General features: G+C 40.3%; 2 protein-coding genes and 1 long non-coding RNA gene across 3 annotated transcripts; 1 reads left to right on the top strand and 2 right to left on the bottom strand.

The window, feature by feature from the left end:
- Positions 1 to 2,249: 2,249 nt before the first annotated feature.
- On the bottom strand, positions 2,250 to 14,764 carry BBS12 (Bardet-Biedl syndrome 12). Its single transcript, XM_061384249.1, has 3 exons — positions 14,595 to 14,764; positions 6,453 to 6,515; positions 2,250 to 4,462 (listed from the first exon to the last, which is right to left on the bottom strand). Exon 3 carries the CDS (start codon positions 4,444 to 4,446, stop codon positions 2,323 to 2,325), a length of 2,124 nt encoding a protein of 707 aa, XP_061240233.1. The 5' UTR covers positions 4,447 to 4,462; positions 6,453 to 6,515; positions 14,595 to 14,764; the 3' UTR covers positions 2,250 to 2,322.
- Positions 14,765 to 14,855: 91 nt separating this feature from the next.
- On the top strand, positions 14,856 to 18,795 carry LOC133228644 (centrin-4). The gene is made up of 5 exons (XM_061384255.1): positions 14,856 to 15,055; positions 16,236 to 16,376; positions 17,240 to 17,368; positions 17,959 to 18,096; positions 18,277 to 18,795. The coding sequence occupies exons 1-5, from the start codon at positions 15,053 to 15,055 to the stop codon at positions 18,364 to 18,366; spliced, it is 501 nt and encodes a 166-aa protein (XP_061240239.1). The 5' UTR covers positions 14,856 to 15,052; the 3' UTR covers positions 18,367 to 18,795.
- Positions 18,796 to 30,541: 11,746 nt separating this feature from the next.
- Positions 30,542 to 37,196, bottom strand: LOC133228648 (uncharacterized). The gene is made up of 3 exons (XR_009730310.1): positions 32,614 to 37,196; positions 31,547 to 31,677; positions 30,542 to 31,018 (listed from the first exon to the last, which is right to left on the bottom strand). It is a non-coding gene; the product is annotated as an uncharacterized LOC133228648 (long non-coding RNA).
- Between the last annotated feature and the right edge of the window lie 34,893 nt (positions 37,197 to 72,089).

Below are 72,089 nucleotides of genomic sequence, written 5' to 3' on the forward strand. Positions count from 1 at the left end.
AGAGCCAGGAAAAAAAAAAAAAAAAACCCTCCTTGCCTGCTGCCCTCTCTCTTTGCGCCTTCCTGAGCTCGCAGTCAGGGAGATCACATCATCTCCTGGCAACTGTTAAAGCCCTTAATATTAAAGTGTTAACCTTCTTGGTCCATGTTCCCACGGAAGAAAAGTGACTGAAGTCAACTGATAGGATTGGAGCAAATCTTGCAAAAAGGAAAAAAGTGACCCTGTGGGTGGGGCCCAATGGCCCAATTCACTATACTATTATTATAAAAACACACAATTGGCATCAGTGTGTTATGTGCTTAAACTTAAATGTTCATAAAGTACCCGAGAAGATTCCACCATTTGGGGTATTGCTACAAGCAGAGAAATGAGACAGGCTTCCTGCCAATCACCACCATACCCTACTCCATCCTAACTCACCAACAGGCGGGGACTGAGTGAATGCCTCTATACACTGATGCCTCAAATGTTCACTGTACAGGTGGTATTTAGATATTACAAGGTTGACAAGTTGGAAGCCCCTCTCAGTGGTCCTAACTGTGGCAGTTTTCTTCCTGACTATGGCACTGTCTACCTCAAACTATTCACCAATAGAACCAACTGATAAACAAACAAAATTCAGAACGCTGTTTGCCAAGTCAAGTTCTTTGAGACCATTTGGATAGATTCATAGCACTCAGTCCCTCTGGGAGTCAAACAAACAAATGCTGTCTCCATGCCCACCACAAAGAAGGCTCAGCTCCTTGGTAAGCCTCTTGTTCACTACTGGAGGCAGGACGTGATGCCACCAATGGCAGCTCCCAGATAAGAACACATCACAAACACAGGGACCAGGACAACCTTGTTTCAATCTGACTAATCATATGCTTCTCTTAATGTCTGAGGAGCCTTGGATTTTGTCATGTATGACAACTGAGGCTGCAATTATTGGGTGACAATACCTATCTGACTTAAATTTATGGTTAATTCAAATTAGGGAAGCCAGGTTCGTTGTGATTCTGTTTGCTCAAGCTTGGTTGCTCAGTCGTGTCTGACTTTTGCGACCCTCCCTGGTGGCTCAGGTGGTAAAGAATCTCCTTGCAATGCAGGAGACCTGGGTTTGATTCCTGGGTTGGGAAGAATTCCCTGGAGAAGGGAATGGCAACCCACTCCAGGATTCTTGCCTGGAGAATTCCATGGACAAAGGAGCCTGGCAGGCTACAGTCCCTGAGGTCACAAAGAGTTGGACGTGACTGAGCGACTAGGCATATATGATTCAAATCAGGTTTCACAACAAATCCCGAAATACAGTGACCTGGGCCTGTTGTGGTTACATGTGCTCATATGTGGGGAGTGTGGGCCACAATGCTATCTCCACTAGGGATGGGGGCTGCCTTTGGCCCATCTATAGCCTCCTGTAATTTTTGCAATGTCACCAAAGATAAGCAAGTCAGTCAAAGCTCCCCTGCATGGCTCATTATGGACAGCAAATTATAGACTACATTCTGGCTAATAAAAAGACCTATTGGTCCTCCTTGGAATTGACATTTGACTCAATTCAAGATGCTGGGAAACATGGCTGAGGTCAATACTGCAGACTGATTTTATCCTGCTGCTCAAGAGTCCATTTTGATAGCCTTAATTTAGTTGCTATATGGGACCAATTGAGTGGATTCAGTATAGAATGAAGTAACCTCTTTGCCAGAGTAATCAGAGTAGCCAACAGCCATGAAAATTCAAGTCTGGCTGAGAATTGTTGAAGAGTGAGTTGTTGGAGGAGGCTCTCCACCGTGGGCTCTGAGTGACACTGCAAACATTCTCAGTATGCCATGGCCTAGCTTTAACCAGCTCATGTCTCAGGCTTGTGTTTACATGTTTCAGGCATGAGGAAACAATTACTGTTGGACAAAGAACAAGATGTTTCTGCTTACTATAAAAGCAGTGGCGACCCCAAGCTCAGTGTTCTTCTGCCATAACACAAACACTGAGTGTGCTGGTTTCCATCAGTAGCCCTTTTTTTGCTCTTGTGGGACTTAGAGAAATGGGGACCTGACACAGACCAACCCAAAGCTCTGGGTACTGCTTTTGCTGTGAATAATAAAAAGTCCTGTCTCTGATCCAACCATCTTGTGTATTCTGTAGCATTCCCTGAAAAGTAACAGGCTAACTTGTGAGATTATAAGTAGGGCGAAATCCCATATCCTGAATAGTTATTGACACATATCAATTATCTTCTTCTTGGTAAAAGCTGACATTTCAGACACTGAGACTTAACTACCGGAAAATTTATTATTAGCATGACATGTTACCAAAGACAATTTTACAAAGACTTAGCCAATAACTTTACAAAAATAAAAAGCCTTCTGATTCCTGTGAACTTTTCTGTGTGTGTGCAAGTCCAGTGATAATTTCATTGTCTGTCTGAAGTACTAACAGTACTAAATCCAGAGCTCGGCGCCATGCCTCAATTTTTGGTGTAACAACGTCATAAACTCTTGGAATTGGTTCCAGCTTATCTGAAATGCCTAAATTTAAAATTACACTATTAAGTTTACTATATTCATTCAAGATGTAAGATGAAGGAGAGCCAGAGTCTGCAGCATTTTGTAGATGACACTGAATGGATGTGGCGGCTTCAGAGTCTGATGAGTAAACGGCAGTGTTACGCAGGAGAGTTGAGAGGTACCTGTGCCATCCATCTGCCAGGCATTTAAGCACCGTAGGTCTATACAGTGCTGCAGATGAGGCCAGCCAAGAGGAAGTGTTATGCAGCCACCCTGAACAGTCTTGATTTCCTTTATTCACAGACTGTCCCGCGAGACTCTGAAGATGGGTAAGACACAAAATTTCAACTGCGCCACCTCCAAGGAAGACCTTTTGCTCTTTCAGAGCATAATACAGACGAGAGGCACAAGTCCAGAACCTGTCTTCTTTAGTTTGCATCTGGGCAATGACTGGGCTAGTCAGCACTACTGTAACCAAATTAATTCCTTCTGTTTTTAACACGACTGCCATTCTGCTGATCCCATCTATAGTGTCAGAGGGAATGCTTCTCCACGTGGTCACAGAGACCCCACTGCCCACACAGTTTTCATTCATGTGTGTGAGGTAGGCCACCTGCACAGCTCCCGAAGCCTCTGCGAAAGCCTGCAGCACACTGTCTTGCACCGATCCAATTACCAGCCGCTTACTATCGGTGCATTTTTCAGCTAAGCGTTCAGACACATTTCCTCGTGCCAGGACAAGGTTCACGTTGAACTTGATTAACACCTGTAATACATGATCTGTCCACAGTTCTTCTGAGCTGTCTTGTTGAACCTTCACGCTTTCTGACACTGTTTTAATATTTGCAGGCTTATTAAATCCCAGATGGCGGTAATTCTCAGTGAGGTCACCCTCAACAAGAACTACACGGACCGGCTGATTCTGCAATTCCTTGACCAGAGTAGCAGTGGACATTGACACAACAGTGATGTATCCTGGACAGACACAAGACAAAGTGTCAGGTAAGCCCGGTAAGCAGCAGGTGAAGATTCTTGAAATGTCAAAGGGGAATAGCCCGGTATGGCTGCCTCGCTGCCTGCCTGCATTCTGATGCTGCAGCCGTACTGCTTCGTCCACTAGCCTCATGCTGCTGGGGTCTCCATGACTCAAACCCACCTCCAACTCTGCCAGATCGCTACAGCTAGTCTTTGGAGCAGCTGCACTAAGTTGTTCTAGAAATCCACCTGGCTTGCTTATCCAATGACGATCTGTCCTACTAAAATGTCTACTGTGGGTCAGGACTGACTTTCGGCAGTGGGTGTCTGCAAGCAGGTTGTTTTTCAGAGTTTGAGGAGTTCGTGATATGTTCTCATCTGCTTCAAACTTAGCCTGAAGCCTAAACAGTTGAGGTGATTTAACAGGTCTCCCAGAAAGACTGCAGAAGGCCAGTGACTGAGAGGTCACGTCTTTGAGATCATGCTCTTTCTGGACCAAGCCAGTACCTGAAGGGATTTGTAGAGAAGGGTACAAGCTGACACTAAGTCCAGAAAACGTTTCTGTGCTGTCTATATGGTCACATACACTGTGGATAGGTACTTGAAGGGATTCTACCTCTTCAATGCATGAATTCAAGCCTTCTGACATCACAGACGCTATTAATGACATGGGGACACCCAAATGAAGACATTCTTCGGCAGCACTGCTCCATGCACCAACGAGAAACAAAAGAGTACTGGTTCCAGTTCTGTATGTGCTGTTTTGTGCCTGAATTGCTTCATTGAGAAGTTGTCCCACTGCACTGGTTAAATCCAAACTTTCAAGAAGCCTTACTGTTGAGCTAATTAACACACTTTCATGGCACTCTTCATCTATAATAAATTTGGATGATTTTACTGGGCCTAGGAAAGTTCTTCCTGTTTCGGCAAATGAGGAAAGTTGTTGCAGTCCTGTGTGCCTTCTTCTGTTTATGACCCTGCAATCCATCACCAAGAATCATCATCTGCAAATAAAATTAAAACTTGGAACTTTATTCAGGGTACTTCAGGGTTCTAAAAGATGCTTATTAAAAGGAAAATAAGATATAGTTCCTGCTTTTGAGGAGTTTCTGATATATGTAGTTTCCATTAAATATGGCCAGTGCAATGACACAGCATTAATGATAAAGGTATGGGTGTGTGGAGAAGGAACACTTCATTCAACGGGGGAAGTGGATTATAAAGCAGGCAAGAGGCAGTACTTCCAGAAGAACGTAATGTTGGACATGAATAATTTGAAGTAATTAGCAAGCTGAAGGAAGTAGTAGTAAATGCACTATATGTGACAAAAACAATTTATTGGGATAACACACATAATTTAGTTTCATGGGAATATAAAGCAAGTAGTAAGACGAAGCAATAGAAGGAAAGAGACTGGATCATGAAAGGTAGTAGGCACCGTGTCAAACCTGATCCTACTTATCATGGGAAATATGGAAATGATTTAAGGGGAGAAGAAGAAACACCTTGATGTAGTGTTTGAAAGCACATACTCTGAATCTAGAAGTCTGGGTTTGAACTTGTCTCTACTGCTTAAATTGTGTGGCCTTCAGCAAGTTTCTTAACATCTCTGCCCTGTTTTCATATCTGAAAAATGAGGATAATAACAGAATCTACTTCACAGGGTTATTATAAGGTGCTAAGTGAGTAGATAGTTCTTAGAATAGTGCCTGGCACATAATTAGTGCTTATGAGTACTTGCAATAATAATAATACATTTATAACATAAAATTAAGCAAAAAATATTAAAAATAAAATTAAAGAATATAAAAATAATAACTTTATTATTATTAGTGCTCTGGATATATTACAATGTAGACCACTGATTGGATGGGTGCCAGACTGGGGGCAGGGAGGCCATGGTTATCCAGATGAGAACTGCTAGAGGGATGCAAGTGAAAGGATGGATTTGGTTATTGATTAGAATATGAGAAGGGGGGAAGCAAGTACTATTTAAAAGGAACTTCAAGAGCAATTAGACTTTTTCACATAATATTTCAGAATTCACATCTAAAATTAGAGGAAGAAGTTATAAGAGGTAGTCTTTAGTCCAATAAAAGAACTTTTTAACAAAGTACCCTCTAACTGAAAAGCCATCTGTAATAAAATAACCTGAGTTGTGAGGTATGAGCTCTTAAAGTACTAGAGCTAAAACTGCAGATAACATACACTTCTCTTCCAACTCTAAGCCTTTAATTTCTTTAACTATATATTTTTTATCACAGTCTTTTAAATTCAAAATGTCAAAAAGCCAACAACTCTCAGAGTTTTGCTTTTCCTCTAATGCGGGTCTCGACACTAGTAAATTTGTTCCTATACTATCTATACTGAGATGCATCTCTAAAGCTGAAGAGTACTACAGTTCAGACACACCTCAGGATCAGCAGGAAGCCACAGCATAACTGATGCTCAACAGCAGCTTTCTACAGGCTTTTGAGGGCTAAGGAGAAAAGCCAGTACAGCCAAGGAAAATATATTAATATAACAAATTGTTTGAACTTGGCTTCAAAACCTCTTCTGTGAAATTTTCAATTCTGTAAAACAAAAATAAAATTCTTGATATATTCAGTTATGTCTCTAGACAGCATGCTGAGACCCATCCTGTCTTACAGTTCTCTGATTTTACCATATGTTTGCTGTCCTTTACCCCAGACAGGGAAGACTGAAGGCAAGAGGAGAAGGGGCAGCAGAGGATGAGATGGTTAGGTGGCATCACTGACTCAATGGATATGAATCTGCACAAACTCTGGGAGATTGTGAAGGACAGGGAAGCCTGGCGTGTTGCAGTCCATGGGGTCGGACAAAGAGTAGGACACGACTTAGCGAATGAACAACAAACCCATGTATCAATTCTCTACTTATCCAGTTTAAATTCCCATTTGCCAGTTATTACAATCACTCTCTAGTATATTCTCCCTCAAAGCCCTTGTCTTTCTTTTGGTTCATCTTACTCACCTTGCAAAACCACTAAGCTTGATGAAATCCAACTCTGTCTACTCCATGCTTACATTGAGGCAGCTGAAAATAAACAGAGAAACAAACAACCATGCTGACTGGTGTCATTTTAAGTTCATGACTTCAAACTGATAAGTGGCCCTTAATACTGCCTGGCAATCTATTTTTGTAATCCATTTTTTTTTATTGTTATTAGGTTCTATTTTTAAAAGTTTCATTTACTCCTGAGTACAAAGGATATTTCATATTTCTCCTAAAAGCTTTATGAAAATTTATAAACTTATTGAAATTTATAAAAAATTCATCTAACATAAACTTAGCTATTTTAAAGTACACATTTCAGCAGCACTTTGAGCATTTATAGTGTTGTACAATCACTACCTTTATCTTGTTCCAAAACATTTCCATTATCCCCCAAGAGAAAACCCTGCGGTGTTAAGTAGTCCCTCCCTATACTCTCAGCCCCACCAGCCACCAACCTGCTTTCTTACCTCTACAGACTTACTTATTCTGGATATTTCATATAAACAGAATCATATAACAAGGGACCCTTTGTGTCTGGTTTCCTTCACTTAGCATCATGCTTCTGAAGTTCATCTGCACTAAGCATGTGCCAGTATTCCATTCCTTTTTATGCATGTAGGTCGGTGGCTATCATTTTGTTTATCCATTCATGGGCATTTGGATTGCTTCTACTTTGGGATTATTGTGAAAAGTGACACTAAAACATCTGTGTACAAGTGTTTGAGTATCTGTTTTCAATTCTTTGGGGTAGGCACACACCTAGGAGTGGACATCTGGTAATTCCGTATGTGTTTCTGTGGAACTGCTGAACTTTTCTGTAGCAGCCAAACCATTTCACTTTCCTACCAGTAATGTACAGGCCTTTACATTTCTCCACACTCTTGCTCTATTAGTTTTCTAGGTCTGCTTTACCAAATTACCCACAAATGGGTGGCTCAACAACTACACATATTTACTATCTCATGGTTCTGGAGCCTAGAAGTATGAAATTAAGGTATCTGCAGGGCCACACTCCTTTTGAAGGCTCTAGGGAAGAATCCTCTGGGCCTCTTCCAGCCTCTGGCTGCTCCCAGAGGTCCTTGGCTTTGCCAGCACAACGCCAATCTCTGCTTCCCTTTCACGTTGGTTGCTTCAGAAAAATTTGTTGAAAAGATAAGCTTGAAAAGCCAAAACTTGCCTTTTGCTTTTGTTTTTCATTTCTAACACATTTTGGGAGCTTACTAAGTAGAAGGCAGTTTACCTGCATCACACAATGTAGTCTTCACAACAACAATAACACACATATATATACTACCATTAATCTACTTTAATTATGTACAAAATGAATAATAAATAATATATAAATTTTACAGCTAGTAAGAAAAAGGTTAAGACCTAAAATCTATGTTTGTCTAATGCCTAAGCCCCAAGTTATTAACTACTCTACAATACTGCTTTCTGGGGGCCCCTCTACCCAGCATGATAGTAACTCACTCTCTTTTGTAGAATCTTCCACTGCACTTCCCACTTCAAAGCTTTTATGCTTTCTTCCAAGCCTTGTTCATACCCTTAACATGGATAGGCCTTTTTTTTCCTCTCAGGTATCAGTGTCTCTGTTTATGGTTTCTGCACTATGCTTTCTATACTATGCTTGTTTATTTGGCTCTGGGGATGTGGGATCTTTAGTTGGAGCACAAGAATTCTTAGTTACAGCACAGTTCCCTGACGAGGGATCGAACCCAGACCCCCTGCATTGGGAGCTCAGAGTCTTAGTCACTAGACCACCAGGGAAGTCACTCTACACTATGTTTAAGTCACAGAATGTCACTGACTGTAACCATGCTGTGCTCAGTTGTGTTTGACTCTTTATGAATCAGAAATGGCAACCCACTCCAATATTCTTGTCTGGGAAATCCCATGGACAGAGAAGCCTGGCAGGTTACAGTCCATGGGGTCACAAAGAGTTGGACATGACTTAGCGAATGAACAACAACAACTAAAGTACTTGGTTTAGAACACTAAGACATGCAAAGCTTTTCAGGAGTTGGATTTTAAAAAAAATAATGTCTTCTGAAAAGGTATGATCAGCTACAAAATCAAGAGTTTGCCTAGCTCCAATCCATACAATGTGCGAGACCTGGGTTCAATCCCTGGGACGGGAAGATCTCCTGGAGAAGGAAATGGCAACCCACTTCGGTATTCCTGCCTGGAAAATCCCATGGACAGAGGCGCTTGGTAGGCTACAGTCCATGGGGTCACAAAGAGTCAGACATGACTGAGCGACTTTACTCACTTTAATCCATTCCCAATACAGTCTAATTATTTCACTCCACTGTTTAAAACCTCCAACCTGGAAAATAAAGCTTTTATACCTGTTATAGGAGTCCCTTATAAAAATAATTTGAAATCCTTTCACTCCTCTGTTCAGAATTCTGCAGAGCCTTCCCATTTTACTCAAGTGAAAGTGAAAGTGAAAGTCAAAGTCCTTACAGCATGCTAAGAATCTGTACTTCTCCCCTTTACCTCTCTGTCTCCTACTACTCTATCCCTTGATCACTCTGCTCTGGCCTCCTTTCTGTTCCTGGAACATGTAAGGCATGCCTCCTACCTTAGTGTTTCTGTTCTGCTTCTTCCCTCTTTCTGGGATGCTCCTCTCCAAGAAATCTATGGTCTCACCTCCTTTATATTTATGCAAATATCCCCCTTTCAACAAGATCTATCCTGAATACCCTATTTAACAATGCAAACTCCTCTTTTCCCTTATGGAAATCCCTACATTCTGGACTCCCTTTGCTAAGTCACTTCAGTTGTGTCCGACTCTGTGCGACCCCATAGACGGTAGCCCACCAGGCTCCCCCGTCCCTGGGATTCTCTAGGCAAGAACACTGGAGTGGGTTGCCATTTCCTTCTCCAATGCATGAAAGTGAAAAGTGAAAGTGAAGTCGCTCAGTCGTGTCCGACCCTCAGTGACCCCATGGACTGCAGCCTTCCAGGCTACTCCGTCCATGGGATTTTCTAGGCAAGAGTACTGGAGTGGGGTGCCATGTTGCCTTCTCTGGGACTCCCTTTATCTGCTCTAATTTTTTCCCCATAACATTCAGTTCACTTCAGTTCAGTCGCTCAGTCATGTCTGACTATTTGTGACTGCATGAATTACAGGCCTCCCTGTCCATCACCAACTCGCGGAATTCACCCAAACTCATGTCCATCGAGTCGGTGATGCCATTCAGCCATCTATCCTCTGTCATCTCCTTCTCCTCCTGATCCCAATCCCTCCCAGCATCAGAGTCTTTTCCAATAAGTCAACTCTTTGTATGAGCCAAAGTATTGGAGTTTCAGCTTTAGCATCAGTCCTTCCAAAGAACACCCAGGACTGATCTCCTTTAGAATGGACTGGTTAGATCTCCTTGCAGTCCAAGAGACTCTCAAGAGTCTTCTCCAACACCACAGTTAAAAAGTATCAATTCTTCGGCACTCAGCTTTCTTCACTGTCCAACTTTCCCATCCATACATGACCACTGGAAAAACCATAGCCTTGACTAGACGGACCTTTGTTGGCAAAGTAATATCCCTGCTTTTGAATATGCTATCTAGGTTGGTCATAACTTTCCTTCCAAGGAGTAAGCGTCTTTTAATTTCATGGCTGCAGTCACCATCTGCAGTGATTTTGGAGCCCAAAAAAATAAAGTCTGACACTGTTTCCACTGTTTCCCCATCTATTTCCCATGAAGTAATGGGACCAGATGCCATGATCTTCGTTTTCTGAATGTTGAGCTTTAAGCCAACTTTTTCACTCTCCACTTTCACTTTCATCAAGAGGCTTTTGAGTTCCTCTTCACTTTCTGCCATAAGAGTGGTGTCATCTGCATATCTGAGGTTATTGATATTTCTCCCGGCAATCTTGATTCCAGCTTGTGTTTCTTCTAGCCCAATGTTTCTCATGATGTACTCTGCATAGAAGTTAAATAAGCAGGGTGATAATATACAGCCTTGATGTACTCCTTTTCCTATTTGGAACCAGTCTGTTGTTCCATGTCCAGTTCTAACTGTTGCTTCCTGACCTGCATACAAATTTCTCAAGAGACAGGTCAGGTGGTCTGGAATTCCCATCTCTTTCAGAATTTTTCACAATTTATTGTGATCCACACAAAGGCTTTGGCATAGTCAATAAAGCAGAAATAGATGTTTTTTCTGGAACTCTCTTCCTTTTTCCATGATCCAATGGATGTTTTTGGTCTCTGGTTCTTCTGCCTTTTCTAAAACCAGCTTGAACATCTGGAAGTTCACAGTTGACGTATTGCTGAAGCATGGCTTGGAGAATTTTGAGCATGACTTTAATAGCGTGTGAGATGAGTGCAATTGTGCGGTAGTTTGAGCATTCTTTGGCATTGCCTTTCTTTGGGATTGGAATGAAAACTGACCTTTTCCAATCCCGTGGCCAGGCCTATCACCTTATAAAATAGTACAGTATACTTATTTAATTTACTATCTATTGACTATGTCCCTCTCTTGGAAAGTAATTCCTAGAAGGGCAGTTTTAGTCAGTGATGTACCCCATATACTGAGAACACTGTCTGATATGTTACAAGTACTCAATAACTATCTGACAGGTGAATAAATGAACGGTTTTCACCACATTTATTATCTCATACTTGAGTACAGAAGTGAAACAAGATTAAACAGATGCCATTTTCAGCATTCCTCAACCATAAATTTAAGGTTCAGCCACCCTTAGAGTCAACATAATTCTTATTTGGCACTTAGTTGAGGCCCTTTAACCGCTTCCAAAATGTTCCTCCTTTACATGGTTGTCAGAAATAGCTTTGAAAAACACAAACCTAATCAGATCATTCCACTGCCTAAAAACATTTATCTTAGAAAAAAGAATCTTTATTCCTAGCTTGATATATCTAACTTCCAGCTAATTTATAAGACTAATCTCTTCCACCTTTCCTTATAAACCCCATGATCTCACCACACCACAACACACATGTACATTCATTTTTGCACATATTATACTCTACTCTGAATATCCTAGCCTTATCTTCACCTTGGCAAATGCTATACATCTTTCACGACCTAAGGCAAATGCCTCACTTTTTGGTACAGCTTCTTCCAATTCCTCAAGGAGTAGTAGTACCTCCTTCTTTGGCTGCCAAAGTACTTTCTATATACATCTACTAAGGCACTTAGCATCCTGAATTAAAAATCATGTGTTTATGTCTGTGCCTTTCTCCCCCACTACTCTGTAGGTTCCCTGCCTTCATTCATCTTTATACTTTACACTCAGTTTCTTTCAAACTCACCCAATAAATGGCATAGTATGTGATACACAGAAAGCATTAAATAAATTTAGTAGATTTAAGAGTTATATGGGTTTAATATTTTTTCTAGATTAATATTATTAATGTTCTAGAGTAAAATTAGATTAGTAACAGCTATTTTTCAATGCCAAGTACTTTCTAAGACCTAGAAACCTTGCAATCTATACCCATAATTGAAAAATCATTTTCACTATAAGTTAATATCCCAAATATAAAAGCCTAAATTAAAAAATGAGGCAAAAACAGGTTAACACATTACTCAGTCTTTAAACTGCCAAGAGATCAAACTTGATCCAGCAAAGTCTAAAAATTTGAATTGTTTCTACTTGGTCATTATTCATTTCTGATTTCAGAAATCCCTTTAATACTAGTTGTAAAGATGAACTGTATGTTCTTGAAACCAATCAAGAGCAACTTTCTCAGTGAGATTAATGGCCTGAAAAATCCATATATAGTATAATTAAGTGACTGAACATTTTCCTTAATTCACAAACTATCTTGAATTTGCATCATTTTAATTTCCACTGGGGTAACTTTACACATAAAAATCACTTCTAATATTAGAACAGCCCACCTATTTTCCAGAATCCTAATGAGTTGGTTTTTTTCCAGTCAATGATTACAATGCTTGTAAGGTGCCTGGGATATAATGTAAACAAAACAAGATGTTGGCTTTGGAAAACATGCCATGTTTCTACTTACTGAAATAGGAGAAGTGATTTGGGAGACTACTTCAAGAATATACTTTGCACAATTTTCTTTCCTTCAGTTCAGTTCAGTCGCTCAGTCGTGTCCAACTCTTTGCAACCCCATGAACTGCAGCACGCCAGGCCTCCCTGTCCATCACCAACTCCTGGAGTTCACTCAGACTCACAGCCATCGAGTCAGTGATGCCATCCAGCCATCTCATCCTCTGTCGTCCCCTTCTCCTCTTGCCCCCAATCCCTCCCAGCATCAGAGTCTTTTCCAATAAGTCAACTCTTCACATGAGGTGGCCAAAGTACTGGAATTTCAGCTTTAGCATCAGTCCTTCCAAAGCAATCCCAGGGCTGATCTCCTTCAGAATGGACTGGCTGGATCTCCTTGCACTCCAAGGGACTCTCAAGAGTCTTCTCCAACACCACAGTTCAAAAGAATCAATTCTTCAGCGCTCAGCCTTCTTCACAGTCCAACTCTCACATCCATACATGACCACAGGAAAAACCATAGCCTTGACTAGACGGACCTTTGTTGGCAAAGTAATGTCTCTGCTTTTCAATATGCTATCTAGGTTGGTCATAACTTTCCTTCCAAGGAGTAAGCGTCTTTTAATTTCATGGCTGCAGTCACCATCTGCAGTGATTTTGGAGCCCAGAAAAATAAAGTCTGACACTGTTTCCACTGTTTCCCCATCTATTTCCCATGAAGTGATGGGACCGGATGCCATGATCTTCGTTTTCTGAATGTTGAGCTTTAAGCCAACTTTTTCACTCTCCACTTTCATTTTCATCAAGAGGCTTTTGAGTTCCTCTTCACTTTCTGCCATATGGGTGGTGTCATCTGCATATCTGAGGTTATTGATATTTCTCCCGGCAATCTTGATTCCAGCTTGTGCTTCTTCCAGCCCAGCGTTTCTCATGATGTACTCTGCACAGAGGTTAAATAAGCAGGGTGACAATATACAGCCTTGACGAACTCCTTTCCCTATTTGGAACCAGTCTGATGTTCCATGTCCAGTTCTAACTGTTGCTTCCTGACCTGCATACAAATTTCTCAAGAGGCAGGTCAGGTGGTCTGGTATTCCCATCTCTTTCAGAATTTTCCACAGTTTATTGTGAATCCACACAGTCAAAGGCTTTGGCATAGTCAATAAAGCAGAAATAGGTGTTTTTCTGGAACTCTCTTGTTTTTTCCATGAGTCAGCAGATGTTGGCAATTTGATCTCTTCAAGAAGATAAGGGAGATAAAGGGAAAACCCTATGCAAAAGTTAATTCTTCCTGAATCCAGTGTTGGAGAATCCAGTATGATTTTTAGAAGTTGCTCTAGAGAAGGCACTGCAGGAGGTAGAGAGTCCAGGCGTGTAAGCAATTAAGCGTTAGAAGTTTTAATAGACTATCACCTCTTCATTCCTACTCCCCAAACTTAAGCTGGCCCCTGACTAGATTCAGACCTGGGCTGAACCAGCAAGTCTGGCCCTCTGGACAAGAATTTGCTTTGGACATCTAAATCTTGACGGTTAATGAGTCAAATGGATTATCAGGCTACCTACGCTGGACTCAAGTGAGGATCTATGCTGGAAATGGTTGGAAAATCAGCCAAATTTGGCAAAAAGGAATCTTCCCACTGGAACAGTTGAAGGTGATAATGTGGTGGTGGTGGTGGTGGGTGTGTGTGTGTGTGTGTGTGTGTGTTTTGGGGGTGGGGGGAGGGGCGGTAGAAAAGGCTGATAGCGATTATGCGTGGGTCCAACGTGCAAAGAAACGCTACAACACAGGTAAAAACTCTTTCCTATGCCGAGAGTTTTCATGTGAATGCCAAGGGCCCAGGCACACAGCACGCCTCTCCTGTAAAGAAATGTTGCCAACTAGGCCAGAATCCCGGCAAACCACGGAGGAGGCAAGCGGTTAAAAAAGCCAAGGCCCGCACACTGTGGAGGCTGAGGGACGTCTAGCGGCGCAAGCAAAGGGCAGTCCCCTTCGACTCTGGTAATCTGGCCGGATGATAAACCTAAGCCTGGACCAATTTACCAGGCTCTAGAGCCTCATCCTTTCCTCCAGGCCCCAAAGGGTCAGAAAAAGAAACAAGAGCTCCCTCACGTCTCCACCAAAGACTTACCATTTGGTAGAAACACCTCCCTACTAATCTCGCTTTCGTCTCCATCCCTACGAGACGCTCCCCGACGTTCTGCTGGCACTGGGAAGCCAAAACGCCAGGGTAAAGAACCTTCCCTTACGCCTCGTATTTTGCGCAAGCGCGCGGCGGGCTGGGCGGGCTGGTAGTTTTGGTTGCTAAGATACCAGACGGAAAGTTCCCCTTAACGGTAGGCGGGTAAAGGCAGACCATTACGCTACTGGTAGAGACTAGAGAGAGGGGGCGGGCCTCGAGGGTCTTCTTTCCTGACTATTGGGTGAAACAACTGTCAGTCAGTGGGGAAGAAAGCCTGGATAGGCGGGGCTGCAGGAGAGATCGGCGAGAGCGGCCTTAGCAACGGTTTGCTGGCGGTGAGGTACCGTTGGGCAGCGCGGCTGGCAGGTAAAGCTAGGAGGTTCCGGCCTGGGGCGCCGGTTGGAGACATGGTGAGTGCGAAAGTGCAACTTCTTATTGGGGCTGAGGCTGAAGTTTCTCCCTGAAATAAGGAATTCTGTTTGGTTTTTGAAATGTATTATTCGCCTCCTTTCATTATCCTCGAGTGTCATTAGTAACCCCTCCATTCGTCGCCGAATAGAAGCGCAGTGTCCGTGGCTCTAGGGACGGAAGAGCGGTTCTCCAGTTTATTTTTTCCCCTCTTCAACCCCAGCAACCGTTTTACCAATGGCGTTGGAGACAGGAACCACTCGCTAGCCAGAAACGAGTTGAATACAGAGAATAAGAGGCTTTAAAACTGTTGAAGGATATGGGCCTCTAGGAAAGACATCCGGAACCCTGAAAAAACTGGCCAGGGAAGCTACGACCTCTGCCATTGGAACTACTGAAGACCAGACCAGTGTAGCTGCCGTCCAGGCATGAAGAATTCGCTGCTACTACGACCAACTCTTAAGATATGTGAAGCTGGTGTCTAGATATGCAGTGACATGGAATCTCTGATACTACTGCCTCTTATCCCAGAGCTGAAGACATGATACTGAAATGAGGCTACAGCAGAAAATGGCAGATAGCAGGAAGATGACCTCCATCTTCCCTGGATATTGATAATTGGTCCAACCTTTACTCTTCTCCAGATCCCTGGAGTAATTTTTTTAACCTGAAAAATGTATTTTTTTTTTCATTTCCCAGTCTTCAATATAGAAAAGTACGTGAGAAGGTGGGAAAAGATACGATGTTTCAATCAACCATATCTCATACATTTTATTATGAGACTTACAGGCACAGATGAAAGTAAATATGCCTTAAACACTGCTGTTCGGATATACCAAGTAAGGCCATTAAACACTGCTGTTTGGGTATACCAAGTAAGGCCAATTTTTTCCCATATAACATATACTATTCTGGCATGTCTTCTTTGCCTTTTCTGCTTCTCAAAGGGCACTAAGTTGAAAGAAAACCCCAAGATGTAAAAAAGAACCAGGCTTTCCAGCAAGATACATATTTATAACTAAAAGCATAAATGTTAGCAAAGGGAAAGGGGAAAATTCTTGAGGTTCATTATATGGAATAGGATGCTTGACTATATTTATTATACTTAGTCCATTAATTCTGGTTCTGGTACTTGTCCCAGTTACACAGTTTATCTTTCACCCACATGTGTATTTATTACAGGCATCCAGACCAAGTTCAGACCAATGGAAAAAAAATGCAGCAAAAATTGAATTGAATGAAACTCAAAAGCAAGAAATTAAAGAGGCCTTTGATTTATTCGATGTTGATGGGTCTGGAACCATAGATGTGAAAGAACTGAAGGTTCTGAAATTACTTCTAATTCTGAAACATTTGAAAAACTTTATCATTGATTTATTGCAATCTTTAAGTCTTTCATTAACAGTAGCTTTCTGAAAGCTTGATATAAAATCTCTTAAGTGCAGACACCTACCCCTTTAGTGTATAGATCTGGCCTACACTAACCGAAATAGTATCTTGTTAAGTATTTTACTCTTGTTTTATGAATGAGTAGGTCAAAGCCTTAGTGATAAAGAACCTGCTTGCCAGTTCAGGAGACATAAGAGATGCAGGTTGATCTGTGGGTTGGGAAGGTCCCCTGGAGGAGGGCATGGCAACCCACTCCAGTACTCTGGCCTGGAGAAGCCCATGGAGCCTGGCGGACTACAGTCCATAGGGTCGCACAGTTAGACATGACTGAAGTGACTTAGCACTCACGCACACAGGCCAAAGCCCATCATGAGACTGAAACCTAAGCATGCTGATCTGACTTTCTAGGTTTAAGCTGCTGCTGCTAAGTCACTTCAGTCGTGTCTGACTCTGTCCAACCCCATAGACAGCAGCCCACCAGGCTCCCCCATCCCTGGGATTCTCCAGGCAAGAGCACTGGAGTGGGCTGCCATTTCCTTCTCCAATGCATGAAAGTGAAAAGTGAAAGTGAAGGCGCTCAGTCATGTCCAACTCTTCTCGACCTCATGGACTGCAGCCCACCAGGCTGCTCCATCCATGGGATTTTCCAGGCAAGAGTACTGGAGTGGGGTGCCATTGCCTTCACCAAGGTTTAAGCTAGTCCAGAGTAAAAAAGAGAGACTGTAGTAATTAACAGGTAATTTAAGAGCTAGGAATGAGACTGTGGCCTATTATAACTTATCTACTTTCTATTTCAGATTGCAATGCGGGCCTTAGGATTTGAGCCGAAGAAAGAAGAAATTAAAAAGATGATAGCTGAAACTGACAAAGAAGGAATTGGCACCATTAGTTTTGAAAAATTTTTTGCCATAATGAGTGTAAAAATGGTATGGTAGTGATTTTGTTTTTCAGTGAAATACAAGCAATAGCCTTCTACATTTTTTGGCTGGAGCAATCAGAGGAAAATATAACCATCTTTAAAGATGGGTAGGATTTAGACAGATAGGCATAACAAGATTAAAGACATTTTCAGGGTAGTAATGAAGACTGTCCAGTGTGAGAAGAGGATTTTTGTTAGGAAATAATAAGGATAGAGAGAATGGGGCCAGCATTTTGAAGCCTTGAAATCAGCAATTTATTGCCTCTTTTTCTCAGGCATAATCCTAGAGAGCACTGAATGAGACAACATGCGTATTGTCTTGGAGCTTACATATTTGATGAGGGATCTCAGTTACCTGAGGTCAATAAGAGATAGATTCTCTTTGTCACTCTGTGGCTCTTCCACTTAAATAAACCCTGAGTTTCAGTACCTTGAGGGCAGATGTGAATGCACTGGAATAATTGCCAAAAGTCAGAAGAGCAGTAAATAAAGCTCAGTCTACCTGCTATATTTCTGTTCTAGACCTCAAAGACCTATGCATCTAGACTGATAAATAAATGAAAGACTAATGACATTTAGTTGTTTTTGTTTTTAAAGAGTGAAAAGGATGAAAAAGAAGAAATACTGAAGGCTTTCAGATTATTTGATGATGATGATACAGGAAGTATATCACTGAACAATATCAAGAGGGTTGCTAAGGAACTAGGGGAAAATTTAACAGATGATGAACTTCAGGTAAATTTCACTTATTTGTATAATTATAATTTATAATTATACAATTTATATAATTTTTAGTTATATTCTTTGGTTATATTAATAAATTTAAAATTTGGTTTTGAGTGTGTATTTGAATGTTCATTTATATCATCCCTTTTTAGTAGATTTCACATATCCTATTTACCTTTCATTTTACAGGAAATGCTTGATGAGGCTGATCATGATGGGGATGGAGAAATAAACAAGGAAGAATTTTTGAAAATGATGCAAAAGACCACTCTTTATTAATGCTGTCTTTTGTGCCTTCTGGAAAGTTGTTAACAAGTTTGTATTTGTTGTAAGTTCCATAATAGCTGAATGTATTCATTTTCAGTGTTTATATACACAAACTCTTGATGTCTAATCCATGTGAGAAGTTACATGTTGCTACCAGTATTTTGTTAAATCTGTAACATCAAGAAATAAAATGTAGTGACTTCCTTAAACTATGAATCTGAAAAACAGTATTAATTACAAGTGCTGTTTTTAGAGCTCCAGGTTCTAAAACTTAGATTTTTTTAAAATTTATGGAAATTGGCCCCACATCATATGAATTTGGCAATCCAGCTATTACTTTCCCTATTATTTTCCTTTTGTGCAACTCTAAAAATGAACATTTGCTTTTTAACTGATTATTCAGATGTGTAAAGTCTTAAATAAAACTGTCTGGCAGCTTCATTATTTGCTAATTTTCTTATAAAGAAATTTAAAGCAGCACTTACATCATCCAGACTTTCCTACACATTTCTTTAATAGCTGTGTCCCTAGGACAGGTGCTAAAGATTTTACTTATGTTGTCTCAGTTATTATGTAGAAGCAGTACTAAACACACAGACAGTATTAACTCCATCCTACTACATATGAGAAAACTAAAGGTCAGAGAACTTAAATTTTAAAATTGCTAAAGATCTCAGAATTCACTTACTTTTATCCCAGAACAAATTAAAACTTACCTGGTTTTCCACATTTTCCTTCCTCTCCTGGGAGCAAGATCAAATCCAACAGTAGAGAGATAATTTAAGAACCTGCCATAAAGGTGGTTGACATTAGAGTAATGCTTATTAAAAGAAAAATCATCTCAATCACTAATCAACATCAGAGATTTTTGGATTGTCTGCTAGTAGAAAGGGTTATGAAGGATCCAATGAATTAGATGTGGATCTTACTGTGTCTAAGTTGGCTGGTAGTTCCTGTGGTAGGCATCTTCTGAAGTGGTTCTCAGTGATCCTAGTTTCCTGGTATACCTGCCCTTGTGTAATCCCTTTGTTGAGTGTGGGTGGAATAGATCTAGTGAATGGCTACTAATGAACAGAATATGGCAAAAATCATGGGCTGTCTCTTCCAATATTAGGTCTTAAAAGCCTGTGACTTCCCTCTACTGGCACTCTCCTGACTTTTTTTTTTTTTTTGCTTGCTCTAGCGAAGCAAGCAGCTGTGTTTTGATCTGCCCTATGAAAAGGAACACATAGCAAGGAGCTAAGCATTGGAGGAACCTAGGCTTTCAGTCTGTCAACAAAAAACTGAATCCTGCCAGCAACCATTTGAAGGTGCTTGAAAATAGATCCCTCTCTACTTGATCTTAGACTGCAGCACCTGTTGGCATCTTCATTACAACCAGTGAGAATCCTTGAAGCAGAGGATTCAGTTAAGCCATGTCTGAACTCCTGAACATCAGAAACTCTGAGATGATAAAGGTTATTTTAAGCTACTAAGTCTTGGAGTAATTAGTTACATAGCAAGGAATAACATAGTCCCTCATCTTGAAGCTCCGGTGTTGACATCTTACCTGTTGAATTGCTTGATATACAAGTAAGTAACAATTAAAACTATCCATACTAAAGAATTTATGCTTTTGAACTGTTGTGTTGGAGAAGACTTGAGAGTCCCTTGGACTGCAAGGAGATCCAACCAGTCCATCCTAAAGGAGATCAGTCCTGAATATTCATTGGAAGGACTGATGCTGAAGCTGAAACTCCAATACTTTGGCCACCTGATGCAAAGAACTGACTCTTTACAAAATACCCTGATGCTGGGAAAGATTGAAGGCGGGAGGAGAAGGGGACGACAGAAGACAAGGTGATTGGATGGCATCACCGACTCAATGGACATGAGTTTAGTGAACTCCGGAAGTTGGTGATGGACAGGGAGGCCTGGCATGCTGCGATTCACGGGGTCACAAAGACATGACTGAACTGAACTGAACTGATACTAAATAAAGAGAAGATTAATTAGACTTATCACATGAGAATATAACCATATAGCAACACCATTTATTAGGATGCTTCTGTTTTCTGACTACTCACTTTCAACCACATATATGAAACAGCAAATTTTCTCCCTCATCTTTGTAGCTTGGTGCCTTAGTCTGTTTGGGCAGCTATAACAAAATACCACAGAATAAACCATAGAAATATATCTCTCGTGGTTTGGAAGTCTGGAAGTTTGAGATCAGTCAGGACAGCATGGTCAAGTAAGGGCTTTCTCCATTGGAGGCTTTTCATTGGAAGAGGTTAGGGAGCTCCGTGGGATCTCTTTTATAAGAACGCTAATCCTATTCATGAGAGCTCCACCGTCATGACCTGAGCATTTCCCAAAGGCCCCACCAACAAATAGCATCACCTTTGGGGGTTAGGATTTAAACATATGAGTCCAGGATTTGGGGGTGGGGGGAGGCACACATAAATATTCAGACCATAGCACTTGGATATTAAGAGAACTTCAGCCCACCAATGAGCGGACTCCTAAAAATTTTCTATTAAAGGTTGTTCCTGCAACCCTGAAGCTGACGCTCAAATGACCCTTTCCTCAGAGCCATTGATTGTTATAAATGTCCTGGAGTTCTGATTGATATTTTAGTTGCTAACAAGCAGGTTGTTGGCACTGAAAGTAACTACTGGGCTTCAGGCAGCACTAAAATAGGGGATGATTTCAAGGCTGGTGCTGATAGAATCTTGACAACTATAAAAACAGACTAACAACAAACATCAAAATGGATGAAAATGCATATTGGATGGATCACAATCAGACCTGGGAATAAGCAGCAAGCCAAGGAAACAAGAATATGTAGCAAAATCTAAACAATTTTTTAATTATTAAAGAAATTGAATCTGAAAATTAAAATTGTTCCTACAAAGGAAACTCTAGTTCCAAAGAGTGTGTTGGTGATTTCTGCCACTTAATGAAGAGAATATTTAATTTTTCCAGAGAACAGAAATAGAAATAACTCTTCCAAACTTGGTTTGTGAGGTTAGCAAAACTTTTTTACCAGAAGCTACAAGGACAATGCATTTTTAACCAAGTTAGGTTTGTTTCAGAAAAACAAGATTTATTTAGCATTTGAAATTTGATCAATGTAATTAATGTATCACATTTTAGAATAAAAACCAAAAATCATGTAATCATTTCAGTAGGGAAAAAAGTGTTGCACCTGATAAAATTTAAACTCTATTCATTATAAAAGCTGTGGCAAACCAGGAATAGGAGAGAATTTCTGTTAACTGTATGAAGGTATCTTCAAAACCTTAAAACATCATCTTAATTGCAAAACATTCAAATCTTCCTCTCTGAGCTGAGGATTAAGAACAGAATGTCCTTTATCGCTAACTTCTGTTCAACACTGTACTGATTAGCTTAGTCAGCAGAGGAAGAATAAAGTTCTTTTTATTTGCAGATGACATGATGTATACACAGAATATTCAAAAGAACTTAGACATTGTTGGATGCAAGGTGGTTATATTAAATGCAAATATAATACAATTGTATTTTCACATACCAGGTACAAATAACTGGAAAATGAAAAATTGAAGCGACTAATATAATAGTTTTTATAAAAATTTATATATAAATTTATAAAATAAAATATAAATTTATATAAAAATATAAAAATCCCATGGGTAAATCTAATGAAGATACAGAAATCTTCTATATCAAAATTTGTAAAAGAATATGGAGACAAAGAAGACTTTAATAAAAAGAGGAATATTAAATTTTATTCATGGATTAAAAAACTATATTATAAAGATGCCAGTTCTCCCAGTATTGATTATAGATACAGTGCAAACAAAAACCTAGCCTGTGTGGAAAATGACAAGCTGAATCTAAAATTTATGGAAATCCAAGAGATCAATACACACTTGAAGAAAAAGGTGAGAGGACTAGCTTGCCTGAATATCAAGATTTACTATAGAGCCACAGTCGATGAAATACTGTGTGATTTTTTGTTTGTTATTTGCCACACCTGCATGCCATGGGGATCTTAGTTCCCTGACGTGGTATCGAACCCGTGTACCCTGCAGTGGAAGTTCTGAGTCTTAACTACTGGACCACCAAGGAAGTCCTATAAAATAGTATGGGGTTGATTAGGAAAGAGGAATGAACCAATTGAATAGAACAGAAAGTCCTGAAACAGAATAATACATTGATTTAAGAGAAATCATGACTGTGCACATCAGTGAGACATTTTCATTATAATGAATGGTTCTGAGTCAACAGAATATCCATAAGGAATAAGAGAAAACATGATCTCAAACTCCCATCATACATTAAAATTAATTGTAAATGATTGCCAATCTATATATGGAAAGAATATAAAGCTTTCAGGAGATAACCTAGGAAAATACCATCATAACCTTGAAATCAGATTCTTAATTAGGATACAAAAAAACACTAACTTTAAATGAAAATAAATGGATAAATTGGACTATATTATAACTAAGAACTTCTCTTCATAAAAAGAAAATATGAAGGGACTTTGTTGGCAGTCCAGTGGTTAAGTTTCCAAGCTTCCACTGCAGGGGTTTGGTTCAATCCCTTGCTGGGGAACCAAGATCCCACATGCCACATGGTGTGGCCAAAAAAGTAAAAAATAAAAACCAACAGGACAGAGAGAATATGAAGACATAAGCTACTAAGTGGAAAGAGATATTTTCAATAAATATACTTGACTAAATACTTTTATGTAGAATATATGTAAATAACTGCTTAAAAATCAGGAAGAAAAAGATGTGCTCTTGTACTCAGTCATGTCTGACTCTTTGTGACCTCATGGACTGTAGCTTGCCAGGCTCCTCTGTCCATGGGATTTTTCCAGGCAAGAATACTGGAATAGGTTGCCATTTCCTCTTCCAGGGGATCTTCCCAACTCAGAGATCGAACCCACATCTCCTGAGTCTCCTACATTGGCAGGTGGATTCTTTACCACTGAGCTATGTGGGAAGCCCCAAGAAAAAGATAGCCCAATTTAAAACACTGAGCAAAAGACTTAAGCAGACATCATAGAAGGAGATACTCAAGTGGTCAAAAACCCATGAAAATTAATCAAAATAAGGAATGTTTTATGCTGAATAATGGCCTCTCAGGAGATATCCTTGTTGCTGAAAAATATGAATGTTATCTTCTTCTATGACAAAAAAGGACTTTGCAGATACAATTAAGGATCATGAGATAGATTTCCTGTATTATCTGGTGGGCCCTAAATGTAATCACAAGTGTCCATGTAAAAGAGAGGCAGAAGGACATTTGACACATAGAAGAGTAGGCAATGTAACACTGGAGGCAGAGTGACATGGCTAAGGAATGCTGGCAGCCACCAGGAGATGGAAGACTTAAGGGGTGGATTCTCACCTGTTAGCAGTGTATCCCTGCCAACTTCTTAATCTTGGCCCAAAAACTGATTTCAAATTTTTGGACTCCAGAATTGTGAGAGAATACATTTCTGTTGCTTTAAGCCATCAAGCTTATGATAATTTGCTTCAACGGCCACATGAAACTAATACAAGGGCCATGCAAATTACCATCACCATGAGAGCATTCTAAATCTACCAGAATGGCTGAAACGGAAATAACCAGTCATTCCAAATGTTGACAAGAATGTGAATCAACATAATTCTCAACTACTGCTGTTAAGAGTGTAAATGCTTCAACTGCTTTGAAAACAGGTGGCATTATTCAATAAAGAGGAACATATGTTATGACCAGCATGCTTTCCTAGGAACATATCCAACAGAAATGTGTGCACGTATGGGCCACAAGACATATAAAAAATGCTCATGGTAGCAGTATACATTATAGCCAAAAACTAAAAATACTCTAAATGTCCATCAATAGTAGAATGTATAAAAATACATTTATATAGTTATCTATCTAGCTGCTGCTGCTGCTAAGTCACTTCAGTCATTTCTGACTCTGTGTGACCCCATAGATGGCAGCCCACCAGGCTCCCCCGTCCCTGGGATTCTCCAGGCAAGAACACTGGAGTGGGTTGCCATTTCCTTCTCCAATGCATGAAAGTGAAAAGTGAAAGTGAAGTCGCTCAAGTCGTGTCCGACCCTCAGCGACCCCATGGACTGCAGCCTACCAGGCTTCTCCATCCATGGGATTTTCCAGGCAGGAGTACTGGAGTGGGGTGCCATTGCCTTCTCTGATCTATCTAGCTAGCTTATGATAATGAAAAAAACAAAGTCACCTATATGCAACAGCATTGGAGAATTGCAAAAAGCATTGACTGAAAGAAGCCAGGAACAAAAGTATGTTCTCCATAAATGCAATTTCTCTAAAGTTCAAAACCCAGGCATATATAAACTGTAAAGTTAGAAGTCACAATAGTGATTACCTTGGGGAAGAGGGAGGAAGCAGTAGATAGGAGGGGGCTTGCAGGGGATTTCTTAAGTGTTGGTAACTTCATATACCTTGGCTTGTGTAGTCATTACACAAGTGTTTACATTGCCTCAATCCACTGAGCTGTTTATTTGGTTTGTGCATTTGTGTGAATGTTGTACTTCAATAAAAAAAAGTTGAAAAAAACCATTCATGTCCACACTGTTAGGCATCATAAGTTTGTGTCACTTACACTGGTAATGTGGAGAGAGTCCTGTGTGAGGGAAGTTATTAGCCAACATGTTGATGGACTAGAGCAGGCTGCTAAACACTCAGCTGCAGAAGGATCTAGTGAACCTCCATTCGTTGTCCACTCCTATTAACCATCAGAGCCAATACTGGAAAGAAACTATGTTTGTAATGAATATGAAAACCTTTTTAATTAAATATAGCTCTGTTGAATCTTAGTTAGATCCCTTTTTTCAATACTAACATTGTTTATTTATGCCCTAATTTTTACTTAATTGATCTTGCTAGAGGTTTTATTAGAACTGTCAAAGAACAAACTTTTGAGTTTGTTTATCCTATTATATAGTGAAGGAAATGGCAACCCACTTCAATATTCTTGCCTGGAGAATCCCATGGACAGAGGAGCCTGGCAGACTACAGTCCATGGGGTCGCAAGAGTTGGACACGACTTAGCGACTAAACCACCACCACCATCCTATTGTATCTTTTCTATGCTATTTACTCTAGCTTTATTGTACCATTTCACACCACCATTTAGAATGACCACCATTAGAAACTCTACAAAGAGCAAATGCTGGAGAGGATGTGCAGAAAAATCCTCCTACACTGCTGGTGGGAATGTAAGTTGGTACAACCACTGTGCAAAACAGTATGGAGTTTCCTCAGAAAACTAAAAATAGAATTATCATATGATCCAGCAATCCCACTTCTGGACGTATATCTAGATAAAACTCTAATGAAAAAAGATATATTCACCCTCATGTTCATAGCAACACTATTCACAGTAGCCTAGATATAGAAACAACCTAAATGACCATCCACAGATAAATGGATAAAGAAGATGTGGTACATATATTCAATGGAATACTACTCGGCCACGAAATAAGGCCATTTGCAGCAACATGGATGCAACTAGAGATAATCATACTAAGTGAAGTAAGTCAGAGAAAGACAAATACCAGATGATGTCACTTACACGTGGAATCTAAAATATGACACAAATAAACATCTGTTGGAGAAGGAAATGGCAACCCACTCCAGTATTCTTGCCTGGAGAATTCCATGGACAGAGAAGCCTGGCAGGCTATATAGTCCATAAGATCGCAGAGTCGGACGTGACTGAGCGATTATCAAACCTATCTGTGAAATAGAAACAGACTCACAGACATAGAGAACAAACTTGTGGTTGACAAGGGGGAGGAAGTTGGAGGAGAGATGGACTGGGAGGTTGGGGTTAGCAGATGTAAGCTTTTTATATACATGGGATGAGTAAACAACAGTTCAGTTCAGTCGCTCAGTCCTGTCCGACTCTTTGCAACCCCATGAACCACAGCACACCAGGCCTCCCTGTCCATCATCAATTCCTGGAGTCTACCGAAACTCATGTCCATTGAGTCGGTGATGCCATCCAACCATCTCATCCTCTGTCATCCCCTTCTCCTCCTGCCCTCAATCTTACTCAGCATCAGGGTCTTTTCAAATGAGTAAACAACAAGGTTCTACTATATAGCACAGAAAATTATAGTCAGGATCTTATGACAAATCATAATGGAAGAGAGTATTAAAAAATAATGTATACGTATGATTATATAACTGAATAACTTTGCTGTACAGCATAAATTAACACATTTTTAAATTAATTTTTTAATTGAAGGATAATTGTTTTACAGAATTTTGTTTTCTGTCAAACATGAATCAGCCATCTAAAGTGAAAGTGAAAGTTGCTCAGTTGTGTCCGATTCTTTGCAACCCCATGGGCTATACAGTCCTTGGAATTCTCCAGGCCAGAATACTGGAGTGGGTAGCCTTTCCCTTCTCCAGGGGATCCTCCCAACCCAGGGATTGAACCCAGGTCTCCCGCATTGCAGGCAGATTCTTTACCCACTGAGCCACATATCCCCTGCCTCTTGAAACTCCTTCCCTTCTCCTTCCCCATCCCACCTCCCTAGGTTGTTACAGAGCCCCTGTTTGAGCTTCCTCACTCATACAGCAAATTCCCATTGGCTATCTATTTTACATATGGGAATATAAAAGTTTCCATGTTACTCTCTCCATATATCTTACCCTCTCCTTCCCCTGCTCTTTTGCATAAGTCTGTTCTCTATATCTGTTTCTCCATTGCTTCCCTACAAATAAATTCATCGGTACCATCTTTCTAGATTCCATATATATGTTAGTATACTATATTTATCGTTCTCTTTCTGACTTACTTCACTCTGTATAATAGGCTCTAGGTTCATCCACCTTCTTCAGTTCAGTTCAGTTCAGTCTCTCCGTCGTGTCCGACTCTTTGCGACCCCATGAATCGCAGCACACCAGGCCTCCCTGTCCATCACCAACTCCCGGAGTTCACTCAGACTCACGTCCACTGAGTCAGTGATGCCATCCAGCCATCTCATCCTCTGTCGTCCCCTTCTCCTCCTGCCCCCAATCCCTCCCAGCATCAGAGTCTTTTCCAATGAGTCAACTCTTCGCATGAGGTGGCCAAAGTACTGGAGTTTCAGCTTTAGCATCAGTCCTTCCAAAGCAATCCCAGGGCTGATCTCCTTCAGAATGGACTGGTTGGATCTCCTTGCAGTCCAAGGGACTCTCAAGAGTCTTCTCCAACACCACAGTTCAAAAGCATCAATTCTTCGGCTCTCAGCTTTCTTCACAGTCCAACTCTCACATCCATATATGACCACTGGAAAAACCATAGCCTTGACTAGATGGACCTTTGTTGGCAAAGTAATGTCTCTGCTTTTCAACATGCTATCTAGGTTGGTCATAACTTTCCTTCCAAGAAGTAAGTGTCTTTTAATTTCATGGCTGCAGTCACCATCTGCAGTGATTTTGGAGCCCCCCAAAATAAAGTCTGACACTGTTTCCACTGTTTGCCCATCTGTTTCCCATGAAATGATGGGACCAGATGCCATGATCTTAGTTTTCTGAATGTTGAGTTTTAAGCCAACTTTTTCACTCTCCACTTTCACTTTCATCCACCTTTTTAGAACTGATCAAATGCATTCCTTTTTATGGCTGGGTAATATTCCATTGTATACATGTACCACAGCTTCTTTATCCATTCATCTGTCAATGGACATTTAAGTTGATTCCAAGTTCTAGCTATCATAAATAGTGCTGCAATGAACACTGGGGTACATGTGTATTTTTCAGTTTTGGTTTCCTCAGGGTATATGCCTAGGAGTGGGATTGCTGGGTCATACAGTGTTTTTTCCTTAGTTTTTTAAGGAATCTCCATACTTTCTTCCATAGTGGCTGTATCAATTTACATTCCAATAGTACAAGAGGGTTTCCTTTTCTCCACACCTTCTTCAGCATTTATTGTTTGTAGACTTCTTGATGAAGGCCATTCTAACTGGTATGAGTTGATACCTCACTGTAGTTTTGATTTCCATTTCTCTAATAACAATCCCTGGGTTGAGAAGATCCCCCAGAGGAGGGCATAGCAACCCACTCCAGTATTACTGCCTGGAAAATCCCCATGAACAGAGGAGCCTGACAGACTATACATACAGTCCATGGGATCACAAAGAGTTGGACACTACTGAGCGAACTAAGTTCAGCACAATAATAAGTGATGTTGAGCATCTTATCATGTGTTTGTTAGCCATCTGTATGTCTTTGGAGAAATGTCTGCTTAGGTCTTTCTCCCACTTTTTGATTGGGTTGTTTGTTTTTCTGGTATTGACTTGTACAAGCTGCTTATATATTTTGGAAATTAATCCTTTGTCAGCTGTTTCATTTCCTATTATTTTCTCCCATTCTGAGGGTTGTTTTTTCACCTTGTTTATAGTTTCCTTTGCTGTGCAAAAGCTTTTAAGTTTAATTAGGTCCCCCTGTTACTCTAGGAGGTGAGTCATAGAGGATCTTGCTTTGATTTATGTCACTAAGTGTTCTGCCTATGTTTTCCTCTAAGAGCTTTATCAGAAATTAACACAACGTTGTTAATCAATGAAACTTCAATTAAAAAAAAAAAAGGAACAAGGAAAATAGTGATTCTTTTGGTATAGCTGAAAAAAAAAAAAAAACATGTCCACGAATTCTTTGATATTCCTCCTATCAACAGGAGGACTTTTAGTCTTCCTTTGAATATGGGTTGCCCCTAGTGACTCGCTTCCAACCAACAGAATATAATGGAATGACACATGACTTCTGAAGATAGATTAGTAAAAGTGATATAGCTTCTGCCAGGCTCTCTAAGCATCCAGCCCAGCCACCATGCTTTGTCAAGCAGCCATGTAGACCAGCCACAAGTAGGTATTCTGGGCATGACCCCATGGAGTTTCTAGCCAATAGCTAATATTAACAAACTAGCCAAGCAAGTTACGAGCCTTCAGATGGATCCACAGTCCAGACTTTGAGCCATTCTAGCTGATTCTGAGTGGAGACAAGATGTCCCCACTGAACTCTGTGTAAATTACAGATTTGTAAGCAAAGTAAATGCTATGATTGTTCTGAACCAGTAAATTTTGGAGATCCTAGACTTACTACAGTTTATCTTTAATTAGTACTTTTACCAGTTCCCCCCATATAGAATTTTATATTATAATCAAAAGTTTAACTCCATTTATCTCTCTCTTTTATTGTGCTATTGTCATATATTTTACTTCTATACATATTCAAATCCCCACAAGATATTATAAACCAGTCTGTATTCATTTAGATTACCCACATACCTTTCTGGTGCTCTTCATTCCTGATGGTTCCATCTGAGATTATTCTCTTAAGCCTGAATAACTCCATAGTATTTGTTAACATAGACATCTACTGGTGATAAACTTAGCTTTTCTTTGTCTGAAAAGGTCTTAATTTTTGCCTTCTTTTTTTGAATAATATTTTTATTTTGTACACAATTCTAGGTGAGAAGGTAGGAAGGATTTTTGTTCTTTTACATTTTCATGCCATTCCATTTTGTTCTGATTTCCATCGTTTCTGTTGTAAAGTAAGCACATTCTTTATTGCTGCTTCTTTGAAGGTAATGTGTGGGTTTTTTGTTTCCCCCTCTGAGTGCTTTAAGATGCTTCCATTTGTCTTTGTTATTAGCAGCTTAACTCTGATGTAGCCAAGTGTGGTTTTCTTTATACTTTTATTCTACATGAGGCTCATAGTATAGCTAGATTCTGTGGTTTAATGTCTTTTGTTAACTTTGAAACATTTGTAGCTAATATTTCTTCAAATATTGTTTCTGAACTATCATTTCCTCTCTATTTCCAGAACTCCAATATGCATGTTAAACTGTATCATTATTCTTCATATATATATCTCTTACACTCTTTTTTGTATTTTCTATTTCTTATTCTCTCTCGGCTGCAGACTATAGTTCAGTTACTTGTTTTCCAGTTTGCCAAAAGTTCTCTGTTCTGCCATATCTAATAGAATCCAGGTTTCTGTTGAAATTCTTCATATTTTATTCTGTTTTATTGAACCCATTTATTATTTTAATTTTAAGTCCTCTGTCTGATTACTTCAATATCTTCATTATCCCAGGTTTATTATTATTGTTATTTTTAATTGTGGCGTTTAGTTATTTGATGTTTTTTAGCCAGATATTGTGGATAAAAAAATTGGAGGGGTTATATTAATAAATGTTGTGATATTTCTCCACAGGAGATAGTTTTCTTCTAGTAGGTATATAAAATACAGAAGGTGACTAGTGAACAACCGCATTTGAAAAAAGAGGTTGGATTCAAATCTTTTATTCATGCTACCTTATTATTTATTCATAAGACTGATGAAATAGCAATATTAAGTAACAGTCATCGAGTGCTTTTTACATGTTAGGCACTGTTCTACCTCCTTTACATGGATTTTCTTAGTTAAGTCCTAGGCTTTCTGGGTACTGTCACCATCGTTTTGATTTTACAGATGAGGGAACTAAGAAAATGAGGATCTAAGTGACTAGTCCAAGATCATATGGATAGCAAATGGCTCCTTTGGACTCGGAGTCAGTGCTTCTAGCTCCACCCCTCTATTCTTAACCACTGTGCTCTGCTGCTCTCATCATTCCTTGGAACAGGCATCATGTTATAAATGGGAAAGGCTGATAAACCATATTCTGAGGAGAAAAACAGAAAATGAATTCAGTGGTTATTTTTGCTGTTGTTTGGAAAAATTAATGAAGCGATACTTAAGAGAAGTGATAAATCTGGAGAAATAAAACCAAAGAAAAAGATAACTTTTTAAAACAAAGGAATAGATTTAATTCTTTGTAGATTCAATAGTAGAGAGTCATGATATGGCCAAGAGTAGGCAGTCAAGACAAGCAGGTAACTTGGAAGATCAGAGACTAATTACAGTAACAAAGTTATTGATATTTTGTGTATAGGCACCCCCCACCCAATATTTTCCCTTGTGTTCTTGGTGATGGTTCATTCTAACCAGGAAATTTTAAATTACAAATTTAAATATTTGTTAAATAAACAAAAGAAAGAAGTAATATTCTAATATTAAGAGCTCATATAGTACACCTGTGGTTAATTCATGTTGATGTATCACAGAAATCAAACCACTATTGTAAACCAATCATCAGTCAATTAAAATAGATAAATATTTTAAAAAATGAACTCACACAAATTTCTCTTACCCATGGGAGTCAGAGGGTTGGTCCCACGTAATGGAGCATGGAACAGTCTCTCCACTAGAGGGCGTTGAGGTTTTGTCTCAGTTTGATGAGTGATGGCCTGGTTTGATATATGCTTATCCTCAGAGTTTGACCTAAATTAGTGAAGGATTTAAAGAAAGATCAAAATTAAAGATATAATTTATCTAGCACAATTTGAGGGAAAATGTATAGAAGCTGTATTATTATTTAACATACTTTCTTGGTAAGTAGTTATTTATGTTAATAAAAAGTCAAGAGTTTCACTTAAAACTAAATCTGACACTATTCAAAATGTAAGCCATGGAATATACTATTTGAAGATTTTAAAAAATGGCTAAATTCTCCCTCCAACACAATTTTGAAGACATTTGACATTGTCCTCTATCTGAGGTAAGAATCCAATTATTTCATGAAAAAATGACTAAAATGGGACTCACTAGACTGTTGACAATGGTTACTTCTAGGAGAGGAGAGTGTGATTAGGGAGAGGGTGAAGATGTCTGCATTTTATACACCATAGCTGTGTATGAGCTAAAGTTTTATGAACATAAAGCTTATAATTTAAAGTTTTAAAAATGCAATTGCATTTAAAACTTGGTTAGGAAACTATTATAAAAATGAATTGGAAATACAAGTCAAGGGAATCCCTTGGTGTTCTTGTGCTTAGGACTCTGTGCTTTCGCTGCTGAGGGCCCAGGTTCAGTCCCTGGTTGGGGAACTAAGATCCTAGAAGCCACAAGGCATGGCAAAAAAAGAACCTGCTTAAGGATTTACAAATACAGTGTTCAAGTAATATTAATAAGCATCCCACAATACAACATCAAAAAGGAAGGAAGGGTGCTGTTACGCTGTTTACCTTAGCATCTCTTGGGTTGTGTGCTGGATAATCATATAGACTCTGAACTCTTGCAAAATGAAACATTTAATTTTTTCTAGCTCCAGTTTAGTTGAGAGTGGAACACTTTTTTTCCTTCATGCTTAACAAAAGACTCAATAACACAGTTCTATAACACTCAGTTTGGGAAAAAGCAACATACAAAAGAACTAACTCAGTTCAGTTCAGTTCAGTCGCTCAGTTGTGTCCGACTCTTTGTGACCCCATGAATCGCAGCACACCAGGCCTCCCTGTCCATCACCAACTCCCGGAGTTCACTCAGACTCACGTCCATCCAGCCAGTGATGCCATCCAGCCATCTCATCCTCTGTCGTCCCCTTCTCCTCCTGCCCCCAATCCCTTCAAAAAATGAACACTTACAGTCAAAGTAAATTATGTCCCAGAATGGGGTCCTTTAACTTTAAAATTAAAGGGAAACATATAGGTGCATTGGTTACATTGTTTCCTTCTGTCATTTTATTAGAAATATGTAAATACATTTTACTTCTCTTAGGAATATATTGTGGATAAATCAAATATCAAACCATATAAAATATAAGAAGTAAAACGCTATAAATGCAAGTAACAACCTCATACTATCACTGGCTAACACTCTTGAACTACTGTGTTCTGAGAAGTGTCTGATAATGGGATGGAAACTGTGTCAGGGCCTTCACGTTTTCCCTGCTAACCCAAGCACTACGGCCATCCTTCCTGCCCAGAGAACTAGAGTTAAAACATCTGTTCTCCAACCCAGCAGGGAAATGTCACAGAGGCATCTAGCCTGAGGACACAGAGCATGTAGAAAGAGAATGTTTTAGAAATACTAATTATCAAGATAGAATTAAAAAAACAAATTTCAAACAACCAGATAAACAGGAGGCTAAGTTGTGTGGGGGTTTTTTTGGAAACAGAGATAGGGCTCTGATGATGGAAGCAACAGGTGAGAACACTGTGGAAAACACACTTTGGAGAACCAGTAAAATCCAGACAATGGAAAAAAAAAAAAAAGTAATCTGATTTGAGCAAGATGAGAGACCATTCTCTTCTCTATGGCTGGCCTAGGGTGTGTGTCTGTGTGTGACCCAGTCACTGTACGTGAGTAATAGCATCTTTCCCCAAGTGTGTATTTTTGGTAAATTTGAAGTATGAAACTATGCATAACTTGCATATTTAGTCATTATTTCTCAAAATAAGTTCAATCTTCCTCCAAGTCTTTTTTATTTACTTATTTATCTTCTAGGAAATGTAGGTTAAAGGATACCATCAAGTGTCTGAAGTGGGTCAACACAACCTAATCAACGCAGCCAAAATTCCTCACCCCAACTACATAAAACATAATAAAATGCATCTGATAATGGATTTGTTTTTTCTTCTTTGGTCTGTATATGTTAGGTGTTGCAAAACCAATTCTTATTCTTAATGTCCCTGAATATTTTCTACTTATTATTTCAGAATTATATTGTGGCATCCTTCATGTCATCCTTTTTCTTTTTTAAAGAAATTCAATTATTTAGATTAATTTAGAAATTCAGTATAATGACCACTCTTTCTCATGCTGTTAATCCATGTTTAGATTTACCAACCTTTCAATTGCTTTGGAAAATTTCTAGATCAGTAATCTTGCTTCTATATATTCTTTTGTTTGAAACTGGAAAATCTGAACGCTGCTCAGGAGGGCTGACATCCGTGAGTGAGTAAAACAGGTGATGTGATCATGGAATGTGGTTTGGAGGACAGGGAGGGTTCAGGGGGTTCAAGCATTCCCTTCCACAGTTGGACAGGATTTGGAGTATTTCTGGCTTAGATGATCAAGTTGGAGTCCTTGTCCCTATAACAAGCAATTAACAGACAGAGGGTACACCATAGAAAAAAACAGCTACTTTCTAATCCTCGAGTTACAAGTTGGTCACTTTGGTCATGACAGCTACCTTCTCTGGGCTTTCTATTGCAGCATATACAAAAGGTAGATAAGAAAACTATCTATCTAAAATGTACTCTTGTACTGTTTGAAACCAGATGATAAGGGAAAACAACCTTTATTTATGAAATATGTGAAACCCGCAAGTAATTAACAGATACTATGCATTTACCACTTAGATTTGAAAGATGTGAACAATCTGCTGAAACTGGCACAAATCTCATTTCGTATTGAAAAATAAAACATTACAGATATAGCAAAAATCACCCCCTTGCCTTAAGTATCATTTTTACCTCCCTTCTCAGAAGTTCTTGCATATGTTTGTACTTTTAATGATAACAAATATGTACCTCTAAATTTATAAACTATTATTTTGGGTGTTTTGAACATTTCATGACAGTATATATAAATATATTTTGTCAGCTTGATTTTTTTACTTGACATATTGTTGAGATTTATTTACATTGGTACATGCTAATATTGTTCATTCATTTCAACTGATCTATAGAATTCTGTTATGTGAACAAGATATTTCTTTCTCTAATGGAAGTCAGATGGTTTCCTTACTTTTACTATTAGGAACAATACTCTAATGAACATCTTTATATATTTCTTTCAGGCATATGCATAAGAACTTTTTTAGAATAGTCACTGTCTTAGTTAGCTTTGGCTGCTGTAACGAAATACCATAAGTTGGGTGGTTTAAACAGCAAAAATTCATTTTCTCACAGTTCTAGAGGCTGGACGTCCAAGATAAGGGTGTCAGCATGGTTGGATTCTGCTGAATGCTCTCTCCTTGGGTTGTAGATGGTCACTTCCAGCTCTATTTTCACATGGCAGACAGAAGGAGAGGAGAGCTCCTACCTCTTCTTTTCCTATCAGTTTAGGGCCCCACCTTAATGATCTCATTGTACCTTAATTACTTATTAAGGACCCTACCTCCAGATACAGTCCTTTGGGAGTTAAGGCTTCAATATATGAATTTTGGGCAAACACAATTCACTCTATAGTAGTCATCTAGTAGTAAAATTGTTGGGCCATATGAACTCTGCATCTTCAACTTCTCTAGATGTTTCCAAATTGATCTCCAAAGTGGCTATAATAATTTACACACTCTCCAGCAAGTATACAGATGAAGGGATATTTCTAACTAGAAGAACTAAACAATCCCAAATGGAACATAGAGCACATCATCTTTTCAAATTATAACTTCTTTTTTCTGTTCCGCCAATATCTGGAAAGTCTTCTTCCAAGTAGCTCTCTATTGGCGTCTGCAAATCAGCTCTTTTGTTTGTAGTCATGGTACTACGTGGAGTGGTCTGCCCTCTTTACTTCCAGTATAAAAACTGCTGACCTTACTCTGTCTGATAGAGCTTCATTAGGGGGCAGTGATGTAGAACAGAACTTCTCAGTGGGTTCAAAGTGATAGCTAGAGTGTTTTCCCAGAGAAGCCAGGTCTTGTCTGGGACAAATGGAACAAAAAGAGTTTCAAATCCATTGTAGAGCAGCCCCTCAAGCTTCCAGTCATCTCTGATTCCAGCTGTGAAAAACCAATATTCTTTGACATTCACATCCCTCCACCCCACAAATAAGATATGTAATTTTCCTTAAAAATGGTTTGAACAGCATTGGATTCCCTCCCTCTCATTTACTCTGTCACTTCTCATCCCTAATTTAGCATCTTGCTTTCTTGTCTCTTCAGCACTCAGGAGACCCGTTTTCCTTTTGTTAATGTGATTCCTCCTCACACAAGCACAGGGAGGTTTTACTTGCTCCCTGAGGTACAAATGTGTGAATTGAGAAGAGTCTGATTAGAGAAAGACATGGTTTTCTTATGTTTCAATCATGCAGACAGTCTATGAATCAAAGGGATTTTTCAGAGTGAGTTAAGCAATCTATTTTCCTTCCCGTATGTGTCACCATTTTTCTGGAAACTTTTAGTTATCAGGTAAAACTTAACTTCAGGAGGTTCTCTGACAGCTTAATCATGTTCTACGCTGGATCCCATAGTGAAGCCAGAAAGCTGAAAGTGTTTGCCATTCTCATTTCCATGGCAACTGTCCGAAGGGCCAAATATAGGATCGCTGTTTTGCTGTAGGACCAGCCAAAGAAAGAACTGAGTGGTGAGGAAACCCCCTTTTAGTCAGAAACTCTTCTTTAGGAGGTCAAAGAGGTCAATTGAAAAATTAATGGAAAAGTACCAAACCATACCTTTACATGTATATTTGTAATGCTGTATTGTTCTTAACTAGGGAATTTTGCATCTGTGTCATAATGAATCCATTTCCCTTTCACCGTCCCTTGCTCCCTTTTTCCATGTCCGTCAGTCTATCCATTTCTTGTTCTTTCCACCTTAATGTGATATTCTCTCTAACCCAGAAGGAACTGGAAAAGTATTTTAAAATGAATACGTGTACCAGCTATGAATAATCCCATAATATATGTGGCTCTCTAAGTGATGAGCCAATAAACACCTGTCCAAGGAGTGCCGTGCAGACTCCCTGCACCACCTGAGTGACAAGAAAGCTTTCTTAGCCCGGCTAAATGTGGGGCAACTGAACAGTTTCCAGTTCTCCTGACCTAGATGTTGATTATTTATTCTCCAAGACTGAGTTTTTAGAGCATTTCTCTCATATTCAAGTAAGATTTTTTTTAAAGATAATCTACCATTACCTTTGGTATGAAATATCAAGAAATCATTATAATGCCTCCATTTGTGAAAGAAGGAGGAAATGTGTCTATGCCACACTGTTGGGAGATACATATAATACAGAAAAAAAGACTTGGGTTTAAGGTTGTTGCCACCTTCAAAGGAAAACCTGAATATTTCTGCATATCAGACTATTTGGCTTTTGATGGCCACAATCTTAAATCCTACTCCCTAGGAGCTCTTCTATATAAAAAGGATCTTAGAGTTTTATTTACATATTTACAAAAATTAAATATATACATAATGTGGCAAATAAACATCATTTTTATAGTTAGAAATTAATTTGAGACACTGGTCTGATCGTTATGAGGACACCTCTTTTAAAATCACTGAATAACTCGTTAGAATCCAGTCATTTATCAGCTCCTTTATTAGGGTCAAGAGAAACAGAGAATTAAAGCAGTTATCTATCTAGAATGAAACTCTGCATACCATTGCAACATAATTGTCTCTTTGATGTGTGTTCTTAGTTCTCATTTATTATTTCCTAAGTACTCATTTATCTGGAAAAGGAAATGGCAACCCACTCCAGTATTCTTGCCTGGAAATCCCCGTGGACAGAGGAGCCCGGCAGTCTACAGTCCATGGGGTCACAAAGAGTTGGACACAGCTGAAGTGACTGAGCACTTACTTATCAAGTTTCTTTAGAGTTGGCCCTCCATATCCATGGGTTCCGTATCATTCACAGATACAGCCAGACACGTATTGAAAATATTGGGGGAAAATAATTCCAGAAAGTTGCAGAAAAGGAAACTTGAATTTGCTTCATGTGGGAAATACTTACATAGCATTTACATTGTATTAGCTTATAAGTACCCTTGAGATGATTTAAAGTACACAAGAGAGTGTGCATAGGTTATATGCAAATGCTACTAAAGCCATTTTACATAAGGGACTTGAGAATTTGCAGATTTTGGTATCCAAGGCTTGGTGGGGAAGTGGTGTCCTAGAAACAATCCCCTAGGGATACTAAGGGATAACTATATTTCATTACTCACAATGTATGATAATTTTTAAAATACACCCGGTAAACTCTGCCATTATTTGTTAAGAAACAAGTTCTAGAAGGAAGCTCTTATATAAATGGATGAAAAACATAAAAACCCATTAACAGTGTGGCCCAATTTCTCCCCAAGTTCTCCTCAATCAAGCTGTCAACATGAGGAGCCACCTTCTTAAGTGCTCAAACATTAAAAAAGGAGCTGTATGCACGTAATCCCTATTACATTTTTGTTGATTAGTGTATGTGTGCTCAATCACTGAGTGTCTGACTCTTTGCAGCCCCATGGACTGCAGCCGCCAGGCTCCTTCGTCCATGCAAAAATACTGGAGTGGGTTGTCATTAGTGTATACACACTTATAAATGCATATACATGCCTTCACACACTTATGAGACAGATCATCTGGATCTATGGTTTCTTGGTTTCATTTTGCTTCCTTGGATGCATGTTTCTTTGTCCTTGGAGCCCCAAAAGGGCAGGGTGTTTTACTTTTGTCTGTTAATATTGTGGATAGTAACAATAAGAAAGTCCTAGTTTAATATTGAAATATTTATTAGTTGGTGGTTTCTTCATATTTATAATACATTTCAGGCTCTCCAAACAGCAAAAGAGATTTTCCTATGACTTGTAAACTATCACTATAGTAGTTTTTCTATAATATGTAAAGAAAAGAAACAGGTGAAAGTTAAACAGTGGCACCCCACTCCAGTACTCTTGCCTGGAAAATCCCATGGACGGAGGGGCCTGGTAGGCTGTAGTCCATGGGATCACGAAGAGTGGACACGACTGAGCGACTTCACTTTCACTTTTCACTTTCGTGCATTGGAGAAGGAAATGGCAACCCACTCCAGTGTTCTTGCCTGGAAAATCCCAGGGATGGGGGAACCTGGTGGGCTGCCGTCTATGGGGTTGCACAGAGTCAGACACGACTGAAGTGACTTAGCAGCAGCAGCAGCAGCAGGGTAACGATGGCATCCCTGCTTCCCCCAAAGCCACAGCGAATGGACATCTCAGGAGAGTGCATGTTGGTGTCCCCACTCTCTAGGGGCTGCCTGACTCTGGAAGCCCACCCTCCTTGGCTCCCTGACAGCTGGTGGCTCATGACACTGGAGTGCTCATGGAGTGACCAAAAGTACTGTCAGGCTCTAGACACATCCTCTCTTTCTATAATTCAAAGAGAGACATATTTTGATGTGTTTTAAAGAGAACTGAGTCACTTCTGTAACTGAGGGGTGCAGACAGGTATCTAGTCACTGGACACATGGAGCCAGGATCAAATTCAGCCCGAGCTTTCTCTCTCTTGCTTGTCCCTGCTTCTCTCAGAATGTTTGGGCTCTCCCGCAGCAGAGCAGTTGAGCTGCTTCCACACAGGGGAAGATCAGCTGCCCATGGCACCAAAGCCTCCTGTCTCTACCTTCCACAGAGAAGGCTAGGACCTGTACAGTTGACTGGCTAGAAGTGGTAGCTTCTACAGGCACAACTTGAGGGGTGGAGATGTTAATTCTAAACCACTCAAGAGTGTGTAAAAGGATGGCATTCCTGAGAGGGTTTTTAAAGTGCTTTTAGAGGTACTCAGTTGACTCACAAGGTGACCTCACTTAATCTTTAAGCTCTTGGCTCAAGATAATTCTTATCTAGAGGTGCTGCTGCTGCTGCTAAGTTGCTTCAGTCATGTCTGACTCTGTGTGACCCCATAGATGGCAGCCCACCAGGCTCCCCCATCTCTGGGATTCTCCAGGCAAGAACACTGGAGTGGGTTGCCATTTCCTTCTCCAATGCATGAAAGTGAAAAGTGAAAGTGAAGTCACTCAGTCGTGTCCGACTCTTAGCAACCCCATGGACTACAGCCTACCAGGCTCCTCCATCCATGGGGTTTTCCAGGCAAGAGTACTGGAGTGGGGTGCCATTGCCTTCTCCATCTAGAGATGAGGTGTCACCATGTCCTTAACAAATATTTGGACCATATGTAAGACATGATACATAGATTTAAACTCATTTTAAAAAATACCAGTTACATTAAAGGAAGGCTAGAAAATCTCATAGTTTTTTTAAAAAAACTTTAATACATTTTTATAGTTAAAATATATGACTATCATAGTATGTTTTACTGGTTATAAAACTGATAGGGAAAATGATAACTCACATTTTTTATATGTATACATATAGCTCATGAGGTTCTTATTAGACACAGACTATGGGGAAAAATGGCTTTCAATAAATTTAAGAGGGAAATTCTAGTAATAAATAGAATGGCCTGATGTCTATACTAAATAATTTGGTTCTTTATTTTTTTTATTTTTATTTTTTTAATTTGGTTCTTTAGAGGAATGAGGAAAAAATAAAGTTTTAACTGAAGAAAAGACTCAGTTCAGTCAGTTCAGTCGCTCAGTCGTGTCTGACTCTTTGCAACCCCATGAATCGCAGCATGCCAGGCCTCCCTATCCATCACTGACTCCCAGAGTTCACACAGACTCACATCCATTGAGTCAGTGATGCCATCCAGCCATCTCATCCTCTGTCTGATGTTAGGTAAAACAGTGATCTTATTGAAGAATGTCCGAGTTCTCTCAGAAAATGATGTCTTGAGTTTGTGCTAGAGTAAGTTGGTATGCTCAGCTACCGCACAATTGCACTCATCTCACGCGCTAGTCAAGTAATGCTCAAAATTCTCCAATACGTGAACCATGAACTTCCTGATGTTCAAGCTGGTTTTAGAAAAGGCAGACGAACCAGAGATCAAATTGCCAGCATCCGCTGGATCATGGAAAAAGCAAGAGAGTTCCAGAAAAACATCTATTTCTGCTTTATTGACTATGCCAAAGCCTTTGACTGTGTGGATCCCAATAAACTGTGGAAAATTCTGAAAGAGATGGGAATACCAGACCACCTGACTTGCCTCTTGAGAAACCTGTACGCAGGCCAGGAAGCAACAGTTAGAACTGGACATGGAACATCAGACTGGTTCCAAATAGGAAAAGGAGTATGTCAAGGCTGTATATTGTCCCCCTGCTTATTTAACTTATATGCAGAGTACATCATGAGAAATGCTGGGCTGGAAGAAGCACAAGCTGGAATCAAGATTGCCAGGAGAAATATCAATAACCTCAGATATGCAGATGACACCACCCTTATGGCAGAAAGTGAAGAGGAACTAAAAAGCCTGTTGATGAAAGTGAAAGAGGAGAGTGAAAAAGATGGTTTAAAGCTCAACATTCAGAAAACAAAGATCACGGCATCTGGTCCCATCACTTCATGGGAAATAGATGGGGAAACAGTGGAAACAGTGTCAGACTCTATTTTTGGGGGTTCCAAAATCACTGCAGATGGTGATTGCAGCCATGAAATTAAAAGATGCTTACTCCTTGGATGGAAAGCTATGACCAACCTAGATAGCATATTCAAAAGCAGAGATATTACTTTGCCAACAAAGGTCCGTCTAGTCAAGGTTATGGTTTTTCCTGTGGTCATGTATGGATGTGAGAATTGGACTGTGAAGAAAGCTGAGTGCCGAAGAATTGATGCTTTTGAACTGTGGTGTTGGAAAAGACTCTTGAGAGTCCCTTGGACTGCAAGGAGATCCAACCAGTCCTTCCTAAAGGAAACTAGTCCTGGGTGTTCATTGAAAAGACTGATGCTGAGGCTGAAACTCCAATACTTTGGCCACCTCGTGTGAAGAATTGACTCATTGGAAAGGACCCTGATGCTGGGAGGGATTTGGGGCAAGAGGAGAAGGGGACGACAGAGGATGAGATGGCTGAATGGCATCACCAACTTGATGCACATGAGTTTGAGTGAACTCCGGGAGTTGGTGATGGACAGGGAGGCCTGGTGTGCTGCAATTCATGGGGTCGCAAAGAGCCGGACACAACTGAGTGACTGAACTGAACTGAACTGAAGTTGGTATCAGTTGAAGTTAAGATTAGGGAGCAATTAAATCTCTGAGTTCTGAACTAAGAATAAGTTAATATATTTTTATGTGATTTTTAAAGAAATGCAATATACACATGCTTTTAACTACCACTTTTAGTTTCTCCAAAATCAATTTTTAAGTCCCTCTTCTAACAAAATGTAACTACTTCTTTTCCAAGAAAGAACTGGAGATTCTTCCAAAAGATGAGTCATTGTGAAATGTAAGCATTTTCCTTTCAAGACACAAAAAGAAGCTGCTTTCAAGAGTGCCCAGGTTTCTTCAGTTGGAATACAGGAAGAATTTTGCAACAGAAATAATGAACAGAAGGGGTTGGGTCTTAGGACTTCTAAACGCCAGCTCTCCCTCGTCCCCTTTAGCTATCTGACTGATGTCTCCAACAAGGATCAAACTAAATGAGAGAAATTAAGCACTTATTGATCTGCACAAGCATTTAAACAAATTTCCTTGTTATAAGATTTTGGGTCCTCTGTGATGGAGACCCCATCTTAGGTATAAGACTGAAGTGGCCTTTCCTGTTGCCTTTGCAAGTATGAAACAAGAGCAAGGTAGGTTCAAGTGTGTCTGAGAGGAAGAGAGAGAGAGACTGCAGAGTGGACTCCAAGTCCATGAACTCAAACAGTCTTGTGGGAGGAGACAGGGCAGAGAAGCAGTGTGTGTGTGCAGTTGTGTGTGTGTGTGTGTGTGTGTGTGTGTGTGTTGGGGGGAGGGGTATTCATTGCCTTTCAATACAGTGACCTTGTTTAAATTCTACCACATTTCTTCACTGTACTAGAAAAATGATAGTAACAGTTAGTCTTTTCAGTTCAGTTCAGTTCAGTCGCTCAGTCGTGTCCGACTCTTGCGACCCCATGAACTACAGCATGCTAGGCTTCCTTGGTCATCACCAACTCCCAGAGTTCACTCAAACTCACGTCCATTGAGTCGCTGATGCCATCCAACCATCTCATCCTCTGTTGTCCCCTTCTCCTCCCGCATTCAGTCTTTCCCAGCATCAAGGTCTTTTCAAATAAGTCAGCTCTTTGCATCAGGTGGCCAAAGTATTGGAGTTTCAGCTTTAGCATCAATCCTTCCAATGAATATTCAGGACTGATTTCCTTTAGAAAGGACTGGTTGGATCTCCTTGCAGTCCAAGGGATGCTCAAGAGTCTTCTCCAACACCACAGTTCAAAAGTATCAATTCTTCAACATTCAGCTTTCTTCATAGTCCAACTCTCATATCCATACATGACTACTGGAAAAACCATAGCTTTGACTAGACAGACCTTTGTTGGCAATGTTTCTGCTTTTTAATATGCTGTCTAGGTTGGTCATAACTTTTCTTCCAAGGAGCAAGTATCTTTTAATTTCATGGCTGCAGGCACCATCTGCAGTGATTTTGGAGCCCCCCAAAATAAAATCTATCACTGTTTTCACTGTTTCCCCATCTATTTGCCATGAAGTGATGGGGCTGGATGCCATGATCTTAGCTTTCTGAATGTTGAGTTGTAAGCCAACTTTTTCACTGTTTCACTTTCATCAAGAGGCTCTTTAGTTCTTCACTTTCTGCCATAAGGGTGGTGTCATCTGCATATCTGAGTTTACTGATATTTCTCCCAGAAATCTTGACTCCAGCTTGTGCTTCATCCAGCCCAGCATTTCTCATGATGTACTCTGCATAGAAGTTAAATAAGCAGAGTGCAATATACAACCATGACGTACTCCTTTCCCAATTTGGAGCCAGTCTGTTGTTCCATGTCCAGTTCTAACTATTGTTTCTTGACCTGCATACAGACTTCTCAGGAGGCAGGTCAGGTGGTCTGGTATTCCCATCTCTTTAAGAATTTTCTACAGTTTGTTGTGATTTTTTAGTGCATTATAAACCCCATCACAAAATTCAGTGGCTTAAAAACTACATGACTCTTGTGTCTGTGAGAGCCAATATTCAATGCCTCTTAAGCCTGGGCTCATTTCCCTGTCATTCCATTGTTCAAGGCAAATAACATGACTAAATCTAAGGTCAAGGGATGGGAAAATATACTCTGCTCCCTTAGAGGGAAGAATTGTAAGGTCTGTGGCAAAAGATATGGACACAGCAAGGCGTAGTGAATGGGAGGCAGTGATACAAGCTACCACAATGGTCACTGATACAACAAACTTAAATTAGATATAGATACTGCTCCTTCAGTCCTAAAGGAAATCAGTCCTGAATATTCATTGGAAGGACTGGTGCTGAAGCTGAAACTCCAATACTTTGGTCACCTGATGTGAAGAACCGACTCATTTGAAAAGACCTTGATCCTGGGAAAGATTGAAGGCAGGAGAAAGGGACGACAGAGGATGAGATGGTTGGTTGCCATCACTGACTCAATGGACATGAGTTTGAGTGAACTCCGGGAGTTGGTGATGGACAGGGAAGCTGGGCATGCTGCAGTTCATGGGGTCCCAAAGAGTCGGACACGACTGAGCGATTGAACTGACTGCTCTTTAAAAACACAGGTATCTCTGTGAATACTTGGGGGTTTTGGATCAGGGAGAGGAGAGCAGGGCAAATTTTTGAATGGCATGTCTTCCAAACGCACAATACCTAAACCTTCCATTTAAAGACTCAAGACTCCCTGAATCTGAGAGTATTTTAAAGCATTTGATCTACTGGTCCTGCAGAGGAGCTGGGGGCTTCAGTCTCCATCTCAGATCTGTGATAAAGAGAGGCAGCCAGGAACATTCTCATCAAGTCAGATTAATGGGAGGTGGATGTTCAACAGAGGCAGGAACCCCTAAGGGGTAAGTACCTAAGAGAAATAGCTACACTTTCTTAGCAGCTTTGAGGAGCCTCAGTTCTTAGGGGATGTCTTAAGAAGGGCCCTGAGGTGCTACAGATATGCCTCTGTCTCACTACCTTTACCAGGATCACTTAAGAGGAAAAAAATGGTTTGGTGATGATGCTGACCTTTTGTTCAGAAGAGCATATAAATACAAAAGTTTTCTATTTTCCTAAAACTCTCCTGGATCTTGTGCCAAATGACCCCATCCCCCCAACCTTTCCCTCTAGTACTGGCTTCTTTAATAACATTTCAGCATGGTTTAGTTTTACAAATTTCAACCTATTTTGATTATTAGCACAGTCTAATTCTGGCATTTTCAGATTTAATCCTACTCTCAAACCTGATTCAAAGTTCATCTCCTTCCTCCAGCTTAGGCAAGATCTGCCTGAAGGGACCATGGCTCCATCTGTATCCATCTCCTCCTCCCTCTTCTAGCTGCATTTCAAGTAGGGGTGGGAGGGAGGGGCAGAGTTGCAGACCTCTTCTTAATTGATTATGACTACACTTCTGTTCAGTGTCTACATAGCTGATGAAGAGGCCCCAACATCCCTTGTAGATGTGGTGGGGAGGGAGCTTATTCTGGTGCAACTCGCTTAGGCCCTGGCCAGGTCTAGCCATCTATTCCCAGTGACCCCTAGTTGTGGCATTTACCTCCAATGCGTGCGCCTCTTTGCCATCATCGTGCTCTCCAAAACGCACCTATACACACACTGCGGACACTACCCCAAACCATAACCTTGGTTTTCACCTTTCACAAACTGTGAGGTCAGCAGTCACACGGGATCCATCCTCTAATGGAAACGAACAGGTCACAGGTAGAGTGGTCCTTGGATGTCACTATGCCCTCTCTTCCCAAATCTCTTTGCCCCTATTCAGATCACATACTGGCCAACATGTCAACTTTTGAACTAAATTCCATTATGGGAATAAAAATGTTGGTTCTCTCTTCCTGCAGGCCCTCAACCTTTAGAAGAAATTCTTTTTTCCCCGCTTTCCCTTTCCATTAGCTCTGAGGAGAGGAAAAGTCACACTTTCCTCCCTCTGAGTCCTCTTAGTTGCCAGGGAAGGGGGTTGTGGGGAGGGGAGCAGAGGCGGAAGGTGCATCAGACATGTGGTGGGAGCAATTCTGCTACCTGAAGCTCTGGCAGAATGTGGTTGGCTCCAGGCAGCATTCCGATATTAAAACATGGACATACTCACTGAATATGGACTTTTGGCTAGAACCCCCATTGCAGTCCAGGGACAACAGGCAAAGTCTTGTCATATGTCTTATTAGCTTTGGAATCAGGTAAAACTTGTTTCAAAACTGGGCTCTACTTTCTATTGAGTCTCATTTTCTTCATATGTAAAATGGTGTTACTAGAAACCATTTATTGTGATTAGAAAACTAATGAATGAATGTCATTTGGCTCATACATAAAAGGTGTTCATTAACATTATCATTTCTCATCATCTCATCCTCCATGTCCACCTCCCACACCTTACTTGTGTCAGGCGAGTGTATTCTTCCCGGTTCTGTCTTGTCTCAACAAAAATTTGAAGCAACAGACGTTAGAGCCCTTAGCGTGTCATGGCTCTCGGACAGACCGTGTTATAGCTCTCGGGTCTTGGACAGACCGTGTTATAGCTCTTAGATCAGTGTTACAGCTCTATTTTATTTAGAAAATAGCAGGAAAATACATCCTCGAGGCATGGGGGCATGCCGACCCAAAAGACGAGAAGAGAGAGAGACACACACAGAGAGAAAGAGAGAGAGAGCACATGAACGGGGGAGAGAGAGCCACGGCCCCTTGGCTCCTGTTTTTATATGTTTTTTCCTCCACCCTGGGCCTGCCCTCTGTAAACTGGGCTAGCCAGGAGTGCTGTCTGTTCTACCTCTGGTCCTCACTCTGGTCCTTGGACCTTCTTTTGACCTTCCTTTGTTCTATTTTCCAGGCTTTTCCCTTCCTTGTCTTTTAGCCACCACCATTTTGGACTCCTGTTTCCTATTCTAACTACCTAACACTTGCAACCACCTCTGCGCATATGTATATCTGTGTAAGTGAGCGCTCAATTGCTCAGTCCTGCCTGACTCTTCTTTGTACATGAACTGTAGCCTGCCTGGCTCTGCTGTCTATGGGACTTCCCAGATAAAAATACTGGAGTGGGCTGCCATTTCCTCCTCCAGGGGATATTCCCAACTCAGGAATCGAACTTGCATCTCCTACATTGGCAGGTGGATTCTTTATTGCTGAGCCATCAGGGTAGCCCCAGTACATCTGTATAGACAAATATACATGTATATGTATATAAAATCTATGCCTTTAATGTTTTTGCCCCTTGAATCCATGTTTTGTTATTGGTGCAGAAAAACATATTTGGGACATAAATTTTCAGCATTCAGTAGCAGTAGTCCTATGTTCTTATATGACTCATCAACTCATAAGTTACAAGGGTAACAGGTATGGACTTCTGCTTCCTGCAGCACATTTGTGTAGGTGTATTCTTACCAGAAATTCTTACCCTCCATAATGCTATCCAGTCATTTTGGTCTCTGTTTCTACAGAAATGACTAGGATGAAAGAAAAGAAAGACTAAAACAAAGAAATGTGATTGTTTTTATGTCTTACCATCAGGATTATTGCTTTAGTTCAAGTGAGACAATTCAAATGAAAATAAACAAATTTGAATAAAAAAGTTTTCATGCTGATTTCTAGACTGAATGGGGTTTTACCTGATAACATCTACAAAGCAGAATATTTACCCTCAAAAAATATCAGCTGTACATAATCATAATCATTACTCATGATTTCACACCCTCAAATACGGTAGCTTTTAGGAAAACTCAGTAGGTTGACAGCTTTTTAGGATATTTGGGTTTTATGTTTAGAGAAAGGAAAGGTAGCTTAATTATTCATTCAAAAAACATGTGTTAAATTACAAAGCTAAAGAGGCTCTGTCCCTCTTCTCCAGTGCTTCAAAGTGTAGAGCTTAGTCTAACACAGGAGAAAAGAAGTAAATTTAAAAAGAATTAGAGAAATCTTGATTCATCACTTCTCAAAGTCCCTGCAAAATCTACACAATGTTGTCTTTGTACTGACAATGTTACTAGGGTAGTCTATAGAGCATTTGGTAAAGGCAGCGAACTAAAATATGGAGACCGACTATGCTTATGTTCTACTTTCATTTACAAGTATATATACACACAGAGACCTTAAAAGTAACTGGAAGAGAGGCAGAATTTGTGTTTGATTTCATTATTAGATAGAGATTACATGAAGATGCACTCATAGCTATGGCTGACTTTAACTAATACACATGACTATAATTGTTCTGACATACCAGCAAAATAATTCCATGAGTTTTACTCACACATACAGATAATGGCCAAGGAATCAAAGTAATGGGATGTTGGAACTTTAGGGTCTGAAAAGTAGCTTGTCCAAATCTCTCATTTTACTACTAAGGAAATTTAGGTCTTTGATTGTCAGGAAAAAATGTAGACATTTAATTAGGAAAACAACATAGCTGGGTGTCCTATCTGATATACCTTTCCAGGTCGTCTAGTTCTACAGCGGTCTGAGGCTAGTCTTGGAGCTATGTAATAGCTCGGTACAGGTGGCTCACTGGTATAAAGAATCTGCCTGCCAATGCAGCAGGCATGGATTTGACCCCTGGGTCGGGAAGATCCCACATGCCTCTGGACAACTAAGCCTCTGTGCCACAGCTACTGAGCCCATGCACTGTAACTTATGAAGCTACGCACAGCAACAAGAGAAGCCATGGCAATGAGAAACCCGAGCACTGCAACTAGAGAGGAGCCCCCGCTCGCTGTCACTGGGGAAAGCCCACCTGCAGCAACAAAGACCTGGCACAGCCAAAAATAAATAAATCTTGGGAAAAAAAAATGATGAGTCTCATGCACACTTAGGTTTGAAAATGATTGTTTCAGAATCGTAAAATACTCTTGAGACTATAACAAGGAAATTGAAACACGGATTAAATGGGGCAAGATGGGAAAGCCCTTTAACCCTGAACTAGTTTGAATTTTCACAGGGAATGACCCATAGAAATATACCCTAAGCCCAATGGTATAATCACTTCAAATGCAGGTATAGTTTAGGCAAGATTATCTCTATTTAATTTCCAGAAACTACCTGAGAGTGTTTTCATATAGTTCTCCAAGCCCAATAAAGGTCTTACCTTCAATGATATTTCTAACAATTACTGCAGAACCCAACCAAAGCAGCATTTCCTTCAATAAGGAAGAATTAAAGTCAGCATCCTTCTCTAATGGAATTGGCCAAGAAAAATTGCAGTTCTTTGAGACTGTGTTTGTTTGTTTGGTGAGCCGGTGGTCCAGGGACTGGGACCCTGTGTTCCCAATGTAGGGGGCCTGGACCCGATCCCTGGTCAGGGAACTAGAGCCCACTACTGCAACTAAGAGTTTGCACGCCACGAATAAAGATCCCTCATGCTGCAACTAACGCTTGGCACAGATAAATAAAGAAATATTTTTCAAAAGAAAGAAAAAAATCTTTTTAAACACAAAAACTATTTAAAAGCACCTTTTTAAACATAAAACACTATTTCCAAGAGAAGTAATGCCCAAAGTTCACCCATCCTGTAAAGTCAAACAAACTTTTTTGTGACAGAAAATAATGTTATCCTTACAGAAAAATGTTGGAAGGCAAACTGTCATTCCTCAGGACCACCCCAGATATGGGGGTCAGATAGATTATACGGCAGAGCACTCTGAATGCACCTCTGGTCTTAACAGCTTTAAAAACATCAGTATGATATTTACATTAATCAGATTACAGAATACTTGTACATCAGAGTAATTCAAAATGCTCCTGCCTCTCATGTCTATGTGCATCCAGACTGGCTCAAGTATTGAAGAACCAAAACAGATTCTGTACAGCGTCAAAAGAAAATATCGTAACCATTTCATGAAGAGAAAAGGAGGTACTGTTGAAACAAAGTGTTGAAATAGAGCTTGTAACAAAACTGCCTTTGTGCTTGTTAAGGTAACCCAGGTGCTTCCCCAACATCCCGCTTAGTGATAACTGAGTTCTGTTCTGTGCCTCATGCTTGTCACTGAATGGGCCAAAGAGAAAAATTAGTCATGGCCCTCAAGGAACCTTCACATTAGTTTAACAGTTATATTGATGAGCTTGTGGATCTATTGAGCTTCCCTGGTAGCTCAGCTGGTAAAGAATCTGCCTGCAAGGCAGGAGATCCCGGTTCAATTCCTGGGTCAGGAACATCCCTTGGAGAAGCGAACAGCTACCCACTCCAGTATTCTGGCATGGAGAATTTCATGGACTGTATGGTCCATGGGTCACAAAGAGTCAGACACAACCGAGTGACTATTACTTCACTGCACTTGGTAGAACTATTTAAAGACATTGTTCTCTATAACACCAGATATTAAAATTCCTCAAATAAAATGTATTATTGGTCTGGCTAAAGCCATATTTATTGAAGAACTGAGGTTAAGTCTCAACACTGTAATTTGAGTATCTCTTAGATGACATGTTACCAGACTGACTTACAGCTGCAGCTCATGATAAAGTCATCCATTAATTCCTCTTGATCCAAAAATAGACTTTAGACAGTGAGACCACCTTTTATAGAAACACATGCATAGAAGCTCAATACAAGCTCTTGACATCAGAATTAGCAGAATTCAGTAGATAGATGTCTAAAATGTCTGTTGACGACTTAATCATTTAAGCAATGCCTTAACTCGGGCTGTGGAAGCATCACCCTCCCACTCCTCTTTGCTCCTAGGGTTCAGGTGGCATAAAGTGCATGTGAAAGAGCAGCCTGAACAAAGTACGGAGTTACGTCTTCATCAGAATACGGATGATGGATATGGAGGTCTTAGCTGTTAAAGTGGCAGCAAAACTAGCAAAGTTGTATTGCTATATTTATATTCAGGGGCCTCCACTGTGTAATGATAAGATGGAAATCAACTCTCCTTGCAGTGTGTTAATAAAAAAACACTGGGGAAGAGAGGACTAAACAAAATTCAAAATATCATTTTGCTGCATGTCTTCTAAAAGTCTTTATATGCCAATCCCAAAGAAGGGCAATGACAAGGAGTATTCAAACTACCACACAACTGTACTCATTTCACATGCTAGCAGAGTAAAGCTCAAAATTCTCCAAGCTAGTCTTCAACAGTATATGAACTGAGAGCTTACAGATGTACAAGATTTAGAAAAGGCAGAGGAACCAGAGATCAAATTGCCAACACCTGTTGGAGAACAGAAAAAGCAAGAGAATTCCAGAAGAACACCTACTTCTGCTTCATTGACTATGCTAAAGCCTTTGACTATGTGTATCACAACAAATTGTGGAAAATTTTTAAAGAGATGGGAATACCAGATCATCTTACCTGCCTTCTGAGAAACCTGTATGCAGGTCAAGAACCAACAGTTAGAACTGGGCATGGAACAATCGATTCATTCAAAATTGGGAAAGGAGTAGGTCAAGGCTGTATATTGTCATCCTGCTTATTTAACTGATATGCGGAGTACATCATGTGAAATGCCAGGTTGGATGAAGCACAAGCTGGAATCAAGATTGCCAGGAGAAATATCAATAACCTCAGATATGCAGATGACACCACCCTTATGGCAGAAAGCAAAGAGGAACTAAACCTCTTGAAGAAGTTGAAAGAGAGTGAAAAGGCTGGCTTAAAACTCAACATTCAGAAAACTAAGATCAGGGCATCTGGTCCCATCACTTGGGAATGGAAACAGTGACAGACTTTATTTTCTTGGGCTCTAAAATCACTGCAGATGGTGACTGCAGCCATGAAATTAAATATGCTTGCTCTTTGGAAGAAAAGCTATGACCAACCTAGACAACATATTAAAAATCAGAGACATTACTTTGCCAACAAAATCCATCTAGTCAAAGCTATGGTTTTTCCAGTAGTCATGTATGGATTTGAGAGCTGGACTATAAAGAAAGCTGAGCACCAAAGAGTTGATGCTTTTGAACTGTGGTGTTGGAGAAGACTCTTGAGAGTCCCTTGGACTGCAAGGAGATCCAACCAGTCCATCCTAAAGGAAATCAGTCCTGAATATTCATTGGAAGGACTGACGCTGAAGCTGAAACTCCAATACTTTGGCCACCTGATGCAAAAACTGACTTATTGGAAAAGACTGTGATGTTCAGAAAGATTGAAGGCAGGAGGAGAAGGGGATGACAGAGGATGAGATGGTTGGATGGCACCACTGACTCAATGGACGTGAGTTTGAGCAGACTCAGGGAGAGACAGTGATGGACAGGGAAGCCTGGCATGCTGCAGTAAATGGGGTCGCAAAAAGTCAGACATGACTGAGCGACTGAACAACAAACAACAACAATGCAAATATCTCCTAGTAATGCAGGAGAAAATATATGCAGAATTTTCCTGATATATTTGACCATGATGTCAGTTAAGATTAAGCTCAACTAAGAGGGACAGAAAAAAAAATAAATTATCAGCATTGTAACATCTTAAATTAGATAAAAGTTGGTTTCTTTCTTAAGTGTAAAATTCCAGAGATAGATACTCCAGAGATGCTTCAGCTCTTTAGGGTGTCAGGCTTTCATTGTTAAGACCACCTCATGGTCCCACATGGCCCCTCCAGCTCCAATTTATACATCCATATTCTGTCTGGCAGGAAGGAGGAAATGGAAAAGAGAAGAGAAGCCCCTTTCCCTTCAAGGACACTTCCTGGAGGTTTCAAAGTGATTATAGATTACACCTTATTGATCAAAACTTAATTCCATGATGACATCTACTTGAAAAAGAGGACTAAAAATGTAGGCTTTATTCTATGCAGCCAACCACGAGCCTGGTTAAAAATTCTACTTCTGGGACTTTCCTGGTGGCACAGTGGATGAGAATCTGCCTGCCAATACAGAGAATGTGGGTTTGATACATGGCCTGGGAAGATCCCACATGCCATGGGGCAACAATGCCCACGTGCCACAGCTACTGAGCCCACACACCCCAGAGCCCATGCTCCACAACAAAAGAAGCCACTGCAGTGAGAAGCCAGCACACTGCAGCGAACAGTAACTCCCACTCGCTGCATAGAGAAGAGCCTGTGCAGCAGCCAGGGCATCCAGAAAGAAATTTAAAAATTCTCCTTCTATGGAGGATGAGGAGGGGGACCATGAACAGTCTCTGCAACAACCTTAAAATTTTTTATTTCATGAAACACTTCACAAAATAAAGGTGTGGAAATGTTGATGTATATTAATCAAATTTCTCAGTATTTTTTTAACTGCTAGGAATCAGTGTCCAAGGCAATCCACTGGAAGAGCCTGAGAAGCCAGACTGGAGAGTTGATTTACTAAGGCATTCTAATAGGAAACAGAGCATGAAAGGGAGACGTAATGTTGCTTTATTCGCATCTAGCAATTACAATTTGCTTGAAAGCAGAATGTTTCCTCAAGCACTTGGGAAGCCATTTCTTTGAAATGTAATCATCAAGAAAGAATTCTCTCCCAGTTTCAAGTAGGAGCCTAACTTCAGTGGGCACCTGCCTCCAAATTACAAAATGACCTCATTACATAAAGATAATGACAACTTTGTTTTTCCTTTAATTAAAACCAATTAACTAATGCAGACAGTCACCTCCATTACCAGATGCATTTGGATGATCTCTGCATGATAAATGGTGCCAAGTTCTCTTTTCTGGGGGCTACTTACAGTTTGACCACTTCCAATTTGCCCTGATTCATGGACCTGACATTCCATGTTCCTATGCAATATTGCACTTTACAGCATCAGACCTTGCTTCTATCACCAGTCACATCCACAACTGGGTATTGTTTTTGCTTTGGCTCCATCACTTCATTCTTTCTGAAGTTATTTCTCTACTGATCTCCAGTAGCATATTAGGCACCTACTGACCTGGGGAGTTCCTCTTTCAATATCCTATCATTTTGCCTTTTCATACTGTTCATGGGGTTCTCAAGGCAAGAATACTGAAGTGGTTTGCCATTCCCTTCTCCAGTGGACCACATTCTGTCCACAAGAGATGGCAAGAGTGAACATCGACATTTTATGTATCACTGAACTAAAATGGACTGGAATGGGTGAATTTAACTCAGATGACCATTATATCTACTACTGCAGGCAGGAATCCCTCAGAAGAAATGGAGTAGCCATCATGGTCAACAAAAGAGTCCGAAATGCAGTACTTGGATGCAATCTCAAAAATGACAGAATGATCTCTGTTTGTTTCCAAGGCAAACCATTCAGTATCACAGTAATGCAAGTCTATGCCCCAACCAGTAACGCTGAAGAAGCTGAAGTTGAACGGTTCTATGAAAACCTACAAGACCTTTTAGAACTAACACCCAAAAAAGATGTCCTTTTCATTCTAGGGGACTGGAATGCAAAAGTAGGAAGTCAAGAAACACCTGGAGTAACAGACAAATGTGGCCTTGGAATATGGAATGAAGCAGGGCAAAGACTAATAGAGTTTTGCCAAGAAAATGCACTGGTCATAGCAAACACCCTCTTCCAACAACACAAGAGAAGACTCTACACATGGACATCACCAGATGGTCAACACCAAAATCAGATTGATTATATCCTTTGCAGCCAAAGATGGAGAAGCTCTATACAGTCAGCAAAAACAAGACCAGGAGCTGACTGTGGCTCAGATCATGAACTCCTTATTGCCAAATTCAGACTGAAATTGAATAAAGTGGGGAAAACCACTAGACCATTCAGGTATGACCTAAATCAAATCCCTTATGATTATACAGTGGAAGTGAGAAATAGATTTAAGGGACTAGATCTGATAGATAGAGTGCCTGATGAACTATGGACTGTGGTTCGTGACATTGTACAGGAGACAGGGATCAAGACCATCTCCATGGAAAAGAAATGCAAACAAGCAAAATGGCTGTCTGAGGAGGCCTTACAAATATCTGTGAAAAGAAGAGAAGTGAAAAGCAAAGGAAAAAAGGAAAGATATAAGCATCTAAATGCAGAGTTCCGAAGAATAGTAAGAAGAGATAAGAAAGCCTTCCTCAGCAATCAATGCAAAGAAATAGAGGAAAACAACAGAATGGGAAAGACTAGAGATCTCTTCAAGAAAATTAGAGATACCAAGGGAACATTTCATGCAAAGATGGGCTCGATAAAGGACAAAAATGGTATGGACCTAACAGAAGCAGAAGATATTAAGAAGAAGTGGCAAGAATACACAGAAGAACTGTACAAAAAAGATCTTCACGACCCAGATAATCACGATGGTGTGATCACTGAACTAGAGCCAGACATCCTGGAATGTGAAGTCAAGTGGGCCTTAGAAAGCATCACTACGAACAAAGCTAGTGGAGGTGATGGAATTCCAGTGGAGCTATTCCAAATCCTGAAAGATGATGCTATGAAAGTGCTGCACTCAATATGTCAGCAAATTTGGAAAACTCAGCAGTGGTCACAGGACTGGAAAAGGTCAGTTTTCATTTCAATCCCAAAGAAAGGCAATGCCAAAGAATGCTCAAACTACCACACAATTGCACTCATCTCACACGCTAGTAAAGTAATGCTCAAAATTCTCCAAGCCAGGCTTCAGCAATACGTGAACCATCAACTTCCAGATGTTCAAGCTGGCTTTAGAAAAGGCAGAGGAACCAGTGACCAAATTGCCAATATCCGCTGGATCATGGAAAAAGCAAGAGAGTTCCAGAAAAACATCTATTTCTGCTTTATTGACTATGCCAAAGCCTTTGACTGTGTAGATCACAATAAACTGTGGAAAATTCTGAAAGAGATGGGAATACCAGACCACCTGATCTGCCCCTTGAGAAATTTGTATGCAGGTCAGGAAGCAACAGTTAGAACTGGACATGGAACAACAGACTGGTTCCAAATAGGAAAAGGAGTACATCAAGGCTGTATATTGTCACTCTGCTTATTTAACTTATATGCAGAGTACATCATGAGAAATGCTGGACTGGATGAAGCACAAGCTGGAATCAAGATTGCCGGGAGAAATATCAATAGCCTCAGATATGAAGATGACATCACCCTTATGGGAAAAAGTGAAGAGGAACTAAAAAGCCTCTTGATGAAGGTGAAAGAAGAGAGTGAAAAAGTTGGCTTAAAACTCAACATTCAGAAAACGAAGATCATGGCATCCGGTCCCATCACTTCATGGGAAATAGATGGGAAAACAGTGGAAACAGTGTCAGACTTTATTTTTCTGGGCTCCAAAATCACTGCAGATGGTGACTGCAACCATGAAATTAAAAGACGCTTACTCCTTGGAAGGAAAGTTATGACCAACCTAGATAGCATATTGAAAAGCAGAGACATTACTTTGCCAACAAAGGTCTGTCTAGTCAAGGCTATGGTTTTTCCAGTGGTCATATATGGATGTGAGAGTTGGACTGTGAAGAAAGCTGAGCGCTGAAGAATTGATGCTTTTGAACTGTGGTGTTGAAGAAGACTCTTGAGAGTCCCTTGGACTGCAAGGAGATCCAACCAGTCCATTCTGAAGGAGATCAGCCTTGGGATTTCTTTGGAAGGAATGATGCTAAAGCTGAAACTCCAGTACTTTGGCCACCTCATGCGAAGAGTTGACTTATTGGAAAAGACTCTGATGCTGGGAGGGATTGGGGGCAGGAGGAGAAGAGGATGACAGAGGATGAGATGGCTGGATGGCATCACTGACTCGATGGCTGTGAGTCTGAGTGAACTCCAGGAGTTGGTGATGGACAGGGAGGCCTGGCATGCTGCGATTCATGGGGTCACAAAGAGTCGGACACGACTGAGTGACTGAACTGAACTGAACGTATGGTTTACCTTGAGAACATGTATGGAATGGGTTGTTATCTGCCTGGGTATGTAAAAGGGTGAGATTTCTTTCTGTGTTTATAGTCTTGCAGTGGACTGCCTGTGATACACATCACATTCTGGTTTAATGTTACACAATAATAAAACTGTTTTCTTTTTCCTCTACTTTGTGGAGAATTTTTCTTGGTCGGCAGAAGATTTTTTTAAGCTGATATATCTGCAGCATTGTCCTCAAACTCATTTATGTTCTCTGTTGCAAGCAACAGACTGTTGTAATTTGACTTCTTCCTAGCTTCAGGTCGTTCGTAGGCAGTCTTTGATGTTGCAGCTGTTAACTCCACTCTCTGCCTTCATCATCACATGGTGTTCTCTGTCTGTATTCATGGACATATTCTCCTAAGGACACCAGTCACGTTGAAGTAGGTCCCCACCAACTCCAGTATAACTTCATCCCCCAAATAATAACATTGGCAACAGCCCTATTTCCAAATAAGTTCACCTTCTGAGGTTCAGAGGCTTTAGTTCAGTTTAGTTGCTCAGTCATGTCTGACTCTTTGAGACCCCATGAACCGCAGGAGGCCAGGCCTCCCTGTCCATCACCAACTCCCAAAGTTTACTCAAACTCATGTCCATTCAGTCAGTGATGCCATCCAACCATCTCATCCTCTGTTGTCCCTTTCTCCTCCTGCCTTCGATCTTTCCCAGCATCAGGGTCTTTTCAAATGAGTCCAACTCCTCACATCAGGTGGCCAAAGTACTGGAGTTTCAGCTTCAGCGTCAGTCCTTCCAATGAATATTCAGGACTGATCTCCTTTAAAATGGACTGTTTGGATCTCCTTGCAGTCCAAGGGACTCTCAAGAGTCTTCTCCAACACCACAGTTCCAAAGCATCAGCTTTCTTTATAGTCCAATTCTAACATCCATACATGACTACTGGAAAAACCATAGCTTTGACTAGATGGACCTTTGTTGGCAAAGTAATGTCTCTACTTTTTAATATGCTCTCTAGGTTGGTCATAACTTTTCTTCCAAGGAGCAAGTGTCTTTTACTTTCATGGCTGCAGTCACCATCTACAGTGATTTTGGAGCCCAAGAAAATAAAGTCTGTCACTGTTTCCACTGTTTCCCCATCTATTTGACATGAAGTGATGGGACCAGATGCAATGATCTTAGTTTTCTGAATGTTGAGCTTTAAGCCAACTTTTTCACTGTCCTCTTTCACTTTCATCAAGAGGCTCCTTAGTTCTTCTTCACTTTCTGCCATAAGGGTGGTGTCATCTGCATATCTGAGGTTATTGTTGTTTCTCCCATCAATCTTGATTCCAGCTTGTGCTTCATCCAGTCCAGCGTTTCTCATGATGTACCCTGCATATAAGTTAAATAAGCAGGGTGACAATATACAGCCTTGATGTACTCCTTTCCCTCTTTGGGACCAGTCTGTTGTTCCATGTCCAGTTCTAACTGTTGCTTCCTGACAGCTTTATATATCTAGTTTGAGGGGACACAATTGAACCCATAACACTTGGTAAGAGCCACCAAAAGTTAAAGTTACTCTCCTTGGCCCTGCCAGATACCTCAGTTTCCAGGTGTTAAGGTGCTCTCCAATATTTTATTCAGTTTATTTTTTAAACTGCAAAAAATTCCTCCTGATCACATTCCAAGGTAATAAAAAACTGATATAAAGGAGTAAGCTGGCAGTTGAGGTAAAATCTAAAACTTTTAATTAGTAAGGACCAGGCTGGAGGACGTGGTTTCTATCTATGCAGGGCTTCCAACAGTGAAGAATCTGATTCACCCACCCAGTTGCAGGACAGCAAGATCACACATATGTCAGCGATGTAATAACGATACACCCAAGTTTGATCTTGGCCCTGGTATTTTGCTGAAAGATCCATACAGATGTTACTTTCACAGCATTTCTCACATCCTAAAACCTGTGGGTGATCAAAGATGGTGTGATATAGTCACAGGGGACCATCATAGATGATCAGTGTAACAGTGACAGTAATGTAAACAAGAGATGTGAACAAGAGATGTCACTTGGGTTTATAACTGATCTCAATAAATATTTGGATAGTCCTTTTTAAATTATGGGCAAGCAGTCGAGATTGAACTTGTGTTAATATTCTTATTATTAAATTCTGGGAAGATGACAGTTGTGGAAGTAGCAAGCTTTTGGATCTTCCCAAATCCCAGTATACAGAAAACTGTGAAATTAAAAAAATCAGTGGAAAACATTTACAACAAAACAAGGTAATGAGGGATTCATTGTGAATCCCAAAGTACAAACCAGCAAGAACCACAAGATCAGCACATAATTAGCAATTGTTCAGGAGAAAGAAGAGGGAGGCCAGGGGACGAATGACAACCTGAAAATTGTTGTTCAGTTACTAAGTTGTATCCAACTCTTTTCGACCTGACTGCAGCATGTCAGGCTATTCTGTCCTTCACTATCTCCCAGAGTTTGCTTAAATTTATGTCCATTGATTCAGTGATGCTATCTAACCATCTTATTCTCTGTTTTCCCTTTCCCCCTTTGCCTTCAATTCTTCTATCATCTGAGTCTTTTCCAGTGAGTCAACTCTTTGCATCAGCTGGCCAAAGTACTGGAGCTTCAGCTTCAGCAACAGTCCTAGTGAATATTCAGGGTTGATTTCCTTTAGGATCGACTGGTTTGATCTCCTTGCAGTCCAAGGGACTCTCAAGAGTCTTCTCCAGCATCATGGTTCAAAAGCATCAATTCTTCAGCACTCAGCCTTCTTTATGGTCCAACTCTCACATCCATACATGACCACTGGAAAAACTATAGTTTGACTAAACAGACTTTTGTCTGGAAAGTAATGTCTCTGCTTTTTAACATGCTGTCTAGGTTTGTCATAGCTTTCCTTCCAAGGAGCAAGTGTCTGAATTTCATGGCTGCAAGTCACCATCTTCATGTCTTCAAGAAAATTGGAGATTTCAAGGGAACATTTCATGGGCACAATAAAGGACAGAAACATTAAGGACCTAACAGAAGCAGAAGAGATTTAGAGAGGCAGCAAGAATACACTGAAGAAATACAGAAGAAAGATCTTAATGACCTGGTGGACCACAATGGTGTGATCAGACCTCCTGGAGTGTGAAGTGAAGTGAGCCTTAGGAAGCATTACCATGAACAAAGCTAGTGGAGGTGCTGGAATTCCAACTGAGCTATTTTAAATCGTAAAAGATGATGCTGTTAAAGTGCTGCACTCAATATGTCAGCAAATTTGGAAAACTCAGCAGTGGCCACAGGACTGGAAAAGGTCAGTTTTCATTCCAATCCCAAAGGAGGGCAAGGCCAAAGAATGTTCAAACTGCCATACAATTGCACTCATTTCACTTTCTAGCCAAGATGCTCAAAATCCTTCAAGCTAGGCTTCAGCAATACATGAACCAATAACTTCCAAATGTACAAGCTGGGTGAAAAGGCAGAGGAACCAGAGATCAAATTGCCAACATTCATTGGATCATGGAGAAAGCAATGGAATTGTAGAAAAACATCTAAATCTACTTCATTGACTACATTAAAGCCTTTGACTGTGTGGATCACAACAAATTGTGGAAAATTTTTAAAGTGATGGGAATATCAGAACATTTTACCTATCTCCTGAGAAACCTGTATACAGGAATAGGAGACACCAAAATTGGCTACCAGATACTCAGGAGGTGGTGGGATAGTGAAAGCATCAGCAGGAATGAGAGAGGTCTACCCCTTGCTTAGCATGTGAGGCAAAGGGCTTGCAGTAAGCCAGGTTAATGGGCTTAGAGCATGCCCCTCCCACCTTCCACAGGGCCCTATACTCTGCTAAAATGGTCAGAGCTGAATCAAAACTGACCAGGAAGGAACAAAATGATGAAGTAAAGAGAAGGTCCAGATAAAAGTAAGGCAGACTAATAGAGGAAAACAAAAACTCAGAAAAATATTTTTTACATTAAAAAAATATACTTAACACTACAAGAAACAACAGAAGTTGCTAGAACAAAATATTCTGATAGGAAAACTAAATTCACATAAAAATGAGTAACAGAAAAATGTCAGGGTCAAATCCAAAAGGTCCCATGTGCTTTCAATAAAAGTCCTATTTGAGAATTTTTACATCTTGTGAGGATGAATTCAACTACCATTTTTTAAACTAGGAGTAAAACTACCCATATGACCCAACAATCCCATTACTGGGCATATACCCTGAGGAAACCATAATTGAAAAGACACACGTATCCCAGTGTGCACTGCAGCACTATTTACAATAGGTAGGATGTGGAAGCAACCTAGATGTCCATCGACAGATGAACGGAAAAAGAAGCTGTGGTACAAATATACAATGGAATGTTTCTTAGTCATAAAAAAGGAACACATTTGAGTCAGTTCTGATGAGGTGGATGAACCTAGAGCCTATTACACAGTGTGAAGTAAGAAAGAGAAAGATAAGTATCATATATTAACACACATATATAGAATCTAGAAAGATGATACCGATGAACCTGTCTTTAGGGAAGCAATGGAGATGTAGACAGAGAGAACTGACTTGTGGACACAGTGAGAGAAAGAGAGGGAAGGATAAATTGAAAGAGTAACACTGAAACATATACATTACCATACTTAAAATAGCCGGTGGGAATTTGCTGTATGATGTAGGGAGCTCAAATCTGGTGCTCTGTGACAACTTAGAGGGGTGGGATGGGGTAGAAGGTGGGAGGAAGTTTCAAGAGGGAGGGGACATATGTCTACCTGTGGTTGATTCATGTTGATGTATGGTTATTGTCCAATTAAAAAATAAATATATCATTTTTGCTTCCTTAAAATGTCATGAGAAGGAATGAATTCAAAACCCAGATAAATTACTATCAATTTTGACATAAAAAAAGTGTAAAGAGAAAGGAGATGGAATACATTGTTAGAAAAAACATTTAAAGTCCATTTCAATTTCACTAGCCAACTTTTAATTTGTGACTGCTAAAATTATGTTAATAATTCTAAATTTTAAAATTACTTTTCAGATTTATTATTGATTCTTCATTCTTTGCCTCATGGCAATGTTTGGTTTTGACCTTGATTTCAGCCAAATATATACACATATATAAAATACTCCATCAGAAGAGAGATATTCTGCCATTTACCATCACATGGATGGACTTGAGAGCACTATGTTAAGTGAAATAACACAGACAGAGAAAGACAAATATTGTATGGTATCACTCATATTGTAATCTACAAAAGCAGAATTTGTAGAAAGAGAATAGAATGGTGGTTACCAGGAGCTAGGGGGTTGGGTGAACTGGGGAGATGTTGTTAAAGGGCACAGACTTGCAACTAGAAGATGAGTAAGTTCCCGACAGCCTAATGCACAGCATAATGATTGCAGTCACCTGTACAGTTTATGTATTTCATTGCTAAGAGACTCCATCTTAAATATTCTCATGACAAAAAATAAATGATAATTGTATGTCATGATAAGGACGGTAGCTTAAGCAATGGTGCTAAACATACTGTAATATGTAAATGAATCAAATCAACACATTGCATGTGTAGGACATTATATCTCAATAAAAAATTACTGTGGGTCATCAGTTTGCATTGGACCCAGTGGGAGGTCTTTCTGCGGGTTTTGTCTGGGTCACACACACAGCCTCAGTCATCTGCAGATGAGTTCTGCAGGCGAGCTCTCTTACACAGCTGAGGGTTGGTTTTGGCTGTTGGTTGAGGCTTTCTCTCCTTGTTGGGAAGTCTAGATTGGGTTTCTTCATGCAGCGGCAGCAGTAGAGCGGACTAGTGCAGAAGCTGCAAGGCTGCTGGAGGCAGAGCAGTTCAGAAGCCACAACCTAACACTTGCACTGCATTCTGTTGATGAAAGGAATCATATGGTCATCCCAGATTGAAGGGGAAGGGTGGGGAAATTAATTCCACTTCCTGACTGGAGAAGAGACTGAGTCGCATTATAAAGGGCCTGGGGAGGGAGGAATTATTGTGTCCCTTTGTAAAGAGTCTTCCTTAAATCCACGTCCTCTTCTGGGACAGATGAGTAAAGGGGCAGAGAGGCCAGCAATGCCATGGGACTGGGGCCTCTGAAAATGGGAGGAAAGAGCCAGAGTGAGGCACAAATGTCTATCCTTCCCACTCAGGCCACAGACTTTAATATTTTAAAATAAAGGATTCCTATCAATCCTTGAATAGCAATTTCAGACAGTTTCAGAAAGTAACATTAGTTCTAATAACATTATTCTCTGCTTATAATTCCGTCTCCTTTTTTTGGCCTCACTGCATGAGATATGGGACCTTAGTTCCCTGACTAGGGATTGAACCTCCATGCCCTGCATTGGAAACATGGGGTCCTAACCGCTGGGCTGCCAAGAGAGATCCTTTGCTTATACCTGTCTCTTTTAATCTTTTGCTATCACTTATATGTGGAATCTAAAGAAATGATACAAATGGACTAACATACAAAACAGAAATAGATCCACAGACATGGAAAACAAACTTACCGTTTCCAAAGGGGGAAGGTAGGGGCAAGGATACCTTAGGAATTTGGGATTAACATACACACACTGCTGCTGCTGCTGCTGCGTCGCTTCAGTCATGTCCAACTCTGTGTGACCCCATAGACGGCAGCCCACCAGGTTCCCCGTCCCTGGGATTCTCCAGGCAAGAACACTGGAGTGGGTTGCCATTTCCTTCTCCAATGCATGAAAGTGAAAAGTGAAAGTGAAGTCGCTCAATCATGTTTGACTCTTAGCGACCCCATGGACTGCAGCCTTCCAGGCTCCTCCATCCATGGGATTTTCAAGGCAAAACTACTGGAGTGGGGTGCTGTTGCACACACACATTACTACATATAAAATAGATGAACAACAAGGACGTGTATAGCACAGGGGACTACACTCAGTATTTTGTAATAATCTATAAGGGAAAAGAATCTGAATAATAATAATAATTTTATATATATATATATATATATATATATAACTGATTCATTTTGCTGTACATCTGAAAAGAACACAGCATTGTAAATCAACTACACTGCAATTTAAAAAAAGATTACCATGACAAATTTAAAAAAAAAGCAAAGCCACAAGCAGTAAATTCATTGAATAATTGATCCTAGATTTTTAGATTACATACATATTTTTGTTAAGCCCTGGCATTAGTAAAGACAGTTTAATTACAGTTTAAACATATTTTACTCTTTTTGTAAAAAAAAAAATCATTTAATATACTAGGAAGTGAAGTGAGATCGCCATACTACAAAGTTTGTTATTAAATATTGGTATAATTAAGGAAAGTTTCAATCTGAAGTTTTCTCTTCAAGGCTTTACAAATGAGAGAGATTCTTCCATACTTAGATGGTTTAAATGACGGCACCATATATACCAAAGGAGTGGGGAGATGAATATTTCTAACCATAATTCAATTTGCCTATGCAGCCACAGGGCCAACCAACTTCTCATTATAAGAACGTCTGCCAACCTATCACAACCCTATGGATTTGGGTGCTGATGAGTAAAAGGAAAACAAAGCCTGCGTCAGTGGCTCATGAGACAAGGAGTTCAGGGCAAGTGGAAGCAGTGTCAGTGAGGGAAAGGCTGCGAGTGTGCATTAAAGAATCCAGTGCCTCTACAGCTCCCAGGAAGCTTGCTCAACAAGTGCTCCAAATCCCTCCCTTTGGGACAGTCTAACATTCATGGAGCAAAACTGGAGCAGGAATTGAAACAAGCCTGTCCTAAATGGCTGGGCCCTGGTTTCACAGACATCTTGGTGTCATGGCTTGGCTGTTGTGACGTCTGGTCAGAGTGGGGAAAGAGGCTAGTGCCATCTCCCTCTGTATCTTTTCACCTTTTCAATCTGAATCAGAGCAAACTGTAAGGTGGAAAAACAGAGCCCAAGACGGGAAATGGAAAAGCGGCTGCTTCACACCTTTTCTGTCCTCCCTCTGCTGGGGCTTTCCTAGTGCTGAGCTCTAGCTAGTAGGGAACCAGAGGGAAAGAGAGGTGCCCACAGGGAGCTGCTGGTGTCTGCGGGACTGTTTATATGCAGGAATGTCCCAGAAAGGCTCACCCCACCTACACTTTCTCTTCCTTTCCACTTAAGGTAACAATGGGCGATGAATCTCTCTTTCACCCCCTTTCTCCCTTGCTTCCCTCTCTATGACTGAATTTAATGGGCATCGACACAGCTCAGGGACATTGACAAAAGGCATTTTAATTATGAAAGTTGTGAGACGTGTGACTTAGACTATTTTCTTAAAGGTGTGATAAATTCTGAATTTTGCATGTCTTTTATTCTGGGTATGCACATGTTCACGTGCATGCTTAGCTGCTCAGTTGTGTCCCAGTCTTTGTGACCCCATGGACTGTAGCCCTCCAGACTCCTTAGTCCATGGGATTCTCCAGGCAAGAATACAGGAGTGGGTTGCCATTTCCTCCTCCAGGGGATCTTCCCAACCCAGGGATCGAACCTGCGTCTCCTGCGTTTCCTGCAATGGCAGGTAGATTCTGTACCACTGAGCCACCTGGGAAGCCCACATATATGCACCCTAACATTAAAAAATTATTTTTATGAGTCTCAAAAAATGATATCAAGATTGAGTCTTCAACTCCCGATCCGGGGGGCCCAGGTTCCATCCCTGGTTAGGGAACCAGATCCTGCATGCCACAACTAAAAAATACTGCACGCTGTGACCAAGAGTGGAGATCCCATGTGCCGCAAGTAAGACCTGGCATGGCCAAATCAATAAATATTAAAAAAGGTTGAGTCCTCAGAAAAATCAGTATTGTTGATATAGGATCATTTGTATTTTTTATCTTTACTAAAGCCATATATGATACTTAGTTTACCTTGTAAAAAGCTGTAACACAGTGGGAAAACATTTGCATATTGTTTATGATATGATCTTCGGTCAATGGGAGATTATAATGACTGTTTTTGACATATTAAACTGTTTTTTCTGTGCTGAAATTTATGTAGCATATGCTGTATCTAAACAGTACTAGAGAGAAAATCGGCCCCTGCATTAGAAACTGGGGGAAAGCTGAGGCTTCATTTGTTGTACAGGAGATGCCCAACTGACAAGATCACCCTTATACATGGAGATACTCAGAGGAGCTGACAACTGGCCAGGCTGGCATATAATGAAGCAGGAAGGTGGCAAAATAGTGGTCTTAGGGCTTTGTGTTCACTTTGTAGATATTTTAGAAACATTGGAAATTATTTCTAATAATATTTTCAATATGTACAGTACAGATTCACAAAAATCCTGTCTACCTGCATTAGGTAAACTGTACTATACTCTTGAGTCTCTGGCATGGATGTCTCTAATCTCAGCCCACTCTGTAGCCAGCAGAGGTACTCACGGTGACCTTTCTTTAATAATAATAGTGCTAATGTAAATCTCATTCCTCTCGGATAGATTCTATTCCCACCACTGGTAGGACTAAAACAAGCCAGGACTTGAACCCACTAGTCTTCTTCTTCAGACCTGTGATATCATCTTGCATTTGTACCTTGATATCAAGTCAAGTTGTGGAGAGAATTCTATTAAACTCATAATTCAAGCTGATAGTTTTTTTAGTGCAAGTATATTGAAATAGTTCCTGTTGGAGAGGTAGATTAAAATGTTTATTAAATGCAACAAATTGTACTATAATTCTGCTGAATATGTCATTTCCTTGCTTCAAAATCTCCAGTGATTCCCTATTGAGCCATACCTAAGTGATCCATTGAAGAAATCAATTAAAATGAGGACAATGCTGTAAACACACCCCAATATTTTATATTGAACATGAAACATGGGCGGCCACATGGGATATGGACTCAGGATTTTGCCTTGAGCAGGGGTCCTCTGGTGGAGTTCAGAGGGGCATCCTTACATCATGGTCAGCTGCATCTGAAGTGTGCTCTTTAAAGTAGAACAAGATCTGAAAGACATCTCTGAGGCAACCTGAGCCTAGAATCCTTTTTGAGTTTTATATATTTTCTCCAGTTTTCAAAATAATTTTCTCCCTCATAGCTAGTTTAACATGAATGTTTTAAGGTCTTCACTTTAATCAATTCTTTCCAAAGCAGTCTACTTACAAAATGTCATAGAAATTATCCCCTCCCCCTCCACCATTCCCTCTCACATTCATATTTCATTAGGTTACATAGCATTTAATTAAATTACAGTATTCTGCAAAGAGTTGGACATGACTGAGCACACACGCACACATTCTACTCACATGTATAAGAAGTCACCAACAGCTTATGAGCAAAGGTAACTAATTCTTGATCAGCCCTGAACTCAGACGGTGGGAGCAGAAGTGCCAGGAGGCATGAAGAGAGGCAACTGTCTCCCAAGTTCAGGCACAGGAGGCATCAGTGAACAAGTTTTCCAGATCGAATAAGAAATATTGATTATCTACAGAGCTAATTGACTGGACATTCACCACAAGAGCTTCTGATTTTCAGATTTCTCAGCCTGATTCATGAGCATTCACAGTCCTCAGACTTGCCTTCCCTGCCTCCACCCCCATTCCCCTCCTATTCCCCTGCATATGTCATGTGGACCATGGATGAAGACTGTATTTACTTCTCTCCAGCCAGAAGTATCAACACTTTGGTACAAGGCACTTGGCCCAAACTCTCTTGGAATGTCCCTTTCAGCACGTGTTTCTTTTGAAATCCAACACATCCTTCAGATCTCTCCAGAGAGAAGAACCAGTGAGCATACCCCAATATATACAACATAAATCCACATACATACCACTGACTTTCCCAAAGGATCCCCAAACAACTTGAAAATATTCAAAATAAATACAAAACAGAACAAATGAAAGAAAAGAAAAGTTACAGGGGAAGACACATGTTCAAGTATTTGGGTTGATCTCTCATCTCAGCAGAGTTTGTAATTTGTTTATGGGCTTTTCTTAATTTAAAAGGCAAAAGAGCTATATCATTATTTTTTACCTGATAAAAGAAAGCAAACTTGTTTACCTTTAAAGACCAATTCATCCCTGATACAAAAATCAAACCATGTGTAACTACACGTTAACACAGAAGAGGAGCCTCCAGAGAGAGGGCTTGATTGGTTTGCCAAGATAACTTCATGGACCCTTGTTAGAAATCCCTAGAAATCTTTTCATATTCTATCCAGGCTCTTAGACCTCACCTACCATTCTCTGAGAACTTTTTTTTTTTTGGCTTACAAATAACAGAAATTTATTTCTCATAGTTCTGGAGGCTGGGAAGTCCAAGATCAAGGTGCTAGGAGATTCAGTGTCTGGTGAGAACCTGCTTCCTGGTCTCTGAGAACTTTCTGATGGGTCATCTCATACCAGCACTATTGGGTACTTCAGAGACTTGGGGCAGCATTGAAACTGAATTCTGATCACATGGGACTGATTCTGCTGAGCCTCTTGACGGCTGATTGATCTTGCTGACTTACTTATTGACCTTCCTGCGTTTTATTTTTTTTTCCTGCGTTTTATTTTCTCGTCTATAAAATGATATTCAATAACTGGGAAAATATAACTGAAAAGTACCTATCACAGTTCCTGGCACATATCAGGTGGCAATAAAAGGTAGTGTTATTATATTATTACCAGTTTTTCTTAAAAATCAACCAACAAACAGACAAAACAACAACAAATACTTTTCCTCCTCCCTGGCTTCTTTTTCTCCAATTTAAAAATGCACAGGTCTTCTCAGTCTTGAGGAAACCTTGGTTTGATGGTGATGTGCCATTCAATCTACCATTTTATTTCCTATTTGCTTTTTAGCACGGTTTCCTTACTGTTTGCCATTTCACTAACACTTCAAAATTTGGCTCTCCAGCAACTTTACCTTCACTGTACTGAAACTTTAAGATCCCCAGTGACTCAGTGTCACTCTTTGCAGTGCTCAGCAATTTTAAGAGACGTTGAGATTTCCCCTTCCCTGTCACTCTACTTTCTTCCTCCTACTGCCCTGTGTCTTCATTCAATTTCTCCTACCTCAACTCTGTCCTAATGGTGGTTATCACCCAAGGACTTGTCCTCAGACCTCTGCTTCACATAATCTCCACTATCACTGACTAATTTTATCAACAAACATCTTTATATAGATGCCTCCCCAATTTTTCTTTCTAGACCAGATTGTTCCCCAGATTTCAGCTGTAAAACTGTTTAATTTCCATTTAAACGTCTATTAGGCATCTCAGACTCGGTACACTGAATGAAGCACACCAACTTCCCCAAATACAGTCTCTTCAAACGTCTAAATCATCTTTGATTCCCTCTTATCTCCCCATATCAAGTCAGACATGAAGAAATGTCAATTCTTCCTTTCTCATTTCATCTCATCTCTGATCTCAAAGTATCAATTCCTTTTTACTCCCTCTACCACTGCTAATATCACCTATCATTCGGTCTTCTTTTTTTTTTGGCTGTGCCACACAGCTTGGGGGATTTTTGTTCCCTGACCAGAGACTGAACCCGTGCCCTCCTGCAGTGGAAGTGTGGAGTCTTAACCACTGGACTGCCAGGGAACTCCCTCCATTGCAGTCTTGGAATATTATAATCTTCTCAATTCTAGTTTTGTTTGACCTTAATCTAGTCTGCATTCTGCTGCCAAGTTATTATTCTTTAAAAAACTACTCTCACTGAATATCAATATATAATATCAAATATAAAATTTGGCATTATATCAAATATAGTATGAAATATTCAACAACTGCTCTTACTGAGTATCATAACTGCCCTCCTCAAAAACATTCATGACTCCTTAAATTTTGTAGAATAGACAACTCACCTTAATATTCCAGAGTTAGAATTTCCAAAATTGAATTTAATTTGCCAGTTTAGACTTGTCTACAACTAAATCTTGACATTAATATTTATTAAAATAAAATATCCTACTCATAATTCCTAAAAGCCAATGATGTTTTTAGATTCCAGCTTCTACTCTCTGTCTTTCTCTGCCTCCTTCACTTAAAAGAAAAAAAAGACAAATAAATTTCATGATTTCTTTCTGCTATATCAACTCTTACCTCAATATCGATCCATTTGTTTGCCAAGTTTCTATGTCTAATTCCAGGAATATCACATGTGACACAAACTTGAAAAATCAATGTGCCAGCTCTTCCTTGGCCATAATAATTGTTTTGGGGATGGATATATGACCCATGTATGTTAAAGTAGTAACAGAATGAATCCTAGGACTTGTGAAGATACCCCTGAGAAGAGATCCAGGATAGGACTGAGTAGGCTGCAATAAAAACTGTCAAATCTCAGTGGCTTAACCCAATATGTTTCTTTTCTTGCTCAAGTCACAGTCTGATGTGGGGTTGGAGGCTCCCCTTCAGGGCTCTCCTCCAAGCAGTGATTCAGTCATTTAGCACCTTGCAGCATCCTGTACACTGCCATTTTAAGCAAGTGATGGCAGATGAAAAGAGGCAGAGAACATGGTTAGTCTTAGACGTTGAGTGGCCAAATTTTTTTTTCACTCGGCAAAAACCCAGTGACTAGACAAAGCTAATCAAAGCTATGGTTTTTCCAGTAGTCAGGTATGGATATGAGATTTGGACTATAAAGAAAGCTGAGCCCCAAAGAACTGATGCTTTTGAACTGTGGTGTTGGAGAACATTCTTAAGAGTCCCTTGGACTGCAAGGAGAACCAACCAGTCAATCCTAAAGGAAATCAGTCCTGAATATTCATTGGAAGGACTGATGTTGAAGCTGAAGCTCCAATCCTTTGGCCACCTGATGTGAAGAATTGACTCATTAGAAAAGACTCTGATGCTGAGGCAGATTGAAGGCAGGGGGAGAAAGGGATGACAGAGGATGAGATGGTTGGATGGCATCACCAACTCTATGCACATGAATTCGAGCAAGCTCTGGGAGTTGGTGAAGGACAGGGAAGTCTGGCATCCTGCAGTCCATGAGGTCACAGAGAATCAGACACAGCTGAGCGACTGAACTGAATTGGGCAAAAGCCCAATCATGTGGCTTCAACCAAACTTTAAGAGAGGTGGGAAATACAGCCCTATATGCCTGGGAAGGGGCTTCCCTGGTGTCTCAGGTGCTAAAGAATCTGCCTGCAACTGGGTCAGGAAGATTCCTTGGAGAGAGGAATGGCTATCCACTCCAGTGTTCTTGCCTGGAGAATTCTATGAAACAGAGGAGTCTGGTGGGGTATAGTATATGGGATCACAAAGAATCAGACAAGACTGAAGCGACTAACACTTTCGCTTTCACTTTTCCTGTCTGGGAAGAGGAAAATGAAACAAGATTTGCTAAACATTTGGGATTCTTTCTGGCACGTGAGGGAGGGTATAGGAAAAGTAAGATTGTTGAATTTAAAGATGCACAAAGTATCAGGATTATTCTTTTACTTCCACAAAAAGTTAATATAAGATTTTTCAGAGTGTATGATACACTCAAAAAGAGCCACAGATGTGCCTGTGCCCAGCCAGAGGACTCGGTGTTTTAACTCCTAGGGATGTAAAATGCTCTGAGATGGAAGGCTAGTCCATTTCCATATTATTTCTTTCATGTATACACAGCAATTTGCCATCCTGTGGACTGCCTGGAAAAGGGGGAGGTCAAAGATGGAAGTACTGAGGAGAAAGAGGGGAATGAAAAAGAGCAGGGAGAGAAAGGAGAGGTAATCTAGGGAGAAAAGGGGAAGAGAAGGAGAGAGAAGAAGGAGGCAGTAGTGGTAAGACTGATGGCATTTGTGCTTGGAGTTTCTAGTCATCAGTTATCAGAGAGCATTTTCTTAATTCCGCACTTTTGCAAACAGACTAGGCTTCACACATGTGGGGAAGTGCGGCTGGTCCTGCTTATATATGAAACAGTAGAAAATATAGATATTGGTCTTTGCCCCCAGTTCCTGGCACAGATCTCCTAAAACTATTTCCTAGGTGATAACAGCGCTAGGAGCATCTTCTTTTCTAATATTTGGCCTTTGATCCCTGGTCCTGACACAGGGCTCCTAAATCCCTTGGAATTTCCTGGATGGGAATATATTTTGTTCTAATGGGGTGACTCCTGATACGCCCCTGGGTGGGGGCTGGTGACCAGAAAGACCAACTCATGATTAGAAGCTTGGAATTTTCAGTCTTGCCTCATTCTCCTGAGAAGAGAGAAGGGCTGGAAATGGAATTAATGATATATCATGCCTGCATGTGGAAAGTACAGGGTTTGGGGAGCTTCCACATATGGGGTGAGTGGTACACCCCAACTCCTCCACAGGCACAGAAGCTCCTGCGTTCAGGACATGCAGAGCTCACCCCATGTACCTTATTACCTGTATCCTTTATGATACTCTTTAATTACTGGGAAACAGTAATGTGAGCTGTTCCAGAATGAGTATATCCAAAGAAGGTCCCAGGAACCTGTGATAGGTAGCCAAGTCAGACCGAAGTTGTGGGTAACCTGGAGACTTATAACTTGTGATTCGCATCTGAAGTGGGGATGAGGGACAGCCTTGTGGGATTGAGTCCTTCACCTT

Source organism: Bos javanicus, chromosome 17, assembly GCF_032452875.1.
Source record: "Bos javanicus breed banteng chromosome 17, ARS-OSU_banteng_1.0, whole genome shotgun sequence".
Classification (NCBI taxonomy): Eukaryota; Metazoa; Chordata; class Mammalia; order Artiodactyla; family Bovidae; genus Bos; species Bos javanicus.

What these genes read in the sequence shown, in the direction of transcription:
- LOC133228644 (XM_061384255.1), top strand. An exon ending in CCATAATGAGTGTAAAAATG is followed by an intron (nt 17,369 to 17,958) that starts GTATGGTAGTGA and finishes TTGTTTTTAAAG; the next exon opens with AGTGAAAAGGATGAAAAAGA. An exon ending in TAACAGATGATGAACTTCAG is followed by an intron (nt 18,097 to 18,276) that starts GTAAATTTCACT and finishes TTCATTTTACAG; the next exon opens with GAAATGCTTGATGAGGCTGA.
- BBS12 (XM_061384249.1), bottom strand. Translation starts at nt 4,446, where the DNA reads ATGGATTGCAGGGTCATAAACAGAAGAAGGCACACAGGACTGCAACAA.